This window comes from Phyllobates terribilis, unplaced genomic scaffold (genome assembly GCF_046119375.1).
Source record: "Phyllobates terribilis strain yellow unplaced genomic scaffold, ASM4611937v1 Scaffold_2__4_contigs__length_985480577, whole genome shotgun sequence".
In the NCBI taxonomy this organism is placed as follows: Eukaryota; Metazoa; Chordata; class Amphibia; order Anura; family Dendrobatidae; genus Phyllobates; species Phyllobates terribilis.
The window spans coordinates 857444591-857516679 of record NW_027362762.1 but is presented as its reverse complement, the minus strand read 5'-3'; the positions used below and the strand labels follow the sequence as shown (position 1 = coordinate 857516679).

The 72089-nt window shown below is 46.3% G+C and overlaps 1 protein-coding gene across 1 annotated transcript; it reads left to right on the top strand.

The window, feature by feature from the left end:
• Positions 1-14064: 14064 nt before the first annotated feature.
• On the top strand, positions 14065-67096 carry TMIGD1 (transmembrane and immunoglobulin domain containing 1). The gene is made up of 6 exons (XM_073667973.1): positions 14065-14199; positions 17506-17575; positions 24511-24789; positions 42975-43250; positions 49485-49591; positions 66729-67096. The coding sequence occupies exons 2-6, from the start codon at positions 17518-17520 to the stop codon at positions 66759-66761; spliced, it is 753 nt and encodes a 250-aa protein (XP_073524074.1). The 5' UTR covers positions 14065-14199; positions 17506-17517; the 3' UTR covers positions 66762-67096.
• The last annotated feature ends 4993 nt before the right edge of the window (positions 67097-72089 follow it).

Below are 72089 nucleotides of genomic sequence, written 5' to 3'. Positions count from 1 at the left end.
GGGCATTATATGGGGGGGTGACATCCTGCATAGGGCATTATATGGGGGGAGAGGTGACATCCTGCATAGGGCATTATATGGGGGGAAGTGACATCCTGCATGAGGCATTATGTGGTGGCACAGCCTGCATGGGGCATTATGTGGGGGCCAGTATTCTGTACGGAGCGTTATAAGGGGGCCAGTATCCTCTATGGAGCGTTATATGGGGACCAGTATCCTGTATGGAGCGTTATATGGGGACCAGTATCCTCTATGGAGCATTATATGGGGACCAGTATTCTGCATGGAGCGTCATATGGGGTCCATTATTCTGTATGGAGCATTATATGGGGCCCATAATACTGTATGGAGGACTATGTGGTGCCCATAATACTGTACGGAAGACTATGTGGGGTCATTATTCTGTATGGAGCAATATATGGTGCCCATAATACTGTATGGAGGACTATACTGTCCGGTCTGCACTGTGCGCTGTGAGGATTCGCCGGTTTCTGAGCTATTGTAGAATTTACAATAGATATCGCTCATGTAATATAAGAAGTGAAATCTTCGGCTTTGTACTTTATATATATTTCTCTGCGGTATCTGTGCATCATGAATTGTGGTATGTGTTAAAGGGGCCCACTGAGACTCTTTCGCCCAGGGCCCACAAAAACCTGGAGCTGGCCCTTATTGCACAAAATTAATTAATGAAAACATATGAAGGTTGAGGAGGGTAAATGCGATAATCAATCAAAACCAATTATTTTTAAAGATGTTTCACAGGAAGCACTGACTGTTAAGCAGATTATTGAAGAGAATTGGTATATTATGCATAGTGATCCAGTTTATATACTTTTCACTTGGTGACAGCTCCTCCTTTTTAATGTTGACCAGTTATTTACTCCTGATTTCTATGAGTATGTCTTCTGCAATCCTCAGCCAGGATCAAAGTAAAATGGCTGGATTCACACACTGCATTTTGAAGCTTTTCACTGCATTCCTATTGGCTTTTTAACCTTTTTTTTTGTAATGATGTGACACATGATATTTTAAAGTCTGAAGCAAATTGTTGAAAATCTACATAAATAATATTTTTGGTTTTGCCAGTTTTGTGACATCTTTGCAGGTTTTTTTGATAGTAGTAAGCTCTTATGTATTTTTTTTCTCTAATTTTTACCAAAGGCTTCTGTACAGGACATGAAAACAGCAGAGAAAAATGTATGTGTTAAACGGCAACAAAAAGATCTACCAAAATAGCTTGTAAAAAAAAAGCAAGCAAACAATACAATGTATACATTTGTTGTGGTTTTTAAGAGAACAGTTTATTCATTTGAACTTTTTACTGCTAAAAAGTTATTAGCATCTCTGCCTTTCATAGCCAAATTAAAGGGGTTATCTGGAGCTGTTATTATTTTTGCATATGAGGCTAAGATCTTACAGGCAAGTAGTTGCTAATTACCTGCCTGTTCTGCCCGGTGCCAATCTCTGCCGGCACAGAGCTGTCACGGACTGCTCCTGCGGGGATTCTGTGGATTCTGCCGACTTCACGTCGCCAGAGCAGCGTCTTCTCTTCCACTCTGCTCTGTTATCGGGGCATCACTGCTGATGTCATGCTGATTGATAGCTGGCTCCCTACTTCCTAACAGCGGACAACAGGCTGTCAATCAGCATGACATCTAGTGAAGGGGGGAAAAAATCTGCAGAGGTAAAAACTTGTCTTTACTATGTGATGAATATAGACAGGTGATTGGTTCATTACCTGACACAGCACTGATAGCTTTACTCTAAGGCAGGGATGTCAAACTTAAACACACAGAGGGCCAAAATGAAAAACTTGGACAAAGTCACTGGCCAACCGGTATACAGTATAATGGGCCACACATAGTCCTCCATACAGAATAATAGGCCCCACATAGTCCTCCATACAGGATAATGGGCCTCACATAGTCTTCCATACAGAATAATGGCCCCACATAGGGATGGCGGTTTTGGTGTTGCAGGCCAAATATAATCACCCGCGGGCCAGATTTGGCTCACGGGCCGGAGTTTGACACGTATGCTCAGGTCATCTGAGTGTGGTCTGATTTTTTTCATGGACCTATAGGCTTGCATTGCCGCAAGTCAAAATCGAAAATGTCTCCGCAATTTTCCATGGACCGTTAGTTCCGCAAAATATCATGAATAGTGTTGAGCCACCCCCGTAGTGTTCGAGTTCGGTTCGGTTCGTCGAACACCCGTGTGTTCGCCGAACTGTTCGTCGAACTGTTCGTTGAACACCTTCGAACACCGTTAAAACCAATGGCAGGCAAACAAAAACACATAGAAACACATAGAAAACACCTTCAAAGGTGTCCAAAAGCTGACAAACTGCTCAGAAGACACAACTAACACATGGAAAAGTGACAAGTACATATAGTCATGCGAAAAGAAAAGAGGTGGAGGAGTAAAAGGAGGGGGAGACACAGATATAGGCATGTCATGCCCTTCTAAAATCCAAAAAGTGAGAAGCCGACACGTTCAGTCCGCTCCTGCCCGTGCCACCTCCGTGTCGCCGGGTTTGTGCCAGAGCCGCGGTGAACCCTGACGGCCAGCCCCCCTCTCCCAATACTGGTGCCTGTCCGCTGGTGGGTCGAGCGCGCCCCCCTGTGGTGGAGGCAGCTCTAAGCTTTTTAATTTAAATTGTCTCTCTAATTTGAATGAATACACTTTAAATCCATTTACAAGGATCTATTGGAGGGCAAGTCTCATGCTAGCAGCTGCGTAATTCCAGCTCCAGTAGCATCCACTAAAGCTGCTGCAGTTAAAAAGCTTTTATAAGGATCGAGCTCGGCTGTCCACCGCAAGGCATCCTACTGCCAGTCCCAGCCCCTATGCCTTGGGGTGCCTCCTGATGCTCTTCACTGAGTATCCCGTGGTCCCGAAGCATTTCCTTTGAAAAAATTAAGTGTCCAAACTACAGGTGGTGTAGCTTGCTTAACAGCCGGGATAATCCGCTGACTAGCAGACACTGCTACTAGGCACAAAGTATTTCCTGGGCTAGATGCAGTTAAAAATTTGTAATTAGATACTCTCGTTGGATGCTGAGAAAGCATTCCATAGAGTCTCCTGGCACGCCATATATGATTCTCTTAAAAAGCTTGGGGTAGGGGTCTAGGGGACCCTTTTATAGCCCAAATCACGGTCCTGTATCACAATACGTCACCTAGGCTGAAGATAAATGGAACTGTAGCACCCTGAGGGCTCGGTTGCTACAGAGGTACTGCACCTCACCCAGAGGTGTGATATCTCACTCTCAGGTAAGGATGGAGTGTGGATCAGGACCCGACACCTGCATGCATTACACCACATTGCCGTGGGGCAGGGCGACCAATATGCCTCTGAGATGGGCACGACAGTCCCTGTCCCTGGCTGGAGTGGGGGGAGGGAAAACTGAGGAAGGGGAACCCTGTAGTGCAGGAGCAGGGAGGAAGCAGTTCCTGGGTGCATTGAGAAGGGAGTATAAAAGGTGGGCACCATCTTAGTTCAGTGCAGAGAAGTCTGAGCAGAAGTGGCAGGGAGCAGGGGCTCTGCATGAGCTCTGCTCCGGAGGCGGGCCTAGTAACAGAGGCCCAGGCCTGGAAGAGGGAGAAGGAAGGAAGAGGAGCGGAGAAGGCTCCAGGAACAAGGAATGAAGGGATCCCAGGGGTGCGGACGGGCGAGTCGCCACCGCACGCCCGAATCCACCTGCGTGGAGGGGTCAGGCCAAAGGGGGAGACCGGTCCCCGAAACTAGTGGAGGCAGGAAACGACCCTCAGCTAGAAACCGGAGGCTGTGACATTTTATGTGGCGCAGCCCCTCGCTACACCCGCTAGAAAGGCACCACATAGGGTCAGGGAAACTGGCGCCAAGTTTACCAAGAGGAGGCCCGAGGCAGCCGGACAGAAGGGTTGGTAAGAAAGGCCAGACAAAGGACACACAAAGGGGGTCCTGTGAAGCGCTCCAAAGTTATCTGGGAGTTGTCTGAGCCCCTCACCTGGTGAGCACAGTACGACGTGGGCAGCCGTTACCTGCAGACGTGGTCTGGATAATAAGAACTGTGAGTAAAGGCCCTGGACTGCATCATTGACTCCGTGTCGTTACTGCTGCTGCCCTGCACCATCACCCCCATCCTCCGCATACACTGCCCTGAGGCTATACTCCTCCCGTGGGGAGTTATGCTACGCTCTGCTGCACCCACAACACCAGCCTCAGCTGTCTGCCCTGCAGCGGCGGTTCACTCTGACCGCAATCCACGGGTGGCGTAGTCGGACATTTAAACATCAAAACCACATAAATAGTTCCGCCACTGGTTTGACCACCCTGAGCCACGAAACCGGGTCGCCGCCACGAAGACTACAACCTCCAGCATCCACCAAAAAGGGTCCGGCTCCGGGTGTCCCAAGGCCCAGGGGGTGCATCAGAACATTTTCATCACCTTTCACAATCACCAATGGGACAAGGCAGGGATGTCCTCTGTCCCCTCTCTTATACATCCTAGTGACGGAGCACCTGCTCTCATCAATTCGCCATAACCCCAATATTAGGTGGATTGAGGTGGGAGGCACCGAGTACAAGTGCTCTCTATTTGCTGATGATGTCCTAGTATATATCACTCAATCACATATATCCATCCATGCTGTTATGGCTGAAATAGATCACTTTGTTACATGGTCAAATTTTAAAATCAATGCAGCGAAGTCTGAGGCCCTCGATGTCTCCCTCCCCAAATCCATATAGGATTCCATCCAGTCCAACTTTCCCTTTGCCTGGCCCTCACAGGGTATCAAATACTTAGGAATTCCTATTCATAGTGACCTCTCCCGTCTATGTTATCTTAATTTTGGGCCCTTTATTGAACAACTCCATACAGACCACGGTTGGCAAGTTAGAACTGTAAGATTCACTACGTGAACCACTGGTGTTTTGTGGAAAAGCACATGTACACTGCGTTCCAAATTATTATGCAAAAAGTGTTTAGGAGTGATAAGGGAAGAATTTGTTTGTTTGTCAGTTAAACTCATTGATGGTGATGTGTGTCAGGGCTCTTTATATCACTGTAAGCAATTGCAGACACCTGTGCTAATTAGTTTGGCAGGTGTGTCCAATGAAAGGCAAGACTACTTAAGAAGGCTGTCTCACATTATTAAGCAGCCTACATTTTCTGCCAAAATGGGAAAGAAAAAGGATGTGTCGGCTGCTGAGAAGCAACAATTTGTGGAGTGTTTAGGTCAAGGCATGACTACAATCAACATTGTGCGATGATCAGGATGAAGTGTCTTGGCAATCAAGAAGTATGTAGCTGATTCACAGTACACACGTGTGCGTGCTGATAAGGGCAAATTGAGGACTCTTTCCTACAGGCAATTACGTCAGGTTAAAAGAGCAGCGGCAAAAAAGCCTTGTCATAGCAGCAGACAAATTTTTGAAGCTGCTTGTGCCTCCAACGTCCCCCGAACAACAAGATGCAGGGTCCTTCAGAGGTTTGCAGCTGTGCATACGCCATCCTGTCGACCTCCTCTATCCACTTCACACAAGCAGAAACGGCTCCAGTGGGCCAAACATTACATGAAGACTGATTTCAAAACTGTTTTGTTCACGGATGAGTGCCATGCAGCGCTCGATGGTCCAGATGGATGGAGTGGAGGATGGCTGGTTGATGGACACCCCACGCAAACACGGCTACAGCGCCAACAAGGAGGAGGTGGAGTAATGTTTTGGGCTGGAATCATGGGGAGAGAGATTGTCGGCCCCTTTAGGATCTCTGAAGGCGCTAAAGATGAACTCCATAATGTATGTGGATTTTCTCAAACAGCACTTCCTGCCATGGTTCAAGAAGAAGAACTGTGTATTTCACAGCAAGATCATTTTTTTGCATGATAATGCACCATCTCATGCTGCACATAAAACATCTGCATCTCTGGCTGATATGGGCATAAAAGGGGACAAACTTATGGTGTGACCCCCATGCTCCCCTGACCTCTACCCCATTCAGAACCTCTGGAGCATCATCAAAAGGAGTGTCTATGATGGCGGGAGGCAGTTCACATCTAAGCAACAGCTCTGGGAGGGTATTCTGTCCTCATGCAAAACAATTGAAGCAGAAACCATCCAAAATCTGACAAATTCAATGGACGAGAGAGTTCAGAAGCTCCTTTCGAACAAGGGGTCCTATGTGAAAATGTAACATCACCTAGAATAAAGTTTTGAGTTGAAAACTGTTTGATTTCAGTTTCTAATAATTTCAAAAATGACCATTTTTTTGTTCTTTATTAAAATGAAAAGGTTGATCGAAAAGTTTGGGGGATCTAAGAGTGTGGCAACCCAGTAGTCATGATTACTTCGAATTCTGACAATATGAGGGTCATGTTGCAGGTAGTGCAGCAAGAAGGCACTTATGTGTCTTGCGCATCTCGGAGCCCCAAAATTATTTTCCGGGCTAGATGCAGCTAAAAATTATTATTAATTTTAAATCTGGTGGAGCTTAGTATAGATGGCCTAATAGGATCAGTGCTGCACACTGCTACAAAGCCCAAATTATTTTCCAGTCAAGATACAGATAAACATGATTAGTAATTTTAAATCTGGTGGAGCTTATTATAGATGGCCTAATAGAATCAGTGCTGCACACTGCTACAAAGCCCAAATTATTTTCCAGCCAAGATACAGATAAACATGATTAGTGATTTGAAAGCTTAAAACGGTTGGTAGGGTGATTTTAACCAATCATCAAGCTTTTACTCTCCCCAGGATGACACAGGGGTAGAAAAGTCGTTTCGGATCCATGATTTGTTCATCTTTATGAACGTGAGTCTGTCTACATTATCAGTGGAGAGCCGCGTGCGCTTATCTGTCAGCACACCACCAGCAGCGCTGAACACACGTTCAGACAGAACGCTGGCTGCGGGGCATGACAAGATCTCCAAGGCGTAAGTGGCTAGCTCCGGCCATTTATCCAGATTGGAAGCCCAAAAAGAGCAAGGGTCCAGTGACACAGTCATGGCTTCAATGTTTACTTGGAGATACTCCTGTACCATCGTCTCTAGGCGTTGACTATGTGTCAGACTTCTTGTCTCCTGTGGCCTTGCAAAGGATGGGCTAAAAAAGTGGTGAAATTATTCCGCAAAATTGATGTTACCAGCAGATACTGTGGTTCTGTTACGGTTTGAGTGCTGAACACTTGACGGTCCCACGGTTGGCAAGTTGGAACTGTGAGATTCACTACGTGCACCACTGGTGTTTTGTGGAAAAGCACATGTAAGATTCTGCAACAGTCTCTGCTGATACTCCTGCATGCGTGCATCCCTTTCTATGGCAGGAATAATTTCTGCAAATTTACTTTTGTACCGGGGATCTAACAGTGTGGCAACCCAGTAGTCAGGATTATTTCTAATTCTCACAATTCGAGGGTCATGTTGCAGGTAGTGCAGCAAGAAGGCACTCATGTGTGTTGCGCATCCAGGAGCACCAAGTCCCTGTTGTGTTGGTGGCGAGGTAACAATCATGCTTCCTTCCTCTGTCCTCTCCCCCCAACCTCGCACAACAGAAATGTGATCAAGGTCTCCCTCATCTGATGAGTCTTCCATCAGTTCGTCCTCCACTTCTTCCTGGGCTCCTGCACCTTCCTCACTAGTTTGGCTGCTACCATGTGCCCTGGTAAAACCATCTCCCCCACCCTCACATGCCTGCCGCCTTGGTGCTGCCGACCGTCTGGACCTTGCAGATGTTAGCCCTTCCGCATACAACTCCTCCTCCTCTACTTCCTCCACCTCCTCTTGTGCCACCACCTGACTCCGAATTCTGTTTAACATGTGCTCCAGCATGTAAATCACCGGAATAGTCATGCTGATAATGGCATCGTCAGCACTAAACATCTTCGTCGCCATTTCAAAACTGTGCAGAAGGGTGCATAGGTCCCTGATCTGAGACCACTCCTCCAGCGTGATTTGCCCCACCTCTGGATCTCGTTGGCCCAGGCTATACGTCAGAACGTATTGCACCAGGGCTTGTCGGTGCTGCCACAGTCGCTGCAACATGTGCAGAGTTGAATTCCACCGGGTAGGCACATCGCATTTTAGCCGGTGAAGTGGCAGGCCCAACGACTTCTGTAGAGATGTAAGTCGCTGAGCTGCGGGATGCGAACGGCGGAAGTGAGCACACAGCGACCGTGTCCTCTGCAGAAGGCCATCTAGTCTGGGATAGTGGGCTAAAAATTGCTGGACAACCAGGTTCAACACGTGAGCCATACAAGGCACGTGTGTGACATTGCCCCGGCGAAGGGCCGCACCCAGGTTTGCAGCATTGTCGCACACGGCCTTCCCTGGTTTCAGGTCCAGTGGAGACAACCATTCATGAAATTGGTTCTCCAGAGCTGACCACAACTCCTCAGCTGTTTGACTCACATTTCCCAGACATTTCAAAGTAAAAACCGCCTGATGACGTTGAGCCCTACTGCCAGCATAGTAAGGAGGTGTGCAGGATCCCTTCTGCGCAGTTAGAAAGCTTGTGGCATGACCAGACAGGCTTTGGGTGCAGGTGGAAGACCGAGAGGAGGTTGAGGAGGCAGAAGCAGTGGAGGAACTTTGACATAAAGAGGATTGACGCACAACTCGTGGGGACGGCAAGACTTGGACAGCAGCCCCTTGTCCTGCTGTCACCATAGTTACCCAGTGCCCAGTCAGCGACATGTAACGCCCCTGTCCATGCCTACTCGTCCAAGTGTCTGTGGTGAAATGCACCCTGTCACACACAGAGTTTCTCAAAGAAACGGTGATGTTGTGTGCGACATGCTGGTGGAGCGCAGGCACACCTTTCTTTGAGAAGTAGTGCCGACTGGGCATCTGGTACTGGGGCACTGCGACGGACATAAGGTCTCGAAAATCCTCTGTGTCCACCAGGCGGAAAGGCAGCATTTCTGTAGCCAAGAGCTTGCAGATGGTGAAATTCAACCTCTTAGCTTTCTCATGGCTAGGAGGAAATGGTCTTTTACTTGTCCACATCTGAGGGACCGAGGGCTGGCTATTGTGCTTAGACGGGGTTGAGAAGGGTGTCCCCGGCAAACTGCCGGTCTGTGAGGAAGATGCAGGCGGACATGTTAGGTTGCCTTGATCCAAAGGTGGTGCTATCAATGTCGGACAGCGCTCAACACCAGCTGGTGTTACCACCTCCAAAGAAAATGATGACCTGCCAATCACGCTGGCTGTTGCGGGTAAAGAGGTGGCAGGTCTGCGCCCCAAAACAGGTGTGACTGCTGTCCCCCCAGTCACAGAGGATGAAAAGGCCGCGGATGCACAAGATATGGCAGACGGTGGTTGGCCCGGCCGGCTACGCCGCATTGTAGCACACTGAGCTTCCCACTGCAACTTATGCTTCATGTCCATGTGCCGGTTCATGCATGAAGTACTCAAACTATGTATTTTTTGGCCTCTACTTAGCTTTTGCTGACAAATGTTACAGATAACACGAGTTGGGTCATCTTTATCGATCTGAAAAAATGCCCAGGCTATGCAAGGCTTAGCACCCATGCGACCTGAAGAGCCACCACGACTTGTGGTGAGAGGCAGAGTTGTGTTTGAGGATGCAGTTGTTGACGTGCTTCCAGTACTACGTCTCTGTCCAGGAAGGCGCAACCTCGTCGTCACTAGCATCTTCCTCCACCTCCTCTGCTGACCTCATCTCTTGGCTGACTGTGGGTTGACAGTAAGTGGGATCTCCAACCTCATCATCATCACCCTGTGCGTTATCACACCCGTCGTCCTCAGAGCCAACCTGTTCCTGCCCTGACAAAAAACTAAATTTGTCGCTCCAATCAGGTATTTGAGTCTCATCATCGTCTTCCTCATTGTCTCCACCAACAGGAGTTACAGTTTGGGAATGAGGGTCTACATTATGGTCAGAACCTTCTGCGTCTGGTCCTGGATCCGACTCATAAAGATTCTGGGCATCAGTGCAGATCATTTCCTCGTCTGGATTCACAGAAGCGCTGGAGTCGACCTCTGATTCCCAGGCTATAGTATGAGTAAACAGCTCTGCAGACTCAACCATCTGTTCTACCTCATACTCAGACGGGCAGCTGGAGATTTGGGAGCTGTGAGGAAGCAAGTGCGATTGGGGTGACACCTTTGAGGACTGGAGTATTTGTGATGTTGAAGTTGATGTGGAGGAGAGCCCACTTAAAGGAGCACTTGATATCCGTTGAAGCACCTGCTGTTTTTGTGCCTCATCTGGAATTTGTAGCGATTGGCGTGGCCGTAAGAAAGGGATCTTATCACATTGTCCGCTAAAAGAAGTAGACATTTTATTTTGGCTGGAAGATGGTCTTTCTTCTGCAGATGTTACTGTTGCTTTAACACCTACCCCACGGACACAACCTTTTTTCCCCTTCCCAACACGCCTATTCCCCTTTCCACCAGCAGCAGGCCTTTTTCCACTCATTTTGATGGTAACTAATTCACAACTCTGGAGTTGTTTGCACAAAAAAACAATGGATGGGAACCGAGCAGAGCTGAGTGGCCAAACTGTGGTATTAGGCCAAAACTATTGGCTGGGTTAGATGCAGAAAAAAATTATATTCAATTTGCAACCTGATGGAGGTCAGTATAGATGGACTAATAGAACAAGTCCCACACACAGCTAGAAGCCCAAATATATTTTCAGAGGTAGATGCAGAAAAAAAATATATTCAGTTTGCAACCTGATTGAGGTCAGTATAGATGGACTAATAGAACAAGTCCCACACACAGCTAGAAGGCCAAATATTTTTTCAGAGGCAGATGCAGATAAAAATTATTTTTAATTTGCAGCCTGATGGAGGTCAGTATAGATGGACTAATAGAGAAAGTCCCACACACTGCTAGAAGGCCAAATATTTTTTCAGAGCTAGATGCAGAAAAAAATTATATTCAGTTTGCAACCTGATGGAGGTCAGTATAGATGGACTAATAGAACAAGTCCCACACACAGCTAGAAGCCCAAATATTTTTTCAGAGGTAGATGCAGATAAAAATTATTTTTAATTTGCAACCTGATGGAGGTCAGTATAGATGGACTAATAGAGAAAGTCCCACACACTGCTAGAAGGCCAAATATTTTTTCAGAGCTAGATGCAGACAAAAAATTATTTTGAATTTGCAGCGTGATGGAGGTCAGTATAGATGGACTAATAGAGAAAGTCCCACACACTGCTAGAAGCCCAATATTTTTTCAGAGGTAGATGCAGAAAAAAAATATATTCAGTTTGCAACCTGATGGAGGTCAGTATAGATGGACTAATAGAACAAGTCCCACACACTGCTAGAAGCCCAAATATTTTTTCAGAGCTAGATGCAGACAAAAAATTATTTTGAATTTGCAGCGTGATGGAGGTCAGTATAGATGGACTAATAGAACAAGTCCCACACACTGCTAGAAGGCCATATATTTTTTCAGAGCTAGATGCAGAAAAAAATTATATTCAGTTTGCAACCTGATGGAGGTCAGTATAGATGGACTAATAGAACAAGTCCCACACACTGCTAGAAGCCCAAATATTTTTTCAGAGCTAGATGCAGAAAAAAATTATATTCAATTTGCAACCTGATGGAGGTCAGTATAGATGGACTAATAGAATGATGCTATGCCCAAAAGATTTAACTTCACTAGGTGCAGTAAAAAAATTGGTATTCTATACACAGGTGGTATATCTTGAAACACAGATAGGCTACTCCACTGACTAACACACTCTGCAATAGGCCAAAAAGGATTAGCTTTGCTAGATTCAGCCAAATGCTGTGAAAAAAACTTGCACAGCACTGGCACAGACCTGCCTGGCAAAAACTGATAGGAACTGATGTAACCTAGTCCTGAAAAGGACTGCAATTACAATTAGTCTTTACTCCCACAATCTATCTATTTAAGAGCACAGACCTGCCTGATAAAAGTCGTAGGAAATGCTGTAACCTAGTCCTTAAAAGGACTGCAATCACAACTATTCCCTACTCCCAAGCTATCTGTAGATTTGTGCGAAAATTGGCTTGAAATTAACAAGGTATAGCGCACACAGCAACAGCGGTGCCGTCTAACACGCAGCTGCAGCAGTGAGAAAATGGTGGCAACGGGGAAAATGGCTTGGTCTTATAGGGCAAGGACATGTGACATACACTGCCAATGACACATGCCCTTGCTTGTGTGAAAAAAAGCACTTCGCTCCGTGTGTGCGCTGCTGATAGGCTGATAGATTGCACCTCCCCACTGTAAATGCGGGAAAGAGAAAAAAAAATGGAGATCTTCATTATTCCTGCAGAGATCCATCCCCTGCCCCTCCCCCCACCCCGCTGTACACTCAAACTGCGTATTAACATTAATTTTCATCATTACTGAGAAAAAATCCAGTTATGATTTTGGTGCACGAACAGTTATCGAACATAACATCGAACAGCCGAATTTTTCTCAAATCGTTCGTGTTCGCCGAACGGCTCGAACACCGCCCAAAACAGCTCGAATTTGAGATTGGCGAACAGTTCGAGTCGAACAACGCTCATCTCTAGACGAGACAGGTTACATGAATTCTTTGGAATCTTTGGAATCTTGGTGGAACCGTTACTCAGGGCGACCATAGACCATGTGCTGCAGCTTCTCTCAGGCACACAGGGGTATTGACCCTCACGCACAGACATGTAGGTTGTTTCCCTTGCTGACCAGACACACTTGACAAGAGTCCTCATAAATGGTAGAACAGTAGCATTTAATAAGAAGTCCCACAGCCAGTGCAATTTAAGTCTTATGAGCAACAGGTTCCAGTGACAAAAAGTACAGATTCCTTAGCAACACAGCAGTTCATGGTCTTCCCAGTACTACAGGACAGCACAGTTCTAATGCAAAGGCACATTAATGAACACAGCTTTCTTTACAGCACAGTGAGATGGAGGAGGGGGGGGGTTGCTGAGGGAGCTAATCCCTGTGACACAATTTCTTCCAGTCCTTATCTTTCTGCTTGACAATACTCTGCACTGCTAGTTCAGAAACTCTACCTGACCTGTGCTTAGCTGCACTCCTGACTTGAATCCTTTTCACTTGCAGGGGAGCTTCTGTCGGATGCAGAACACACACTACCTTTCTCTTCGGCTCCAGCCACACAGTAAAGAACTTCCCCACAATCCCCCTGGGGCTCTGCTAAAACACTCCCCTTCTCCTGTGACTGTGTTAACCCCTCTAGTTGCTGGATGCTTCTGGAGCACAACACTTCCTGTCTCATGTGTTTGTGTTACTTCTAATGGTTGCTGAATGCTTTTAAAGCAACAGCACTACTTCTGCATGTCACAAGCACTTAAAGCATCTTGACTCCATTAAGTATAAATTGTACAGTAACAGACAACTTCTTTAAAGGTACTGCTTGAGGCTAAGATATTGGTGACCTGGACTGGATAGGTCATCAATATCAGATTAGTGGAAGTCCAACACCTGGTACCCCCACTGATCAGTGGATACCTGTTGCCATGGATGCTAGAAGTTCACACTGTATGGAGCTGAAATATATCTCATTCACTTCAATATAATCTGAGCTTAAGTACCAAAGAACGGCCATTACACTCTTTATGAAGCTATGATGATCTTGCTCTCTACACTATGGATTTCTACTGGTTGTGGCACCAAGTATCAGCCGAGCAGTGGGGCTGCTGGGTGTTGGGCTCCCATTCTTGTAGAATTGGTCATATAGTTCATCAATATTGAAGTCCCAGACTACCTAAGTGAAATTTTTCCACTTCTTCATGTAGAAGACCAAACAATGTATGATGTAGCATCTTGAAAATGTTGGGCTTTTAACTTTGGATTTCAGGAAAGAATTGTGGAATTGTTTCCCAATAAGGCATATTTCAAGACAACATAGGCTACTTTTTAGTTTCACAAACTTTTGTAGATTTACAGGGGTGAATGGCATGGAAATTATTCTAGATGCCAGAAATCTTTGCATTTCTCAGTGACTTAAAAGCCTCACCCAAAGCCATTAAATGGAGAAGCAACAGGTTTGTCCTTACTCAACAATGCTGAAGCTTTTTCTTGAGAGCTGTTTTATATTTACTCATGGTCTATAAAATAGTGTAGACCTTGACCCGTAACTTCTCAGGCATTGACCCTGACGTCAATAAAGAGAATAAGAACAGAACCAAGAAAAGAAACATTCTCACTTCACAGCCGAACGGAGGTTCTCCAGGATCATCACCCAACGTAAGAGATTTTTGGAGCTTGGACAAAAAATCATGTAGAAGTTGACATCCAATTTTTAGGAAAGATAATTTAAGGGTTTATATTTACTTGGGATTTTTGGATTCTAGCTGGAAATGCATTTAGTAAAAAGAAGACCACTCTGACCCCGTGGAGTAGTCTATGTAGGTTGTTCTTGTTAAGATGACCTTACAATAGGTGTCAAGTGTGATGGACACGCTTGACCATATCAGATGAGTAGTCTATAGATGTAAAATATGGTAAAGATTTGACCGGCCTTTTTCTATCTGAAAGCTTGTTAGATGTGAAACAAATAGAGAAAGAAGTTTCCAATTAAACAATTTTTTATGAAAAAATGGATAGTATTATGCTCTGATAAATGGAACAGTTTTTCTATTTTTAGTACGATAGACTTCAAAATGATCATTCACAATTATATCCTGAAATTATAACTAGAGAATAGAATTGTATAAATCAAAGGGAAAACTATTTGGTAGATTTTCAGTATCTCTAGTAAAAAAATACTCTTAGGTTTTATAGAAAAAAATACTAAGAATATTTCTTTCTACTTACTGATATTTTTTTCAAATTATTAATTTATATTCTTCCTGTAGCTCTTTTCTTGTTACAACTTTTTGGCTTTTTCTCAGACTTTTTTTTTTAAGCTTGTAAAAGATGTAAACATTTGGACAGCGATGTTCATCTTTATATTTACACAATCAAGACAATTAACCTACATGAAGACAAATTGCTAATTTATTCACCTTTTTAAGTTCTTGTTTTACATGTCAATGATTCTTTTTGCTTAGAGTTTTAGTCCATCTTTTTAAAGCGAATCTGTCAGCAGGTTTTTGGTATGTAATCTGAGAGTGGAATGATATAGGGACTGAGACTCTGATTCCTGTGATGTGTCACTTACTGGTCTGCGCCTTGTCATTTTGATACAATCACTGTTTTCTATGCTGTTGACTAGGAGGCACGAGGCAGCTAAAACTGTAATAATAATCTCATGCTGATGAAACACTGTTTTATTAAAACAGCACCACACAGCCCAGTAAGTGACACATCATTGGAATCAGAATCTCAGCCAAATCAGAAACATCATGATGTTCTCAGGTTACATGACAAAAACTCCCTGACAGTTTCATTTTAAAAGTTTGTAGGTTGATTGTGGATATAGTTTTAAATTGCTTTAAACCTGTTCATAGAGATCTACAATATTACTGGAAGCTTCAGTAGCAGTCTCAATTACCTTTCTCTCCATATCTTATCAGATTATGAGGACTGAGATCATCGGATAGCGATGCTTTTGACTTTTTTTTTACATAAATACAGTAGCGAGAATATTGTAGATTCCATATAGATTACTTGATATATGATGCAATGCCTATTGTTAGGTCTTAGCTAGTTGTTATATACTACAAGTGCTTCTCACAAAATTAGAATATCATCAAAAAGTTAATTTATTTCAGTTCTTCAATACAAAAAGTTAAACTCATATATTTTATACAGTCATTACATACAGAGTGATCTATTTCAAGTGTTTATTTCTGTTAATGTTGATGATTATGGCTTACAGCCAATGAAAACACAAAAGTCATTATCTCAGTAAATTAGAATAATTAACAAACAACACCTGCAAAGGCTTCCTAAGCATTTAAAAAGGTCCCTTAGTCTGTTTCAGTAGGCTCCACAATCATGGGGAAGACTGCTGACTTGACAGATGTCCAGAAGGCAGTCATTGACACACTCCACAAGGATGGTAAGCCACAAAAGGTCATTGCTAAAGAAGCTGGCTGTTCACAGAGTGCTGTATCCAAGCATATTAATGGAAAGTTGAGTGGAAGGAAAAAGTTTGGTAGAAAAAGGTGCAAAAGCAACCAGGATAACCGCAGCCTTGACAGGATTGTTAAGAAAAGGCCATTCAAAAATTTGGGGGAGATTCACAAGGAGTGGACTGCTGCTGGAATCATTGCTTCAAGAGCCACCACACACAGACGTATCCAGGACATGGGCTACAAGTGTCACATTCCTTGTGTCAAGCCACTCATGACCAATAGACAACGCCAGAAGCGTCTTACCTGGGCCAAGGAGAAAAAGACCTGGACTGTTGCTCAGTGGCCCAAGGTGTTGTTTCCAGATGAAAGTAAATTTTGGGGAGCCATGTCATCTGCTGGTGTAGGTCCACTGTGTTTTATCAAGACCAAAGTCAGCGCAGCTGTCTACCAGGAAATTTTAGAGCACTTCATGCTTCCCTCTGCCGACAAGCTTTTTAGAGATGGAAATGTCATTCTCCAGCAGAACTTGGCACCTGTCCACACGGCCAAAAGTACCAATACCTGGTTTAAAAACAACAGCATCATTGTGCTTGATTGGCAGCAAACTCGCCTGACCTTAACCCCATAGAGAATTTATGGGGTATTGTCAAGAGGAAGATGAGAGACACCAGACCCAACAATGCAGACAAGCTGAAGGCTGCTATCAAAGCAACCTGGGCTTCCATAACACCTCAGCAGTGCCACAGGCTGATCGCCTCCATGCCACGCCGCATTGATGCAGTAATTGATGCAAAAGGAGCCCCGACCAAGTATTGAGTGCATTTACTGAACATACATTTCAGTAGGACAACATTTCGGATTTTAAAATCATTTTCCAAGCTGTTGTTATAAAGTATTCTAATTTACTGAGATAATGACTTTCGTGTTTTCACTGGCTGTAAGCCATAATCATCAACCTTAACAGAAATAAACACTTGAAATAGATCACTCTGTTTGTAATGACTCTATATAATATATGAGATTCACATTTTGTATTGAAGAACTGAAATAAATTAACTTTTTGATGATATTCTAATTTAGTGAGAAGCGCCTGTACATCAAGTTCATATTTATGGTAATTCTCATTACTTATACTGTATGTTCTAATTTACATGCATAAAATGTAGTGATGAGCGTTAACCCTTTTGGCGAACATGCTCGAGTGCTCGCCGAGTATTTACGGCGTGCTGGAGTGCTATGTTTTAGTCACTGTGGGTCCACATGTATTAAAGCTGTCAAACAGGTCACAAATCATGGACATGCAGTGACTAATACATAGCACTCGAGCACGCTGTAAATGCTCGGCGAGCACCCTTAGCATGCTCGTAAATCTCGAATAACGAGTATGCTCGCTCATCACTAATAAAATGTTTCCACTTATATCAATCCCCAATGCTGCTCACAATCTTTTCTCTCCTGCAGACGTATACACACACAAAGTTAATTTAATTCAAATGCAATAATTACTGACTTTTCTTTTCATCCCTCCTAGTTCTGAGTAAGAATGAAGAAATCTCTAATCGGATTAGCTGTACTTTTGTCTCTTTTGCATAAAATTACAGGTGAGTAACAGCCCAAAAAATTATGCAATATAATGAACATATAAATGTATAGTATATAGTGTCCCAGGCAAAACCATAAATATAATATTTGTGTACATCACCAAGGAAGTTAATGGCGCTATAAAATAAATAATAATAAACACAAAGCTGGCACCACATCTTGGCAAGATCAGGTCTTCTGGACGGGCGGGTCATTTGCTGCTCTGTCCTCTTTCTTTTCTACGTAGTTTCTCTACAAAAGACACTGCTGTTTTCCTATATTTTATCTAGCTTCTCCTATACAGAACACAGTCTCAATAAGTATAGCACCCAAATTTCCATTAGTAAAATAATTAAATTGCAAATGTTGTGGCATACAACCAAGTCTCTCCTTTTCAGCTTTTGTTCTGTTTTTCTTTTGGTAGGAATAACAAAAAATATACATATAATGAAAAAAATGTAAAAAAAAAATTGCAAAAACATTGACGAAAACAGCCTTGGTAACATTATTGGTTTGTAGTACAGTATATTTGAAAAAAGTAGTATATTTGAGGGATGAACGAAAACGGACATGAACCTGGAGCCTAATAAAAATGTTAGGTTAACATTAAATATTGTGTTGCCCATGAAAATGTTAGTATGGTCTCTTTAAGAGACCAGCTAGGGCTGCATATAAGGCCCATAAGAAAATATCAGAAGAAGCCATTGTTAATATTGTTGGTTGGGTTGCTAAGCTAATGTGGCCATTGTTTTTGGCTGAAGATTGTGCATTGTTAACATTTCCATGTATTATATCTACATGCCTTTAGAATATATGTTAACTTCTATTTCGGTGCTGTTCTAGTTTGTGGAGGTTGCCCTATGAGCAATATGCTGTCTGCTGACAAATGCCACATAGCAGAAGGGTGGCATACCCTTTGCATCATGCTACTGTGCGTGAACATCTCAGAGTCCTCTTCACTAGCATAGCTTTGTATTAAACTTCACACTTCAGGTCCTTCCACAACATTTTCTATAGGATTAGAGTCAGGATTTTGACTTGATTGTTCCAAAACTTTAAAGAGGTTGTCTACTACTTTAACAATGATTGCTTTTCCTTAGGATAGGTCATTAATGTCTGATTGGTGGTGGTGCTACACTCGGCACCCCCCGCCAATCAGCTGTTCTATGGATAGGTTTTCAATGTTAAAGTAGTTGACAACCTCTTTAACTTTATTCTTCTTTAATCTTTAATTTGCAGAATGATTTGTGTGCTTTGAGTCGTTGTCTTGCTGCATTACCCACATTTTCTTGAGATTCAGCTCAATGACAGATGTCCAGACATTTTGTTTTAGAATTTTCTTTTACAAATCAGAATTCAATATTCCATCAATGATGGCAAACCGTCCTGTCCTAGATACAACAAAACCAACCCAAACCATGATACCACCACAACCACCACCACGTTTTACAGATGCAATGAGGTTTTTATGCTATTACGCAGTGTTTTTCTTTTGCCAAACATAATGCTTCTCATTTAAACAAAAAAAAAAAAAACAGTTTGGGCTTCATCAATTGAGAAAACATTTTCCTTGTAGCCTTCTGGCTAGTCTAGATGATTTTAAGCAAACTGCAGACAGACAATAATGTTCGTTTTGGAAATCAGTGGGTTTCTCCGTGCACTCCTTTCGTGCACACCATTGTTGTTCAGTGAGATATGCCTTCAGTTGCGTAGAAGTTTCCTTGGATTCTCTTTTGATCATGTGGACTATACGCCTTGTTGGCCGACCACTCACAGTGAGAGTAATAATGGATTTTAATTTTTTTTTTTTTTAACTTAATTTGTTTTGTTAAACAATTTTTTAAACAATTACTCATTGCATTTGGTAATAGAAAACATCCAGAGACATCACATCAACACAGATCTACATCTCTTACATCAATGAGAACACATTAAAATAAACTGGTCGGATAAGCTATCACGTGCATATAAATGATTACTTTGCCCTGTGGATGTCGCATCTTCTGGATTTATATAAAAAAGAAAGAAAAAAGGGTATTTACCTAATTAGGATACAATTCAAACTGTGAACCCTCAACCACAACTTATCAAACTTGTGCTGTCTTTATCCTTTCCAAATTGACTCTCATCATAATATATATGGACCTACATGCCTGCCCCTATAAGCAACATTTGTCACTTATAACTTGTGGTTTTCTATTTGTTCTCACATCCATTTCAGATTTACTCTCCCAACTCAGACCCTTTGCTCAAGTAGAGACCGTAAGAAATGGATTTTAATTTTATCTGTACACAATCTGTCTGTGGATTAGTGAAGTCCAAACTCTTTAGGAATGATTTTGTAAAATTTCTAACCTGATGAGCATCAACCTCTCTTCTGATGTCTCATGATGTACAATACAAAATTATATTGTGGTACCGTGTTAGCCAGAAAAATCGATGTAAATAATCAGAAAATACTTTTGTCATTTTTGGGCACAAAAGTATTTTTGTCTGAGGTCCTCAGAAATCTCCTTTGTTCATGGCATTTACTTCCAGACTTTGTTCTTTAAATAAAACAGGTCACCCAGTCATACCTGATTGTCATTCCATTGATTGAAAAGACCAGACTTTAATTTCAAATTGAAATTATCTGTTATTTCTAAAGGTTTATATACTTTTACCACTCAGAAATGGGATATTAGAACATTTTTAAAAATTGACAAAGTCCAATATTTTTACTCATTTATTTGATTTTATTATCTTTATCTACTTTTAGAACAATTGTGAAAATCTGATGTAGTTTTAGGTCAAATTTATGCAGAATTATGGAACATTTTCAAACTTTCAAATATTGCTATTTTGCGGTGCATGGCAGACACTGGGTGGCATGTAGTGTCTAGTCTATTCGCCCACAGTGGTTTTATGTGAAGTGTCTATCTAGCAGTGGTCAGTAATATCCTCTGTGTCCAGCGCCTGATGGGCAGTGGAGATCTTAGTAATTAATTTCCAAATGAGGTTATTACACAGGTCAGAGATCGTGGTTGTCACAAAGATATCTCAGATTAGACCAGAAACAGAGATGATAACAGAAAATAAAAAATGTAATGTCTTTCTGTATGTATCTATAGTTAAAAATCTCACCTATCTGATCCGTGTTTCCCCAGACATACAACCTCGATAGATGTTCCATTATAGCCAAGAGCTACCAAAAACATTTCTGTATGGAGCACTGCTGAGCAGTTTTCTTGGCGCCACCCTAGTTAATGCGTAATCTGAATATTTTATAAAATTGCTCTGTTACCTCGGAAACATTATTTTGACCATTAGAAATATGTAGAATTCATACCTTACAATGAATGTCACTCTAAAAATAATCTAGGGAGTTTTTACTGTTGTGTAAATGTAAAAATTCTTTCCGCTGCTAATATAGTCTTCAACCGCTAAACACTTCTCTGCCTCTGTAATGTCGCTATATTTCTAATATATATGGACTTACTCTTGTTTGTAGACCGTGATATATGGTAGTTTGTTTTAGACTGCAGCTCCATAAATATATGGCAAGTGACGAAAATAGAAGAGGAGAGTCCCATATCAAGGACTAAATGGTCCTCCATTATGATGGCCGGTTTCACCCTGCAGAACAAATTCTGTTTATTTCCATCTTGATTCCTATTTCTGAGATCCATGTGGTCTTTTCTTATTTTCTAACAATTCAATTGTACAGATTCCCGCCACTCAAAGGTTGTTTGGCCAAACAGGGTCGCCTCTGTCCTAGGGCTTTGTCTACCTTTATGGTGTGTACACCTTTGGACATGAGGTCGCTCCTTAGTCAAAGTAAAATTGCGGAATAATCAGAATGTTCCTCAATGCAGCCTTTCGTCAATCACAAAAAGTTTGACCATGGTGACGTTTCTTTACACTGGTTATGAGTTTGTTTTTAACTTTTTGCTTATAGAGAACATTGACGTCCCGTAGAAGTTGCCGCAATCTTGCAATTTTAAAATGATTTATCAGCTTCATATAAATTAATTTTGTGCTGTCTGTAAGGGCTAATTCAAACGTTCATGGCAATTGGTCCAAGGACAAACCACTAAAGCACAGACTGGCCGCAGTCTCACGACCCAAGCATGATAGCTACATATATTTCTAGAATGCTGTCCGTGCATTACAGTCTGGTCTCGGACTGATTTGCAGTGATGTCTGAGTGAGCCCTATGTAAAAGTACAACATGTGTGAAACATGTTGTACTTTTACGCCATAGATTTGGTCACAGTGAATTTTTACAAAATCCTCATTTGTTATGCAAGGATTTTGACATGGGCTGCAGATCTGCACTGGCTCATTAGGAAAATATGAAGCATAAACTTGCTAGACAGTTTGGTGGCTTTAGATTCTAGTTTTGTTAATGATAACTCTCCCCTTCCACTCTCTGACCATAATCTTCTTTCATTCTCTGTCAAGAACTGTGAGGCTACTCAAGAAACCCCCACTTTCCACACTTATAGAAATATATGCGCCATTAACACCCAGAAATTTATGAAAAAGTTGCAATCATCATTGGCCCCAATCTCCTCCCTCTCATGTCCCGACTTTGCAGTGAAGCATTATAAGGAAATATTGCTATGCGCCCTGGATGAAGCCGCACCTCCTACACAAAGAACAATTCGGCATTGACGGCGACAACCCTGGCACACGCCTCAAACACGTCTTCTCCAGAGGTGCTCCAGGTGCGCTGAACGGCGGTGGAGAAAATCTAATCTGCCCGAAGATTTCCTCCATTATAAATTTATGGTGAAAACATATAACTCTGCGCTTCACCTCTCCAAACAAACCTACTTTAACAATCTCATCTCACTTTCCAATAATCCTAAAAGCCTTTTTGACACATTTCATTCTCTCCTCAATCAAACAGCACAGGCCCCGACCACCGACCTCAGCGCTGACGATCTGGCCAATTATTTCAAAGAAAAAATTGACCATATCCGACAGGAAATTTTCTCCTAATCCCCAAACGTTATGCATGCTCTCCCCCTCCGCATTGTATCTTGCTCACTTTCTGACTTCGAACCAGTCACGGAAGATGAAGTGATCAGGCTCCTTGCATCTTCTCGCCCTACTACCTGCACCAGTGACCCTATTCCCTCACATCTCCTTCAGTCCCTTTCTCCAGCTGTCACCTCTCACCTAACTAAAATTTTCAACCTCTCCCTCTCATTTCAACACGCCAGCATACATCCATTACTTAAAAAAACCATCCCTTGACCAGAACTACACTGCCAACTACAGACCTGTTTCCAATCTTCCATTTATCTATAAACTTCTGGAACGCCTGGTCCATTCCCGTCTAATCCGCTATCTTTCAGACAACTCTCTTCTTGAACCTCTACAATCTGGTTTCCGCTCTTTACATTCTACTGAAACTGCCCTCACTAAAGTCTCTAATGATCTACTAACAGCTAAATGTAATGGTCACTACTCCCAGCTGATTCTCCTGGATCTCTCTGCAGCATTCGACACTGTGGATCACCAGTTCCTCCTCACTATGCTCCGCACTACTGGCCTCAAGGACACTGTTCTCTCCTGGTTCTCCTCCTATCTCTCTGACCGCTCCTTCTCTGTGTCTTTTGCCGGCTCCTCCTCCTCTCTCCTTCCCCTTACTGTCGAGGTTCTTCAAGGATCAGTCCTAGGCCCCCTTCTTTTCTCCTTATACACCGCTCCTATTGGACAAACAATCAGCAGATTCGGTTTTCAGTACCATCTCTATGCTGATGACACCCAATTATACACCTCTGCTCTGGACATCACCCCTGCATTACTACAAAAGACCAGTGATTGTCTTTCTGCTGTGTCTAACATTATGTCCTCCCTCTGCCTAAAACTGAATCTGTCAAAAACTAAACTACTCGTATTTCCTCCCTCCACTAACCTACCTATGCCCGATATTGCCATTTCCGCTTGTGGCTCAACCATTACTCCCCAGCAACAAGCCCGCTGTCTTGGGGTCATTTTTGATTCAGATCTTTCCTTCACTCCTCACATCAAATCACTCGCTCGTTCATGTCATCTACACCTCAAAAACATCTCAAGAATCAGGACATTTCTCACTTTGACTCGGCAAAAACTCTTACTGTAGCTCTTATTCATTCTCGTCTCGACGATTGTAACTCTCTACTAATCGGTCTCCTTCTTACTAAACTCTCCCCTCTCCAATCCGTCCTTAACGCAGCAGCAAGGATCATATTCCTCACCAACCGCTACACCGATGCCTCTTCCCTGTGCAAGTCATTGCATTGGTTACCCATCCAATATAGAGTTCAATTTAAACTTATCACGCTTACCCACAAAGCGCTCCATGCTTCAGTACCCCCCTACATCTCCTCCCTTGTCTCAGTCTACCACCCTACACGTGCCCTCCGTTCTGCCAATGACTTAAAACTAAAATCCTCCATAATCCGAACTTCCCACTCCCGTCTGCAAGATTTCTCGCGTGCTGCGTCAATTCTTTGGAATGCACTACCCAGGACAGTTCGATTAATTCCCAATACCCACAGTTTCAAGCGGATCCTAAAAACCCATTTCTTTAGACTAAACACACTATCTGTCTGTCCCAGTTTTCCCCCATATTAAAATCTTCTTCAATTTCAGGTTCATACCATCCATGTACTTAATAGCCTCGGTCAGGACTGTACACATACTGGCTGGCGACCAGTCCATGTATTATTATTTATCCTATTTAGTATATCAAGGCTGCATTATACAATATATGTACACGTTACCTTTTGTGCCTCGCCCATTTCTTCATAGACTGTAAGCTTGCGAGCAGGGCCCTGACTCCTTTTGATTTGAGATATGCTTATTCTGTATTGTCTGTATAAGTCCCCACTAAAATTGTAAAGTGCTGCGGAATATGTTGGCGCTATAAAAATAAAAAAATATTATTAATTATTAATGATATTATTTTTGTTCCCTGCAGCTTTGCAACTCTTGCTGAACAATAGACCCTATGACAATCGACACACTGACAACCTCGGCAATCCAGCAATTCTCCACTGTGAAGTTGTTAACAACACTAACGATCAGAGCTTGATCTGGTACCGAGGGACCCAACAAGTTGATATTAAGTCTGAGAACAGTGTGAACGCCAGTCACATATGCATCCCGGAGCTGACCATCGAAGACAATGGAGTGAGCTTCACCTGCCTATTGAAGCAGAACACCTCCATGAAGCTGTCTCTACAGATGAATGTCCTGTGTGAGTCCCACAATTATTCTGATTTAGCAGATTCTTCTGCAGTGTTTTATGTAAAATATTCTTGTAGGTTATATAGCTTTCTAAATAATGGGCGGCAGGCGCTAGCGTATATGCATGTGTGTTGGCTGAAACAATGTTACACTGTGAGACCTAATAGGAAATGATGTGTGGATGCAACTGTGGCACCCCAGGGGTCTGGTTCCCACAGTAATAGCAATATTACGTCTGTGAGCAGGTGGGAGCTTTCCTGGTCAGACTTCCTATGCATGCCACACCTCCTGCCCAGTCCTGGGAGGGGAAGAACTTCCCCTATATAAAGCTGGGGCTGAGGCAGGGTTAGGGAGAAAGAGCAGAGAACACAGACAGAGACACAGTCTGGTCTGGAGTGGAGCAGCTTTAGGAAAAAGAAAGATCAGGAGCTCAGTGGGAGCAGTGCTAAAAAGAGATCAGGGGCTGGAAGCTGTAGAGCTCGCCCTGATTGAAGAGTTCTTACCGGACCCGGAGTCCGAGGCTGTGGGGACTAATCCTTACCCCGCAGCAGAAACCGCCCGGCAGGGGATTTCAGGTCCTCTGGCCAAGAAACCCGAAGGCACGGTCACACGCAAGGGACCAGCACCGCGACGTGGAGCGGAAGCTACCAAAAGGCCCCGAGTCACCGGCCATACGGGTGAGCACCACACGGTACACTCAGGGACGTGGGCTACTTTTACCAGCCTCTAGCAAGGTAGCCAGAAGAGTACGATTAGTTGGGGAGGCCTACAACTCCGCCTGGCCAGGGGAGATCCCATCTGCTCGCGGACTGACCAGGCCCCGATCGCTAGCCAGTACTCCGGGAGGGTCTACCTTTGCCACCAGTAAAGACCCTGAACTACACCGCACCGTCTCCGAGTGTTTCATCATCCACGTCCGCTGCCCTGAGGCCATACCCCTCCCGTTGGGGGTTATACCATCCCCGCTGCACAACCGTATCACCGGCCTCAGCGGTCTGCCTGCAGCGGCGGTCTCATGACCGCATTCAACGGGTGGCGTAGTCGAACACCGTACCATCTTCTGCTAAAGACTGCCACTCAGCTTGACTCCCTGGGCACGGACCGGGTCACCGCCACGAGACTACTACCCCTATCAGATCCGGCTCCGGGTAGGCTCCCGCGTGCGCAACGCTACTCAGCACAGGCTCAGGGGCGCGTCACAACCAATACAGGGAACACATAGATATATGGACATTTTTTGGGATTTTACATTTTAGTACTCCTGCTTAAGAGTAGCAAGTTTTTTTTTCATAAATAGTGCACATGAAAATAAGTGTTATGCTCCAAGGTGGTGCATATGGTTCGTGGACCCACTGTTTCCACAGACCGGACTTACCCTGGAGGGGCATGACTAAGCAGTTACTTTGGTGTTCGCTGGAGCTTCTAGAGGTGAGTTCAGGCTTGTGCGGCAGGTAGCTGCCAAGTGCCACTCTAGGACGCATCCAGCAGTAGTGACGCGCCCCCTGGGCCGTGGGGTACTCGGTAGCCGGGCCGGTCGATGCTGGGTGATGTCACGGTGGCAGTGACCCAGTCCGTAACCCAGGGCGGTCAATTAAAGGAAAAGGTAAAAGGGGAATAAAGTTTTTATAGAGATAATGTTCGTGACGCCACCTGTGGTATGCAGCTATATGGAGCCGATAATGACCAGTCCACAGCTTAATGGCCGGTTTCCTCTTATCTTTACTTGCGGTTTGTTAAGCAGACCGGGGCACGGGTACTAGCTGGTAGTGGATGTCCAGGCGGCCTGGGAGCAAGTTGGGGATCCACCTCACCAGGTGAAGTTGTAGGCCTTCCCTCTGCGCTAATCTCTTTGGCCCTGCTGCTTGAAGCTATGCTGCGGCCCTCGTCCCTGAGTAAAAACGTCTTTTTCCTCACCCGTATGGCAGGGAGCTCGGGCCTTCCTTAAGTGTCTCTCCCACGTGGCGGTGCTGGGCCCTATGGTGCTGCTATGTCGCCGGGCGTCTGATGGGGCCAGGAGACCTGCAGTCTCCTGCCCTCCGGTTTCTGCTGCTGGGCCTACAGTGCCCCACAGCCTCGGACTCCGGTGTCCGGTTCTTCTGTGCTCCTCTCTGGGGTGAGCTGGTTTACAGCTCCACTCCCCAGGTCCTTCCTCATCGCAGTCCTGTCTTCAACTCCTCTCAACTCACTCTTACTAACCCCACCTCCAGATCACAGTTGCTAAGGGGAGGAGCTTTCCTTTCTGGTCTGGTGCCAGGAAAGTGTTGTATGCTGGTAAACCTGATTAAGGGAACTCTCCTTGCTTCCAGGCATGGCATCACCCCTTGTGAGGGAGTCAATTTCACTGTGGCAACCGGACCCCTGGGGTGCCACAGTAGCAGCTGACCTCAGGGATCAGAGATGTTACTACCGATTCTCAAACAGGGCAGGACGGCCACTTGGGACAAGTTCAGACTGTGCAGACTGGACGGCCACTTGGGACAAGTTCAGACTGTGCAGACAGGACGGCCACCTGGGACAAGTTCAGACTGTGCAGTCAGGATGGCCACCTGGGACAAGTTCAGACTGTGCAGACAGGATGGCCACCTGGGACAAGTTCAGACTGTGCAGACAGGATGGCCACCTGGGACAAGTTCAGACTGTGCAGACAGGACGGCCACCTGGGACAAGTTCAGACTGTGCAGACAGGATGGCCACCTGGGACAAGTTCAGACTGTGCAGACAGGACGGCCACCTGGGACAAGTTCAGACTGTGCAGACAGGACGGCCACCTGGGACAAGTTCAGACTGTGCAGACAGGACGGCCACCTGGGACAAGTTCAGACTGTGCAGACAGGACGGCCACCTGGGACAAGTTCAGACTGTGCAGACAGGACAGCCACCTGGGACAAGTTCAGACTGTGCAGACAGGATGGCCACTTGGGACAAGTTCAGACTGTGCAGACAGGACGGCCACTTGGGACAAGTTCAGACTGTGCAGACAGGATGGCCACCTGGGACAAGTTTAGACTGTGCCTACAGGAAAGCCACCTGGGACAAGTTCAGACTGTGCTGAAAGGACGGCCACTTGGGACAAGTTCAGACTGTGGAGACAGGACGGTCACTTGGGACAAGTTCAGACTGTGCAGACAGGACGGACACTGGGACAAGATCAGACAGGTCAGCCACAGGTACAGGCTCAGACTGTGCAGACAGGACAGCCACTGGAACAGGTTCAGTCACATTGATCTTTGGTAACAGTTCTGGTACTGCTGATGCAGGCACGGGGTACAGGTACTGTGCATGCGATTACTGGGTCAGGGTTCAGGTCTGAGCACTCAGCTCCCAGGGTAGCAGGGTGTCAGGATACGGACACTGCAAGTGGTCACAGGAACATGAATGAACTAAAATGGACTAAAGCAACACAGGATACAGGAATAGTATTAACAGAATAGGGACGGAGGACCTGGCAACATACCATTGCACACCAAAACCACCTAACAATAACTATAGTGGTTGCTCAGGCAGCTCCCCAATGGGGAGAGTGCCTTATATACAAGATGTCTCCCAGCTATTGGCTGGGAGACACCTTGCAGGTGATGGACTTAAACTAAATGCCTCCCATGTGCGCACGCTGCCCCTTCAAGAACAGGGGCGCATGCGCATTAAGCACTCCGCCGAGACACAGTACAGTGTGCACACCAGGAAGTGACAGTAGGCAGGAGCATGCCGGGGATCGGGGGCGGTGAGTAAGCCGGCGTCTCTGCATGAAGGGAAAAGGGGACACCATGCAGGCAATGTCGGACTGGGGTGTCTGGGGCCCACAGGAGGAATTGATCCACGGGGCCCACCCTACAGCAATATGCAAATAACTGTTAGCTGATATCCCCGTTATAGTGGAGCGTCGACTGTAAATCGTAGGTGACTCCTGCACATATACTGTGCACATGCTATAACTGGGATGTACAATTACGGTAGTTTGCATTAAAGGGGTTCTTTGATTAAAACAAGTAATCAGTGATCCATAGGATCCACAGGTGATCACTTATTGATCGTTTGGGTCCAAACATTGGAAAACGCACCTATCGGAAGAATGGGGAAGTTTTACCCCTGTCAGGAGATTTATCCCCATTTTAAAATGCATCGGCAGGTGGGACGTCTGACCGCAGCTCCATTCATTCATTCTCTTTGGGGCTTCCAGAAAAAAAACAAGAACAGCCACTGAGGGAATGAATGGATCAGTGGTCAAGTCGCACATGAGCTCCAGTGTAATGGGGATAAAAGCTCCACATACTACCAATCGATGCGGGTTCCAGCAGTCAGACCCCAACTAATCAATAATTTATCACTTATCCTGTGGAGAGGTGATTGTTTTCCCCGGAGAACCCCTATAAGTGCATCTTGTTCCAAGTATTTAATCACTAATGGAAATAAAGAATCTTTTCTTAACTAATATCAGAGAGAACAAATGACCGACATACACAACATAATCCACTATACCAACACCAATTGTACCACATACAAGGGAGAAATACTGCCACACCATGACTGGACTAGATGTTACCACCACATAGTGACCGAATAATACTACATACAAGGGAGAAATACCACCACACCATGACCAGACCACATATTACCCCCACATAGTGACTGAATAATACTACATACAAGGGAGAAATACCACCACACCATGATCAGACCACATATTACCACCACATAGTGACTGAATAATACCACATACAAGGGAGAACTACCACCACACCATGACCATACCACATATTACCACCACATAGTGGCCGAATACTACCACATAAAAGGGAGAAATACCACCACAACGTGATCAGACCAAATATTAACAGCATATAGCGTCCAAATAATTTCCCATAATTTCTCTCCCCCAGCTCCATAATTGCTCTCCCCATCCCCACCATTGCTCTCCCCCAACCTCCTCCATCATTGCTCCCTCCCATCCCCACCATTGTCATATCTCCCCCACCTTCTTCACCATTGTCATATCTCCCCCACCTTCTCCATCATTGCCATGTGTCCTCCATCATTACCATATCTCCCCCACCTCCTCCTTCATCATTGCCATATCCCCCCCACCTCCTCCATCACCATGCCATGCATATCTCCCCCTACCTCCTCCATCACCATGCCATGCATATCTCCCCCACCTCCTCCATCATCATTGCCATGTCATATATCCCCCCACCTCCTCCATCACCATGCCATATTTCCCCCCACCTCCCCCATCACCATACCATATCTCCTCCATCACCATTGCCATGTCATATCTCCCCCACCTCCTCCATCACCATGCCATATCTCCCCCACCTCCCCCATCACCATGCCATATTTCGCCCCACCTCCTCCATCACCATTGCTCTCCCTCATCTCCCCCCACCTCCCCCATCACCATTGATCTCCCTCATCTCCTCCCACCTCCTCCTTCACCAATGCTCTCCCTCATCTCCACCCACCTCCTCCATCACCATTGCTCTCCCTCTTCTTCCCCCACCTCCTCCATCACCTTTGCTCTCCCTCTTCTTCCCCAACCTCCTCCATCACCATTTCTCTCCCTCTTCTTCCCCCACCTCCTCCATCACCATTGCTCTCCCTCATCTCCCCCCACTTCCTCCATCACCATTGCTCTCCCTCATCTCCCCACCTCCTCCATGTTACGCTCGCGCCCGGACTGACTGGCGTGAGCGTGATTAGTGATCCCACTGTACCATGAGCCGAGGAGTGCCTGGAGGGGCGTAACTAAGTATCAACCCGATCCGACCAAGGTCGCACGGAGGCTTAGTCGACTCCGTGAACCAAGGAGGAACCGAGCAGAGGAACCAGGTGCTACTGCAGGTCAGACCCCGGTCACAGCTGTTGACCCACACCGGGGAATGCAGGAACAGGCAGGTAAGACTAGCGTACAGACAGGTGGGTATTGGCAGGCACGGCTAGTATGCAGACAGGTGGGTATTGGCAGGCATGGTTGGTATGCAGACCGGTGGGTACTGGTAAGCACGGCTGGTATGCAGACACGTGGGTACTGGCAAGCACAGCTGGTATGCAGACAGGTGGGTACTGACAAGCACGGCTGGCATGCAGACAGGTGGGTACTGGCAAGCACAGCTGGAGTGCAGACAGGGAGATACTGGCAAGCATGGCTGGAGTGCAGACAGGCAGGTACTAGCAGGTTGGAGCGCAGGCTGGATAGGGTCCAGTACAGACTGGGAGACAGGAACAGAGCCGCAGATGCGGTAGACAAGCAGAGTAAAGCGAAACCGCCGGAGCGGAGGACTAGGCAGAGCAGAGCGGAACCGCAGGTGTGGTGGACAAGGCAGAGCAGAGCGAAACCGCCGGAGCGTTGAGCAAGCAGAGCGGAGCGAAACCGCAGGTGCGGTGGACAAGGCAGAGCAGAGCGAAACCGTCGGAGTGGTGGACAAGGCAGAGCAGACAGGAACCGCTGGAGCGGTGGACAAGGCAGAGCGGAGCGAAACCGCAGGTGCGGTGGACAAGGCAGAGCAGAGAGGAACCGCCGGAGCGGTTGGCAAGGCAGAGCAGAGAGAAACCGCAGGCGCGGTGAGCAAGCAGAACAGAACAAAACCGCAGGTGCAGTGGACAAGGCAGAGCAGAGCGAAACCGCCGGAGCGGTGGCCAAGGCAGAGCAGAGAGGAACTGCCGGAGCGGTGGACAAGGCAGGGCAGAGCGAAACTGCAAGTGCGGTGGATAAGGCAGAGCAGAGAGGAGCCACCGGAGCGGTGGGCTAGGCAGAGCAGAGAGGAACCGCCGGAGCGGTGGGCTAGGCAGAGCAGAGAGGAACCGCCGGAGCTGTGGGCTAGCAGAGCAGAACAGGGCTGATGGTGCAGGCAGAGAGGACAGGGCTCTGTTCACATGGAGCAGACTGAAAGATACAGGAAGATGGCTAGAACACAGGAGGTAGATACGGAGGAAGGGAAAAGGGACAAGCAGAACCAGATACACACTAGGTACTTACAATGAAGTAGCGAGTGGACACAAAACTCACAAACAGAAGTACAGAGACGAGTTGGAGTTAGGTGCAGGTTCAGACACTGCAGGAAAAGGGAGGGTACAGACATAGAGACAAACAGGTAACAGGCTAGGAGACAGTTCAGACAGGAACTGATACTGCAACGAGATACAGGAACGATGCCTGGGTATACAGCCCCCAGGGTGGCGGAAAAGGACTAGAAGTCACAGATAACAGGCCTGGGTATGCAGCCCCCAGGGTGGCAGAAACAGACTAGAAGTCAGAGATAACAGGCCTGGGTATACAGCCCCCAGGGTGGCAGAAACAGACAAGATACAGGACAGACCTGGCAACTCAGAGGCAAGGAGCACACTGAAAGATAGTGTTGCTCAGGCACCTCCTTCTGGGTGGAGGGGGTTTAAATATCCAGTGACTCACAGAAATAGGCTGGAGACGCATTAGGGGTGCACCCACAGCAGCTATAAGAATCAGGAAGTAACCGGGCCGCCTTAAGCAGTCAGACAAGAGACATGCACACAGCATGAACTGGAGCAAGGTTTGCAGGCTGAATTGATGGGTAAGATTGCGGTCTTGCATGGTGGGAGGTGGTGCACTATGCAAGCACGCCGGCAGGGATGTTACACTCCATTACCATTGACCTCCCTCATCTCCCCCACCTCCTCCATCACCATTGCTCTCCCTCATCTCCCCCCACCTCCTCCATCACCATTGCTCTCCCTCATCTCCCCCCACTTCCTCCATCACCATTGCTCTCCCTCATCTCCCCCCACCTCCTCCATCACCATTGCTCTTCCTCATCTCCCCCCACCTCCATCACCATTGCTCTCCCTCTTCTCCCCCCGCCTTCTCCATCACCATTGCTCTCCCTCATCTCCCCCCACCATAAAGACTGTTCTCCCTCATCTCTCCCCACCTTCTCCATCACCATTGCTGTCCCCAATTTCCCCCATCTCCAGTCCAGTGTATTAGTGTAAAAAAAAAACACTTTCCTCTCAGCCCGCTCCCTCACAGCATTGTCCTCTGCTTCCTGCTCCGCATCTTTCTCCCTGACACAGGCTCGTGCTGAATGATGACGTCTTCAAGCAGCGCGAGCCTGTGTCAGGGAGGAAGCACCGGGCAGGAAACAGAGGACGGATCCCTCCGCTACGCAGCCATTTTCGATGGCAGCGGAGCTGGAGGGACCGCTCCCTGCCCGCCGCACAGGATGAGGGCAATCTGGCCATGGGCCCCCCGGAGTCTGGGGGTCCGAGAAACAGGCCAGATTGCCCTCATCAGCCGCATTGCAAGGGCCCTCCTGAACCCCCGGGCCGTTGCAGTGCGGAGCACCGGCAGCCATGTTAACCAGCGGCCCCAGTGCATTCTGTTTGGGGGCCTTCAGAGGACCTGCGGCCACCGGAGAATTCTCCGGTGTCCCGGTGCCCCAGTCCGACCCTGCATGCAGGTGCGCCAGCAATGGCCCTACATTAAGAAAGTTGGGAGTATATCTTATTAAAGAAATCCACTTCTTTCTCCTCCTGGACTGATCATTCATTCTTAAAATTCTTGAGTGATTACAGACTTTTTCATTACTGAGATAGGATATGGCAGTTTGTGCTCATAAAGTTCTATGGTAACTGTAACTGTTGTTTTAGTAAAACTTGCAGTAGAATATGTGTCTGCCTCTAGCTCCTCCCTCCCCCCTCCATAGCATTTTAAAAGCTCCAACTCCCATCTCCTATCTCAGTAATGGGAAATCTGTCCTCACTGAATACAGATTTTGACCATGAAGTCAGAGAAAAAGATCAGTACAGAAGGAGAAAGAAGCAAATTTCACTGATGAGATATATTACAAAGTTTCTTATTTTCATGTGTACTATTGGTATATGAAATAAAAATTAAAATGGTGGTAACCTGTTACCATGGAAAATGCTATTTACCTGCAGATATTGCCTGGCCACATTACTGAAATTGCTGCTACCGGGGGGGAATTAACTTAAAGGGGTTTTCCCACAAACAAAATAAATTTTAATCAACATTTTAATCAATCAATCTTTGAATAATAACAACTTGGATAATAATTGGATGTGTTTAAAGCACCACTCCAGTGTTTATTTTTTATTTTTTCAGCGCTGGAGTGGTGCTTTAAATCTAAGTCCCCTGCCCCTTGTCTTATATTCGCCCTCCGACGTCTTCATCTTTTTTCGTTTCGCTCTGGTCCCATCTTTAAGGGCGCAGACAGACGGATTTCTTGTGCGAGGATCACAACTCTCTGACCGTCTGCTCTCCTGACCTGAGTGTGACAGCTGTATATAAATACATCACGCTGTCACTCTCAGGTCAGGAAAGTGCTGGGCCAGTCTGTGCTCTGCAATCCTTGCACAAGAAATACAGCCGTCTTTATGCGCCCTTAAAGCACCACTCCAGTGGTAAAATAAACAAAAAACCATGGAGTAGTGTTTTAAAAAAATGTTCCTGCGCTGAGATAATCTTATAAATGTGCCCCTGTTGTGTACTGTGTAATGGCTGTGTCTGACTGTGCAGGAACATGGTCTGATTATACCACAGCTCCTGGGCAGGGGAGAAAGAAAAAGAGTATACAGACATTACAGCAGGAGGTCACAGCTGATTGAATTTGTGAAGTAAAACATTGCTTAAAAACGGGCAGGGAAATGTTTTGCCTCACAAAATAAATAATTTGTGATCCCATGCTGTACAGTCATGGCCAAAAGTATTGAGAATGAGACAAATAGTAATTTTTCCAAAGTTTACTGCTTCATTTTTTGTAATGGCAATTTGCATATACTCCTGAATGTCAAAGAGTGATCAGCTTAACAGCAATTACTGTACTTGCAAAGTCAATATTTGCCCAGAAAATGAACTTTAACCCCCAAAACACATTTCAAAATCATTGCAGTCCTGCCTTAAAAGGAGCAGCTAACATCATTTTAGCGATTGATCCAATAACACAGGTGTGGGTGTTGATGGGGACAGGGCTGGCGATCAATCAGTCATGATTAAGTAAGAATGACATCACTGGACACTTTAAAAGGAGGCTGGTTCTTGGTATCATTGTTTCTCTTCAGTTAACCATGGTTATCTCTAAAGAAACACGTGCAGCCATCATTGCACTGCACAAAAATGGCCTAACAGGGAAGAGTATCGCAGCTACAAAGATTGCACCTCAGTCAACAATCTATCGCATCATCAAGAACTTCAAGGAGAGAGCTTCCATTGTTGTCAAAAAGGCTCCAGGGCGCCCAAGAAAGACCAGCAAGCGCCAGGACCGTATCTTAAAACTGTTTCAGCTGCGGGATCGGACTACCAGCAGTGCCGAGCTTGCTCAGGAATGGCAGCAGGCTGGTGTGAGTGCTTCTGCACGCACTGTGAGGCGGAGACTCTTTGAGCATGGGCTGGTTTCAAGGAGGGCAGCAAAGAAGCCACTTCTCTCCAGAAAAAACATCAGGGACCGACTGATATTCTGCAAAAGGTACAGGGAGTGGACTGCTGAGGACTGGGGCAAAGTCATTTTCTCTGATGAATCCCCTTTTCGATTGTTTGGGACATCTGGAAAACAGCTTATTCGGAGAAGAAGAGGTGAGCGCTACCACCAGTCTTGTCTCATGCCAACTGTAAAGCATCCTGAAACCATTCATGTGTGGGGTTGCTTCTCAGCCAAGGGAATCGGCTCACTCACAGTCTTGCCTAAAAACACAGCCATGAATAAAGAATGGTACCAGAATGTCCTCCAAGAGCAACTTCTCCCAACAGTCCAAGAGCAGTTTGGCGCCCAACAATGCCTTTTCCAGCATGATGGAGCACCTTGCCATAAAGCAAAGGTGATAACAAAATGGCTCATGGAACAAAACATAGAGATTTTGGGTCCATGGCCTGGAAACTCCCCAGATCTTAATCCCATTGAGAACTTGTGGTCAATCATCAAGAGACGGGTGGACAAACAAAAACCAACAAATTCTGGCAAAATGCAAGCATTGATTATGCAAGAATGGACTGCTATCAGTTAGGATTTGGTCCAAAAGTTGATTGAGAGCATGCCAGGGAGAATTACAGAGGTCTTGAAGAAGAAGGGGCAACACTGCAAATATTGACTTGCTGCATTAACTCATTCTAACTGTCAATATAACCTGTTGGTACTCATAATATGATTGCAATTATATTTCTGTATGTGATATAAACATCAGACAAACACTAATAAAAAACAGAGGCCAGCAGATCATGTGAAAATATAATTTTGGTGTCATTCTCAAAACTTTTGGCCATGACTGTAATGTCTGTATACTCTTTTGCTTCCTCCCCTGCCCAGGAGCTATGGTATGATCAGACCATGTTCCTGCACGGTCAGACTCAGCCATTACACAGTACACAGCAGGGACACATTTATAAGATTATCTCAGCACAGGAACTTTTTTTTTTAGCACATCCAATTGGGGAACTTATTTTTATTCAAAGATCTATTGATTAAATGTACTTTGTTCATGGGAAAACCCCTTTAATTTATCCCAGGAGCTGCGGGCTTTCAGCCATGGGGTCGTGCAAGGAGCAGCTACAGTCACCGCTCCTTATACTGTGAGTGCCGGCTGTAAGCACGTCCCAGCACTTTGATTGACAGCCGTCTCTGTGGCGCATCTGCGCAGAGCGAGCTATAAACCAAAGTGCCAGGGCGTGCTGGCAACTGCTGCTAACAGAATAATGAGCGGTGTGGTGAGCGGAGACTGTAATCACTCCCTGCCCCACCCATATGACTGAAAGCCAGGGGCTCCTGAAAGGAAATAAATTAATTTTCTCCTGGTAACTGCATTTTCAGTAAGGTGGCCAGGCAGCATTGAAACACTATTTGCTTGCAGATTAACCCTATATCTATAAAGCATTTACTAAGGTGACAGGTTCCCTTTAAGACTGACATAAGCTTAGTTTACCTACACAGGCTTATTATGAGCTGTTGCACTTAATGCCAAGTTCGAGACCCTCTTCTAAGTGGAGAGCCACTAACATAGAGCAGAGATCTCACAACGACTGATCTGGCTTGTCCCTGTAATGCTACATTTGCCCTGTAGCATCCTCCGTTTCGGAAGTTGGACCTATAGTCAGACTTGCTTTCATCTGAAAAGATGTCATCCTTATGAGATAGTCCCCTTAAAGGGGTTGTCTGGTCAAAACCAATAAGTCTGCAGTCACTCTGTGTGACCAAAGATTTCCGATTTCATATCCTGTACCGGAAAGTATGTATGAGTTATACATAGCCCCGGTCAGTGGGCACTGCCTTGCTCTCCATACACTTGTATTAAGCGAGAGAGAGGCCATGTCCACTTTCCGGGGGGTATGTAGAACTCATAGATAACCTCTGTTATCGGGTCTGAAACCGGAGAACCCCCGCAGCGCACGCACGGATTCATATGTCTGCAGTCACACAGAATGCCTACAGACTTATCGGTTTTGACTGGACAACCCTTTTAATTGTGCGATCAATCATCAGAGAAGAATACTTCCTCCTTGAAAAAGCCACGTTCACACTTTCAGTATTTGGTCAGTATTTTTCATCAGAATTTGTAAGCCAAAACCAGGAGAGGAACAATCAGAGGAAAAGTATAATAGAAACACGTCACCACTTCTGTATTTTTTACCCACTCCTGGTTTTGGCTTACAAATACTGATGTAAAATACTGAACATGTGAACGTGTCCTAACAGCAAAAGTTCTTGTTGAACTGGGGAGATGAATGTTCACATCCACTGATCTACAAATAGAGAATTTAGTTGCCAATCAATTCAATATCGATCTAAATTGTCAGACCTTAGTCATGAAGATCATAATGAGAGATTACATGATGATTTTTTGTATTTTGATGGTCCATATTGTGTAACTTGGGTGGCTCTCTGGTTAGCATTGTTGCCTTGAAACACTATGGTCTTGAGTTTGAATTTGACCAAGATCATTTTGGTTTCCTCCCATTCTTCAAAAATATAATGAGAGGATAATTGGCTTACCATCATAATGACCATTGTGTGTCTAAATATGGAAAGTATTGTGACGCCCTCTTTTGGATAGGGACTGATGTGAATGGTGACAATCTTGATACAACACTTCAGAATACGTTGGCACTGTGTCAGCAATGGGTAATAAAATTTGTATAATAGTCACAGGGTGAAATGTGTTTGTGTAACGCTAAGCAATGCTGCCAATTACATTTATGTTGTCATATTCTACTGAAACTGGTGGATACCAACTGTCCCCTAACATTAGTTTGGGAAACAAAGTTTGTCCATATTGGTTTTGTTCCTGATATTTTTTTGTGTTGGTGAATAAGTGACGCACCCCCTGGGCCATGTTCAAGGGATACCCGGAGCCGGATCTCGATGGGGGTAGTAGTCCTTGTGGCGGTGACCCGGTCCGTGCCCAGGGTGTCAAACTAAGTGGCAGTCTATGGCAGTAGATGTTAACTTGGATGTCGACTACGCCACCCGTTGAGTGCGGCTTTGCAGCCGCCGCTGCAGAACAGTCCGCTGAGGCCGGTGGTATGGGTGCAGCGATGATGGTATAACCCCCAACGGGAGGGGTATGGCCTCAGGGCAGCAGGTGAAGATGATGGGGGTTGTGACGGTCAGTAAGAAGAGTCAGAGTCAGGAGATGCAGTTTCAGGGGTTTTACTCACAAGTGTTCTCTCAGTCACTCTGGCCTTGAGTGACCACCCGAGCCGTGCTGCGTCCACCAGGTCCTGGACTCGGCTAACCCCCAAGCAGTTCTGAAGCGTGGTCCTGAGCTCCCTTCTCTCTCTCTGTCTCTGGCCGTTCCCACCAGGGATCCACCTTTGGCCGGCTCCCTCGGGTCTCTTAGTGGTCAAACCTCCTCTGGGTTCCCTGACCCCATGCTTGGTGTGCCTTTCTGGTGGATTTGGTGAGGGTCGTGGCAAATCTTGACCACGACCTCCGGTTCCTGGCTGAGGATAAGTGGCCTCCACCAGTTCGGGTTCCGGTACCCGTGTCCGCCAACCCTTCACCCTTTCTGGTCTGTTTCTGGGTTCTTGGGGTTCCCTCTGTCTTTCTCTCTGGGTCCTTCTTTCTCCTCTCTCCTCTGCAGGCTTGGCTCTGGAGCTGGGCCCAGCCGGAGCCACAGCTCCCTGTCAGCCCTCCTGGCTGAACTCTTCTGCTCTGCTCCTCAGGCTAAAAAGACCCTGTCCTAAGATGGTGCCCACCTTATATACTCCCTCTATGTGTGAGCCCAGGTGACTAGCACCCAATGAGCTCCTAGCTTTACCCAGACTACTCCCCCTATCTGCCCCTACACTACTGGGATGTTCCACCCCCCTCCCACTCCAGCCAGGGACAGACGCTGTCGTACCTGCACATATACTTGGTGGGAGTACCGTAGTTCTGTCCCCCGGAAATGGGATGTATGTAGTGCATGCAGCCTACCGAGCTCAGTCCCACACTCCATCCTTACCCGGGAGTGGAATACCACACCTCTGGAGTGAGGTGCAATACCCCTGTAGCAGCCGAATCCTCAGGGTGCTACATTCCCCCCTGGTAAATCACAGCACGTCCTCGGGCTGTAAAAGAGCAAAAACATAAAACATACAAGCTTTTTAAAGTGCACTACATATAAAATATATAAACTGTAACCTTCAATCATCCCTTTATGGGAGGTACTTCTCTTTTAAAATGTTACGGACACATCATAAAATAATATTAACTCTTTCATCATAATAAAACTTTTCATAAAAAACATTTTTGACCTCTGGCCACTTGTGCAAATTGTGACCAGATAAGTGCCACAGTCTCTGGTAGAAAAAACAGTTTCCTATAAAACCGGTAGGGGGCACTTTTAGGAAGCGCAACTATTTACAAGGGATATAGCCGCTCTCAGTCCTCGGCCAGTGGGGAAAAGGGGATGGCTGCTCACAGTCCTCAGCCTGTGGGGAGATGGGACACACTGGAACAGTTCACTGGTCCCAACGGGGACTATAATGGTAACAGTTATTGTACCTTCACGGGTAACTATTTACAGTGCTCCTACTGTACATCAGTGGCGACGTCCTCCTGCTCCTTCCTCCGTGTACCCTTCAGACCCGTCCGGGTCCTCTTGCTCCTCCTGACACCTCAGCTCTTCCTCTGTCAGTCGGTGTACATGAAGGGCATAGGGTCCTTTGGCACATTGGTGCCGGGTGAAGGTGACCTCATCACCCAGGTAAAGGTCACGACCTCTGTGTCCCTCCGGTAGGTGGGACTCGACATCTCTTCTGGTCACGAAGACGTCGCCGGGGGTGTGATGATCTCTGATGAAGCCCCAACCGTGCTGCAGTTGGAATTTGATTACAGTCCCGGTGGCACGGGGACCGTGGGCTGCACGGGGGTTCCTTCGGGTCCGGCTCTTTTGTTCTGCACTCTTTACTTGCAGCCGCTCCTCGCGGACCCGTCTCTCTCTCCGTTCTCGCTCAAAGACTTCCAACTGCTGGCGGCAGCACTCCGCACGCTCAGTTGCAGCCGCCCGGGTCTCTTGAGTGAACCCGATGAGGTCTCCTCCTGCGGGGTCCCACTCAAACTGCGCCTCCTCTAACGAGAGCGGGGTCATCTTGACGGGCGCCGGAACCGGGATTAGGGGCTCATCCAGGGGTCTTTCTTTCCGGAGTCGGGGATGGTGGTACTCCGGTGGCCACGCAAAGGGCTGCCCATCTGGGCAAGTGTGTTGGGCAAGCAAGTCTTCACCCAGGTGCGGCACAGTGGAAGTTGAGGGCGCGGTGGTGGCAGCGGCGCCCGGTATCACTAGGCCTTGCGACCAGGCTTGGGGTACCCTGAAGGTAAAGGGCACCGTGAAGACGGCGACGCCCGGGGGCACTCGGCCTTGCGACCAGGCCGGTGGCGTCTCCTGCTTGGCCGCGCTCAGGGTTGAGGCGCGTAACGTCACAGGGGGCGTGGTCGCGGCTCCTGCTTGGGGCCTAGTCTGGAGCGGTAGCGGTGCGGCAACGGGCACGATCGGTGGGATTTCGGGCTCTGCGACGGGGAGCGGGGGTAGACTTACGGTGGCTGGGCTTGGGGTAGTGACGTCCCCTTTACTTGCCTCCGTCTCTTCAGCTCCCTCTGCGGCGTCATCTCCGGCCTCCGTCCCTTCTGCATCCTCTTCAGGGGCAGGCGTGCTCCTCGTTGCGGGTGGTGTGCTCCGCTGGCGGGTTCCAGCCTGCTGGGCCATCTCCCTGCTCCACTCCATCAGCGTTTCTCGCTGCACCTGGGCCATCCTCCGTGCGAGGCCCTCCAGCGCGGTCTGTGCACGCTCCCGGTCTCGGGGGAGCTGTGCCAGGATCTCCACCAGGTCTTGTGGAGTGGTAGCTTGCATCAGGCTCCTGACCACAGGGTCGGTGCTGCCTGCCTCTCCCTCCATCTCCGGGTACGGCTCCTCCAGACTTCTCCAAGCTGCTCCCATCTTCTCTCTTTTGTTCTGTCTCCGCCCCCATTGAGGGCGGTCCTGGGGCAACTTGGTGATTGTCAGTTCCAGGGGCCGACCCCCCACGCTGATGGACATCTCAATCATTGCAGTCTCTGCTGGTGGGGGCGGTCTTCGTTTTTGGCGCCATTCTTGGTCCTGGCCCACGATGGGAGGTCGTCTCTTACCACCCTCTGGCACGCCCATAATGGCGTCCGCTCTGCCAGGGCGGGAAATCTTCTCAGATGGCGGGAACCGCTTCCCAGTGGCGGGAAACACTGCAGATGGCGGGAAAAGACTGCAGATGACGGGCAAATGGCGGGAACCGATCTGAGATGGCGTCCGATGACGGGGACCCTCCGGAACCGGCGGGAGACTTCTTTTTGAGGTAAATGCGAACTTTTCTTCAGGCACGCAGTACCCGATGGTTGCGGGCACGTGATCCTGCCGACTACGCCAAAGTTGACGCACCCCCTGGGCCATGTTCAAGGGATACCCGGAGCCGGATCTCGATGGGGGTAGTAGTCCTTGTGGCGGTGACCCGGTCCGTGCCCAGGGTGTCAAACTAAGTGGCAGTCTATGGCAGTAGATGTTAACTTGGATGTCGACTACGCCACCCGTTGAGTGCGGCTTTGCAGCCGCCGCTGCAGAACAGTCCGCTGAGGCCGGTGGTATGGGTGCAGCGATGATGGTATAACCCCCAACGGGAGGGGTATGGCCTCAGGGCAGCAGGTGAAGATGATGGGGGTTGTGACGGTCAGTAAGAAGAGTCAGAGTCAGGAGATGCAGTTTCAGGGGTTTTACTCACAAGTGTTCTCTCAGTCACTCTGGCCTTGAGTGACCACCCGAGCCGTGCTGCGTCCACCAGGTCCTGGACTCGGCTAACCCCCAAGCAGTTCTGAAGCGTGGTCCTGAGCTCCCTTCTCTCTCTCTGTCTCTGGCCGTTCCCACCAGGGATCCACCTTTGGCCGGCTCCCTCGGGTCTCTTAGTGGTCAAACCTCCTCTGGGTTCCCTGACCCCATGCTTGGTGTGCCTTTCTGGTGGATTTGGTGAGGGTCGTGGCAAATCTTGACCACGACCTCCGGTTCCTGGCTGAGGATAAGTGGCCTCCACCAGTTCGGGTTCCGGTACCCGTGTCCGCCAACCCTTCACCCTTTCTGGTCTGTTTCTGGGTTCTTGGGGTTCCCTCTGTCTTTCTCTCTGGGTCCTTCTTTCTCCTCTCTCCTCTGCAGGCTTGGCTCTGGAGCTGGGCCCAGCCGGAGCCACAGGTCCCTGTCAGCCCTCCTGGCTGAACTCTTCTGCTCTGCTCCTCAGGCTAAAAAGACCCTGTCCTAAGATGGTGCCCACCTTATATACTCCCTCTATGTGTGAGCCCAGGTGACTAGCACCCAATGAGCTCCTAGCTTTACCCAGACTACTCCCCCTATCTGCCCCTACACTACTGGGATGTTCCACCCCCCTCCCACTCCAGCCAGGGACAGACGCTGTCGTACCTGCACATATACTTGGTGGGAGTACCGTAGTTCTGTCCCCCGGAAATGGGATGTATGTAGTGCATGCAGCCTACTGAGCTCAGTCCCACACTCCATCCTTACCCGGGAGTGGAATACCACACCTCTGGAGTGAGGTGCAATACCCCTGTAGCAGCCGAATCCTCAGGGTGCTACATAAGTCTCTCAGAAGTGTCGGGTAGTAGCTTTTCTTCCGAAGCTCTGTGTACATGTCTATGGGAAGTTCTGGATAGGGATAGCTTGTGTATGACACAGACCTAACATTCATTTCACAATTTCTCTTTATAGTTCCTCCTATACTTTCTGGAGAAACAGAAATCCTTGCACAAGAGGGTAAAACTGTCCAAATCACATGTGGCTTCAAGGCCAACCCGGCAGCTGTAATGTTTTGGAGACAAAATAACAGCCTATTTACATTACCTTCCCGCTACAAGCAAGACATGACCACGGACACCCTGCAGCTCACGATTGAAAAGGCGACCAAGGCAGATAGTGGCACGTACACATGTGTAGCTTCAACCAATGGCACTGAGAGCGTCAGAGTGATCGAGCTGATTGTTGGAGGTAAGACTAAAAGTCAACACAAGTTGTGTTTCCAAGCTTCTTCCTCTCACATGTAACGTATTTTGCTTCCTGGTGGTTTAGCTTCTTGTAGTTTACAACTAGCCTTGTATTATGGAGAGATTCTTCTCACCTTCACATTTTAAAGACATACTTCTAGAATATGTTGCCTTACAGAGACATTATACAGAGGCTCATTCTAATGGTCTGTAATTAGAGACTTCCTGTAGAGACTTCCATAAATACTGTGGCATGTAAAAGTTTGGGCACCCCTGGTCAAAATCACTATTGTTGTGAACAGTTAAGCAAGTTAAGGCCTAAAGTTAAAGATGATACATTTCCTTTGTATGTTAGACAAAATATTATATATTATATATATATATATATATATATATATATATATATATATATATATAAAATATATATAATTTATTTATTTTTTTTTCTTTAATCTTTTACATTTTAAAAATTACAAAAAGGAAAATGGGCTGATGCAAAAGTTTGGGCACTTTGCATGGTTAGTACCTAGTAGCACCTACTTTTGCAAGTATCACAGCTTGTAAACATTTTTTGTAGCCAGCCAAGAGTCTTTCATTTCTTGTTTGAGGAATTTTCATCCATTCTTCCTTGGAAAATTCTTCCAGTTCTGTGAGATTCCTGGGTCATCTTGTGACGCGTCCCCTGGGCCGTGGGGTACTCGGTAGCTGGGCCGGTCAGTGCTGGGGGATGTCACAGTGGCAGTGACCCGGTCCGTGACCCAGGGCGGTCAATAAAAGGGGAATGAAAAAAGGGGAATAAAGTTTTTAGATATAATGTTCGTGACGCCACCTGTGGTATGCGGCTATATGGGGCCGCCGCTGCGGTGCAGATCCTCTGGAGCTGATGGTGACGCAGCAGAGCTTAGCTCCAGGGCAGGAAGTAGTGATGTTATGAGGTAGATGTTGTTGGTGTTGTGTAGTGCAGGGCTGGTGATGGCGCAGCAATAATTCTATGACACAGTGGGGTGCAGTCTTCAAGGTTTACTCACAGTTGTTCAAGACTCCAGGTTACCAGCGCCAGTGGGTAACCTCCCACGTCATCCTGCATTCACCAAGGAAGGGGTTCAGCAATCCCTCAGGTATTTCAGGAGAACTTAACGGGACCCCGTTCTATGTGCCTTCCTCAGTCGTTTTCCTTGCGCTGGCTCTCACCCTCCTGCCCTGCGCCTCACACCCAGTTTCCCAAGCCAGTGACCTCAGATCTTGTCAGGCGACCTGCAGTCCCCTGGGCCCTCTGCGGCCACCTTTTCGGCGATGTAGGTGCGGCTGTGGGCTGCAGCACCATGAAAGTACTGCAACCTCTGGTTTTCTAGCTGAGCCTGGTTGTTCTCAACTAGTTTAGGGGCCGGTCCCTTCTGCGGCCTGATCCCTCCATGTCCGTGTAGATTCGGGCGCACGGGTGCCTTCCTGCACTCACCGTGCCCCTGGGATCCCCTCTGTCTCTCTGGAGCCTTTCCTCTGCTCCTGTTCTCTTTCAGTCTGTCCTGGGCCTCTCAGTCTAGGCCCTGCTTCTTCCTCCACTCCTCCTGAGCAGAGCTCCTGCAGAGCTCCTGCTCCCAACACTCTCTCTCTCTTCTTACTCTAATCAGACTGACCCTGTCTCCTACAAGATGGTTCCCTTCTTATACTCCTACTTGAAGTGCTCCCCTGATCTGCTTCCTCCACCCACACCCACTACATGGTTCTCCCTCTCTTGGTTCCTCCCATTCCATCCAGGAACAGGGCTCAGCAGTACTTAAGTGCATCTTGTCTCTGCCTACTGGCCTGGAGTGGTGTAGTGTTGGATGTGGATGTGTGGGTCCCGGGTGGTACTCCTTCCTTACCTGAGAGTGGTGTACCACACCTCTGGTTGAGATGCAGTAACTCTGTGGCGACTGAACCCACAGGGGCGCCACACTTGCATGCATTGCTATTTTGAGGTCTAGCCACAGATTTTCAATGATGTTCAGATCAGGGGACTTTGAGGGCCATTGTAAAACCTTCTGCTTGCGCCCTTTTGAGGTAGTCTATTGTGGATTTTGATGTGTGTTTTAGGATCATTATCCATTTGTAGAAGCCATCCTTTTTAAACTTCATATTTTTTACAGATGGTGTTGTGTTTGCATGAAGAATTTGTTAAAATTTAATTGAATCCATTCTTCCCTATACCCGTGAAATGTTCCCCGTGCCTTTGGCTGATACACAAAACCCAAAGCATGCTTGATCCACCCCCATGCTTAATGGTTGGCGAGATGTTCTTTTTCCTAAAATTCTGTGCCCTTTTTTCTCCACACAGAGTTCTACTTTAACCTCATCGGTCCACAGGACTTGTTTCCAAAATGCATCAGGCTTGTTTAGATGTTCTTTTGCATATTTCTGACTCTGAATTTTATGGTGAAGATGCATGAGAGGTTTTCTTCTGATGACTCTTGCATTAAGGCCATATTTGTGCAGGTGTCTCTGAACAGTAGAACAATGTACCACAACTCCAAAGTCTGCTAAATCTTTCTGAAGGTAATTTGCAGTCAAGCGGGGGTTCTGATTTGCCTCTCTAGCAATTCCAGAGGCAGATTTCACTGAAATTTTGCTTGGTCTTCCAGACCTCATCTTGACCTCCACTGTTCCTGTTAACTGCCCTGCCTTCTCTTGCTTTGCCTCCACCATTTTTCTTTTCAGAGTGCTAGGCAGCTGTTTAGAAGAATCCATGGCTGCAGTTTTTTGGCACAAGGTTACAGGAGACTATGTTTTTATAAAGCTGGGAAATTTGCATCACCTGGCTTTTCCTAACGATGATCGTGAACAAGCCATAACCCTAACAGGGTAATTAAGGTCTGAAACCTTGGTCAAAGTTATTTGAGCACACAAAGCTCCTGGGGTGCCCAAACTTTTGCTTCGGCTATTTCTGTTTTTGGAATTTTTAAAATGAAAAAAAAAAAAAAGACAATATTTTTTTTGTGCCTAAAATACAAAGGAAATGTGTCATCTTTAACTTTAGGTGTTTTAGAGAACATTTAATCTTCAACTTGCTTAACTGTTCACAATAACAGTAATTTACACATGGGGTGCCCAAACTTTTACATGCCACTGTAACGTACTGAATATGTGTACAAACTTTATAGAAGACCTATCATCAGGTCAAAAGTGGGCAGCTTTTGCTCTGTTTTTTTTTTCAATCCACCATGAAATTCCAGAGATATGAGTCTTTTTATTTCATGCAAATTTTTACAAAAGGAGGCGTAGCTTACATAATTCCATGCATTATAACCCTATATGCACTGCCCCCTTGGTAAAGGCCCTAAAGAACTAGCTGTAGATAAAAAGGCCCAAAGCTCTGAAACTGTATGGCGGACTTAAAAAAAAACAAACAGACAAAATCAGAGAGCAAAATACTCAGGGGAGCAGGGGCAATAAGATAAAAGCAAAAACTGCCCACTTTTGATCAGGTGACAGGTCGTCTTTAAAGCAGAGAGGACAGAAGGTGAATTTCAGACTAACGTCTAGCTTCAGGATGAACATAGAGTGCTAATTCATCAAAACCGGTGATCTTCATGCTAGTCTTGATAAGGCGGCAAGGTATGAGTGTCTGAGAAGTGGCATGCACCTCGCCACAAATCTTACTGCAGTCAAAGATTGGAGTAGGATTGCTGTAATAGGGAATGCCACAGCTTGACATAAATTAGAGAAGCTGTCGTGTCATACCCCTGTAACGCCCCGTCCCACCCCCACTCTGCCCATTTTGGCATAGCTGGGGGAAACTGCTGTGAAAATACAAGAAGTTTAAAAAAATGTTCACAACTCAGTAAGTTTGTGACTTTTCAAAGCGATATTTATGACAGAAGTCTGGCCTAATTGCTTCGTTGAATCGGGCCATTGTGTAATATCTGTGTACTGATAGTTTTAGGCTACATCAGATAGAAATTAGCTACTTTTCTTAATCTTAAAAGATGAAACATGATGCAAAATACCGTACTGGACACGTGACGCAGATCACATACTTATTTATGGAAAGCGCTCCTGCCTGGTTTATGATCTGTAAAACATTGCAATGTTCTGTGGTGGAATGTGGACCCTGTTCTGCTATCAGTTTTACTGCCGATCAGTCACCTTGTATCTGAGACTAATGATTAACTCAGACGTGTGAACACCTGATCTACCATTTTACCACCATGGTATAATTTTGAGAGTGGCATTAAGTGAAACTTAAAGACAATCTTCCACCACAAAAAATCCATGCCCAAGCTAGTGTAATGGCTGGATAGGTGGATAGAGGAAGAGATATGGATTTTGAATCTATAAATTTTATCTTTGTCCTTGGCTACATTACCCCACAGAAAGTCAGCAACAGACCGTGCGCTACATCCTAATGCGTACTCCGGACTCCCAAGCTCAGATAAACAATGCGGCAGGACTCCTAACTGTTGGCGAACTTACTGCACAGCATTGCGGAATACATAGCAGTTTGGGAGATGTGTCGGTGGGGACAGATCCTCCTTAATGCTGCGTGCCAATTAATCCATAAATATTAGCTCCACGTGGACAATTCATTAAGACTGACATTGTACAAACCAGCCTTAAAGGGAACCTGTCATGTCCCCCATGCCCTCCATATCAGCAGCATTCACATATGTATGAGTAAACTCCCTGCCTAACCAGCCCTGTATAACGTTATTGAGTGAAAACAAGGTATAAAAAATGCATTTATATTAATCCCCATTTGCTATGCTAATTAGGGCTTTGACTCCTGTGGGATATAATAATTTGCACGAGCGGCATAATCGCAGCTCATGGAAAGCTCACGTATGTGCATCGCTCATTCTGGCAGCGTCAGTCTGTCTCTGAAGCCAGGTGTACGCTTCATGGCTTCAGAGGCGCACTGCGGTTGTCCAAAGGTTCAGAGGATAGCTTCTGGTCATGCGCAGTGTTCCTCTGAACCCAGGAAGCGTACACCGGGCTTCAGAGACACACTGATGCTGCCGGAATGAGTGCTTACATGCGCGAGCTTTGCATGAGCTGCGATGATGCAGCTCATGCAAATTACATTATCACGCCCACAGGGGTGTTATAAAATGGAGAGAGGGCTGACTAGTGTGGGGTAACTAACGCACCATGGATTAGTCAAAGCCCTCATTGGCATAGCAAATGGGGACATTATAAATACTTTTTGTATACCTTGTTTTCACTGAATAACATTATACAGGGCTGCTTAGCCAGGGAGTTTACTCATACATAGGTGAATGCTGCTTGGTTGCAGGGCATGGGGAGCCTGACATGTACCCTTTAATTAAGGGGAGTAATGGGGTTAGATGCACCTAATTCATTGAGGGATGTAGGTCACTTACTGAAATAGGTGCATCTTACAAGTGCTATGCACCTATGCCAGGGATGTACTCCAGTCAGGGATTGGAGTATACTTCTGGCGCAAGTTAGGCCACTAAACTAACTCTTCATGAATTAGAGCTACAGACATAGCCCCTACCCATCCTGCCAACTTGGCAAAGCTGATTGGCCTGATATAAGAACTGAAAAAGTCACAAATATTTTTTGCAACTTCCACTTGTTTATGCCAGAATTATGGTGTAAACACCTTAATGAATAGAGCCCAATATTCTTATCAATACAGTGAAGGGGAGGCAAAGAATAAAAACTTTTCTCAGTATGCCGGGGAAAGTGACAAAATTTAGAGCAGATGTCATCATTTTTGGACAGATTATAGATAGAAAAAAAGAAGCAGCACTAACAGGCAATATAAAGTTAATACGGGTGAAAAATCTTTCAGGCAGCCAGTTACCAAACTTCCAGATGGCACGTTGTACTCCAGCAGGCCCGTTCATAGAGACTGGAGTGCACCATGCTAGTCATAATGAATTGGCATTTTTGTGTGCAGCCATATATAGTAAAGGCACAAAACAGGATGGATTCCATATCACGGATTCATAGAAATAAATCTATAAATATGATTGTAAGCTAAAGTCCTATTTCTGTTCTTGTTCCAAATTTGGTACCATGCAAAGACAACAACATTGTCATGCTAATGCCATTTTCGCTAAAAGAAATTCAACCACTCAATGCTGGTATACATGATGGATGGTTCTTGGTTTCTGTGAGCAATACAATCCACTAACTTTGTGTATACAATGGCAGTATTGTTGTACCGGGGGGGGTTATAGGGTTAGTCAGTGTGTGCAAAATAATATGCTAATATGTAGTGTCTCTTTCACAGATCGGCAGCCCGGTCTTCCAGTGGAAGCGATCGCGGCAGCAGTGGTGGTAGGAGCGCTTATAATCGCGTTTGGAGTGTTTGCACGAAGAGAAAAAGTATTTAAAGCGGTGAGTATTAAAATACTATGCAAAAAAATAGGATTTATCATAAGATAGAATGGGAAGAATAAAATGTGTGTTTTTGTTTATATACAGTCATGAGAAGAACTAAGTACACCCTAAATTGAATTCTATATATTTTTTTACATATCAAGACATAATAAAAAAAAATGGTCCTTAGAGGGCCTTAACCCCTTTAAAGCCCATGACGTACTAATACGCGTCTGTGCCCTGGGCTTTAAGAGCCTGACCCGTATTAGTACGTCATCGCGATCGCGCGCGCACACAGGCTGTGCGGGCGCGATCGCCGCCGGGTGTCAGCTGATTGTCACAGCTGACACCCGGTACTATGCATTTCACTTGAGCACCCGTGATACATGGTGCATACCTGAGTACCCGATGCAAACTCAAGTAGCGAGCACTTGCGCTCAAGAGTAATGACAACTTATTCAATATGATGACCTAATGTTATCAAATTCTGTGTCTTACCTCTGGGTTCAAAATGTTCACTATACCCCTTAATAAAATCCTTGAGGGGTATAGTTTCCAAAATAGGGTCACTTGTGGGGGAGCTCCACTGTTTAGGCACATGAGGGGCTCTCCAAACGCGACATGGTGTCCGCTAACAAATTGAATGGAAAATCGGTTCAAATTGTTAGCGGACACCATTTTGCGTTTGGAGAGCCCCTGTGTGCCTAAACATTGGAGCTCCCCCACAAGTGACCCCATTTTGGAAACTAGACCACCCAAGGCACCTATCTAGATGCATAGTGAGCACTTGGAACCCCCAGGTGCTTCACAAATTGATTCGTAAAAATGAAAAAGTGTTTTTTTTTCCACTTTTTCATTTTTACGAATCAATTTGTGAAGCACCTAGGGGTTCCAAGTTCTCACTATGCATCTAGATAGGTGCCTTGGGGGGTCTAGTCTCCAAAATGGGGTCACTTGTGGGGGGTTTCCACTGTTTAGGCACATCAGGGGCTCTCCAAATGCAACATGGCGTCCGCTAAGTATTCAAGCAAATTTTACAATCAAAAAGTCAAATGGCGCTCCTTCCCTTCCGAGCCCTGCCGTGCGCCCAAACAGTGTTTTTTGCCCACATATGGGGTATATGCGTGCCCAGGGGAAATTGCACAACAAATTTTGGGGTCCATTTTTTCTTGTTACCCCTGCGAAAATAAAAAAAATTGGGTCTAAAGTAACATTTTTGTGAAAAAAGTTAAATGTTCATTTTTTTCTTCCACATTCCAAAAATTCCTGTGAAGCACCTGAAGGGTTAATAAAGTTCTTGAATGTGGTTTTGAGCACCTTGAGGGGTGCAGTTTTTAGAATGGTGTCACTTTTGGTTATTTTCTGTCATAAAGACCTCTCAAAGTGACTTCAAATGTGATGTGGTCCCTAAAAAAATGGTTTTGTCAATTTTGTTGGAAAAATGAGAAATCGCTGGTCAACTTTTAACCCTTATAGCTCCCTAACAAAAAAAAATTTTGGTTCCAAAATTGTGCTGATGTAAAGTAGACATGTGGGAAATTTTATTTATTAAGTATTTTGTGTGACATATCTCTCTGATTTAAGGGCATAAAAATTCAAATTTTGAAAATTGCAAAATTTTCAAAATTTTCGCCAAATTTCCATTTTTTTCACAAATAAACGCAAGTGATATCGAAGAAATGTTACCACTATCATGAAGTACAATATGTCACGAAAAAACAGTCTCAGAATCAGGGGGATCTGTTGAAGCGTTCCAGAGTAATTACCTCATAAAGTGACAGTGGTCAGAATTGTAAAAATTGGCCTGGTCATTAACGTGCAAACCACCCTCGGGGGTAAAGGGGTTAAACTAGGTAAATACAACCTCAAATACTCAGCGACACATAACAAATTAGACTGTGCCACTATGTATTTAACAAAATATAGGCCGAAATGCAGAAGTGTGTGAAAAACTAAGTAGAGTGTAAGTAGCAGCCAAGTGCTGCTTATCAAATGCCCTTGATAAGTGTTCATCAGCAAGAATGACCGCCTCTATAAAAGCAGAAGTTTTGGTAGTTTGCTAGTCTTGAGCATTTAGCATTTAGGTATGTACTTCCTCCTTGGTATTGTGTTAACACATATCTAAAATTATCTTGAAGAAGCATATGTTGCTGCCAATAAATCTGGGAAGGGTTATAAGGCCATTTTAAAACAATTCAGAGTCAATCATTCTACAGTGAGAAAGATTATTCACAAGAAGAAATCATTCAAGATCATTGACCCATTGATCATTCCCAGGTGTGGAACATCCCAGCAAATTCCCCTCATGCTCAGACCGCACAATGGTCAGGGAAATTGCAAAAAAAAAAAAAAACAAGAGCTAAGCTCAGATGCTAAAGGCTGAGGGTCAATGTTTAAGTTAATCACAGTACAAGTATAACAAACTTGACAAGTATGGCATTTTTGAAAAGGTTGCAATGAGACAGCCTCTTCTTTCTAAAAAGAACATATCAGCACAGATAAAGTTTGCAAAGTTGTATCTGTACAAATTACAAGACTTGTCTGTTCAAAAGACTTTTATTACAGAAAACTAAAGTGGAGATGTTTGGTCACAATATACTGTCACTTTTGGCTAAAACCAAGCACAGCATATCAACACAAGCATAACATCACAACTGTCTGGTGGTGGAGCAGTGATAATTTGGTTGTGTTTGTGACGCGCCCCCTGGGCCATGGGGATACCCTGAGCCGGGCCTTGTAGATGCTGGGAGTTGTAGTCACCGTGGTGGTGACCCGGTCCGTGACCCAGGGCGGTCAAACCAGGGTAGTCTATGTGCACTAATATCAATGTCCGACTACACCACCTGTGGATTGCAGTTATTAGTAACCGCCGCTGCGGGGCAGTCCGCTGAAGCTGGTGGTATGTGCAGCAAGGTGATGTAACTCCCCACAGGAAGAGTGTAGCTTCAGGGCAGCATGAATGGATGATGGTGGTGATGGTGCCAGGTGTCACGGTGCAAGAATAATCACAGAGTCCACACAATGCAGTCCCAGATCCTTTACTCACGGTTTAAACAGTTCCACTTACAGGGACAGTGTAAGAGCCCACGGCGTCCTGTGCTCACGCAGTGAGGGGCCCGGTCGACCCTCAGGTAACTCCGGAGAATCTTTCAGGACCCCCTTCTGTGTGTCCTCTCTGGCCTCTCTCTTTGTACCTCACACCTAGCGGCACCTCTGTCCAGTGTCCTCGGGCCTTAGCGGGCGACGTATGTTCCGTCCCCTGGCCCTATGTGGCTACTTTCCTAGTGGCTGGTGTGGACGGCCTACTGTACTTAAAGTCCTGCAGCCTCCGGTTCCCAGTTAAGCCATGTAGCCTCTGCTGGTTGGGGGATCCGGTTTCCTCGTCCTGGAGCCTTCCTGCTCCCTCTTTCCTCTCTTCTCTCCTTTCAGGCTCAGGCCTCTTAACTAGGCCTGCCTGTGGAGCAGAGCTCGTGCGGAGCCTCTGCCCCCAATCTCCTCCTCACTACTCCTCCGACTGAACTCACTCCCTGAACCAAGATGGTTCCTTGTTTTTATACCTCCTACTACAGTGCTCCCAGGATCTACGTCCTCCACCCATCCACTACTTAGTTCCCCCTCTCTAAGTGGTTCCTCCCCACTCCAGCCAGGGATCAGGGACTGTGCTCTCCCGTAGGGGCAATCTCGCCCTGTCCCCCGGAAATGTGGTGTAGTGGATGTAGTGTTAGGGTCCTGGGCCATACTCCTTCCTTACCTGAGAGTGAGATACCACACCTCTGGGTGAGATGCAATACCTCTGTGGCGACCGAACCCTCAGTGGCGCCACACACCCCCCTGGTAAAACACAGCACGTCTGCGGGCTGGTACAGAGCAAAAGACAATTTTTTAAAAGACATGCAAAATTTTAGGACACGTCTGCATACAAGATTATTAAAATAAAACTTCTTCCCTTTATGGGAGGCGTAATTCTTTCAATGCTATCGCTTACACCATAGAAATATTATTAAACCTTTTCTCATATGTAAAACATTCCTTTTTTTTTTTTTTTAAACATTTTCAAGTTGTCTTTTCTTAACTGGTCACAGTTCAATTCGCGACCAGGTGTCCATTTTCTTTAAAATGCAACTTGCAACTGGTAACCGACGAACATGAGGGACCCGTCCCAAACCCTCAATGGAGGCCCTGGGGTGGCTGCAGGGCTTAGATGATGCAGGTGCTGGACCTTGTCTTCGGCCACCTCCAACGGGCCCTTGCCCTGAGGTACTTATTTGTTGTAGGTTCTTATAAAACCAATATGGGGCACCTCAAGAGGTGCAACTATTTACAAGAAGTGGCTGCTCCCAGTCCTCAGCCGGTTAGTCTTTGGACCCGTTCTGGGTAACTCAATAAACGGGTTAACTGTTCACACACACACATTAACTCTGTACTTGCAGTGTCCACTCTGCATGGGTGCTGGTTGCTGTTTAAAGTTCCTAATTATACTGCTCCCTCCGGGGAGGCTCTGGTCCTCGAGAAGCTGACCCAGCCTGGTCTTCAGCCTCACAGAGGTGGAACTCACTCTCCTCCTCCACTCTGTGAACATTAAGGGCGTACCAGCCCCTATCTCCTCGGTGCCTGGTATATGTAACAATGTCTCCGGGGTAGAGGTCCCGATCAGGATGACCCGCTCTTAGGTGGGACTCCACGTCCCTTCTATTCACAAACAAATCAATGTCTGTGTGCGGATCCCGGATGAACCCCCATCCGGCCTTTAAATCAAATTTAACAACGGTCCCCTCTTCTCTGGGGCCGTGAGCGGCCTTGTTGGACTGACGGCCCAGGTCTTCTCCTGCAGATTCTGGGCCTCTAGTTTCTCCCACCGCTTGCGCCGTAAGCTGCGCTCTTTTTCAAATTGAACCAGCTGCTGGTGGCAGAACTCCTTGCGGCGGGCTGCGGCTGCCCTGGTCTCCTGGGAGAACCCCATCAGGTCCTCCCCATCATGGTCCCACTCGAACTGGGCCTTGTCTTCCAGCAACTGGGAAGAAGCGGCAGGCTGTGGAGCGGGCAGGAGTGAGAGCTGCTGGTCCTCCACCTCCGCGGACCAGTCCCACCGGCGACGTCGGTACACCCACTCAACGGGCGGGGGAGACGGCTCCTGCAGGGGACCCAGAAGCTGTCCAGCATCACTGGTGCCCAGAGGTAGCGGTGTTGAGGTCTGCAGGGCGTGCAGGGTTGGCGCGCCCGGGATTTGTAGGGCTTGCGGTGGGGCCTGGAGAGGGCCGCTGCTGATGATGCCCGGGGTCAGAGGGCGCGGCTTTGGGCCTGGGCGCGGGCTGGTGGTAGTAGCGCCCGGGGCTGGAGGGCTTGATCTTGGGCCTGGGCGCGGGCTGGTGGTAGTAGCGCCCGGGGTCAGAGGACATGGCTGCGGGAGCGGGCCGCCGCTGGTGGCGCCCGGGGCTGAAGGGCTTGGCTGCGGGATCGGGCAGCCGCTGGTGGCGCCCGGGGCTGGAGGACCTGGCTGCGGGAGCGGGCCGCCACTGGTGGCGCCCGGGGCTGGAGGGCTTGGCGATGGGCCCAGCTGCGGGGGTAGGAGCGGGCTGGCGGTGGCAGCGCCCAGGAGCAGCGGCTCCACCAGGGGGCCCAGGAGCAGGTTGACGTTGGCAGCGCCCGGGACAGGGAGACTCCTCCTACCTGCTCCCGCGGCCGCTCCTGCATCACACTTCGCCTCCTGGCGCTGGTCGGGATCCGCGACGGCTGGGGCACTGCCGGTGCTGGGCAGAGTCTTCTGCTGCCAGTCCGCCATCCTCTGCTCCATCTCCCGCTTCCATCCGGCGATGGCGTCACGCTGGGCCTTTTCCATCCTCCGGCCCAGGTCTTCCATCCCGGAGCGGAGGAACTCTGAGTCCTTCTGGGGCAGCTTTGCCACGAGCTCCTCCAGGGTGTAGGATGCTGCAGGCTGAGCAGGCCTCTGGCTGGGGCTCCGGTACTGCCGTCCTCCATCTTCTCCACCGGGTGCGGTCTGTCTAGACTGATCCAGACCACACTCTGTCTCCCAGTTTTCTTCTCTCCCCTCCCCTGTTGGGGGCGGTCCCAGGGCAATTTGCTGCGGTCCCATGGCAGCCTGCTGTCGGTCACCTTCAGGGTCAGCCCCCCCAACTTGATGGACACACTGGCATACATGACCATTGCTGTTTGGGGCGGGCTCCACTGTTGGCGCCATACTGGGGCCTGGCCCACTATGGGAGGTTGTTTCTTGTAGTCTTTTAGCACGCACATAATGGCGCCCGTTCTTCTGGGGCGGGCGCCACATTCAGTACAGTGAAACAGTCTCTAGGCGCGCGATACCCGGTGATAACTGGTTGGTTGCATATCCTGCTGACTACGCCAAAGTTGACGCGCCCCCTGGGCCGTGGGGATACCCGGAGCCGGGCCTTGTAGATGCTGGGGGTTGTAGTCACCGTGGCGGTGACCCGGTCCGTGACCCAGGGCGGTCAAACCAGGGTAGTCTATGTGCACTAATATCAATGTCCGACTACACCACCTGTGGATTGCAGTTATTGGTAACCGCCGCTGCGGGGCAGTCCGCTGAAGCTGGTGGTATGTGCAGCAAGGTGATGTAACTCCCCACAGGTAGAGTGTAGCTTCAGGGCAGCATGAATGGATGATGGTGGTGATGGTGCAAGGTGTCACGGTGCAAGAATAATCACAGAGTCCACACGATGCAGTCCCAGATCCTTTACTCACGGTTTAAACAGTTCCACTTACAGGGCCAGTGTAAGAGCCCACGGCGTCCTGTGCTCACGCAGTGTGGGGCCCGGTCGACCCTCAGGTAACTCCGGAGTATCTATCAGGACCCCCTTCGGTGTGTCCTCTCTGGCCTCTCTCTTTGTACCTCACACCTAGCGGCACCTCTGTCCAGTGTCTTCGGGCCTTAGCGGGCGACGTATGTTCCGTCCCCTGGCCCTATGTGGCTACTTTCCTAGTGGCTGGTGTGGACAGCCTACTGTACTTAAAGTCCTGCAGCCTCCGGTTCCCAGTTAAGCCCTGTAGCCTCTGCTGGTTGGGGGATCTGGTTCCCCTTCTCAGGCCTGACCCTTCTACCTCCCGGTAGCGGCGGGCGTACGGGTGGCTTGCTGCATGGCCCGTACCCCTAGGGTCCCTTCTCTCCTCGTCCTGGAGCCTTCCTGCTCCCTCTTTCCTCTCTTCTCTCCTTTCAGGCTCAGGCCTCTTAACTAGGCCTGCCTGTGGAGCAGAGCTCGTGCGGAGCCTCTGCCCCCAGTCTCCTCCGACTGAACTCACTCCCTGAACCAAGATGGTTCCTTGTTTTTATACCTCCTACTACAGTGCTCCCAGGATCTACGTTCTCCACCCATCCACTACTTAGTTCCCCCTATCTAAGTGGTTCCTCCCCACTCCAGCCAGGGATCAGGGACTGTGCTCTCCCGTAGGAGCAATCTCACCCTGTCCCCCGGAAATGTGGTGTAGTGGATGTAGTGTTAGGGTCCTGAGCCATACTCCTTCCTTACCTGAGAGTGAGATACCACACCTCTGGGTGAGATGCAATACCTCTGTGACGACCGAACCCTCAGGGGCGCCACATTTGCACCCACGGGAACTGGGGAGCTTACAGCCATTGAATATACCATGAACTCTTCTGTATAACAGATTGTTCTAGTCAAATGTGAGGCTATACATCCAAAAGCTAGAGCTTGACCAAAACTGGGTCATGCAAAGGGGAAATGATCCCAAGCACAGCAGCAAATCTACTGTATATAAGAATGGCTGAAAAAGAATAGTATGAAGGTGTTGTAATGACCCAGTCAAAGTCCAGAATTCAACCTGCTGTGGCGGGGTCTTACTAGAGCTGGGCATAAAAGTATGCCAACAAACCTCAATGAACTTAATCAAGGTTGTAAAGAAGAGTTCTCTAAAATTTCTCCAGAATGAAGTGAGAGCCGGATTCATACAGCACATGACTGCTTCAAGGTGTTTCTGTTAACAATGATTCTTCAAGTTATTGATTATGGGGTTTACTGAATTTTCTGATGAAAGATTCAAATTTAACAATCTGATATAAATTGTATAATTTGTTGAGAACAAAATGACATATCAGTGGTTGGTGGAAGCCAAAATCATCACCCAATTGAGGGCTGGATTCCAAATCCCCCGGAGATTAAAAGAAAACAAATTAAATCAAAGATGGATCTAATTGCGTGAATTACACTATGGAAACTCAAAATGTGACTGGATAATGTTTATGACACCCACGTGCCTGTATGCACTCCTGATAACATCTGGTCAAGATACTGATGAGCTGGCGGATGGTGTCCTGGAGGATCACCTCCCAGTCCTGGATCAGGGGATCAATGAGCTCCTGGACAGTCTGTGGCACCATTTGGCAGTGTTACACATCCCAGAGGTTCTCAATTGGATTTATGTCTGGGGAACATGAAGGCCAGTCAATGGCATAAATGTCTTCATTATCCAGGAACTCCGCTTGAGGCTGGGCAAAATCCTGAACAAGGAGGAATCCAGGGCCCACTGCACCAGCGTAGTTTTTGACAATGGCTCTGAGAATTTCATCTCAATGTCTAACTGCTGTCAGGGTGCCATTGACTATCAAATGGTGGTTTGGTCATTCAATCTGGTCATGCTGGATGAGGTTACAGGCGGCATAACATTCACCACAACATCTCCAGACTAGTTTATGTCTGTCATGCGTTCTGTGTAAAGCTGCTTTCATCTCATCAAGAGAACTGGACGCCAATGGTGGACCTGCCAATTTTGGTATTCTCTGGTGAATTCCAGTTGAGCTGCATGTTACTGGGCTGTGAACAGAGCTCCCACTACAGAATATTAGGCCCTCCTGCCACCCTCATGGATTCTGATATGAAATAAGAACATCAGTAACGCGCTGAATGGCATTTTGTAGGGCTCCAGTGGTGCTCTTCGTGTTCCTCCACCCAAAGGAGTAGATGCCAGTCCTGTTGCTGGGTTGATGTCCTTTTACTCCTTTTGTAATGGCACGTCCTGGTATATGCTCCATGCTTTTGAGTCTGTTCTGAGAGACACAGCAAATCTTCTTGGGAGGACACATATGGAAGTGCCATCCTGTAGGAAGGAGCTGGACCACCTGTGCCACCTGAATGGACTGTAAGTATCACCCAATGCTACCAGTAGTGACAAGGACACTAGCAAAATTCAAAATTCAAAAAAGACAAAAATCGGTCAGGAAGAAAAAGGAGAGAGCAATTGTCTTGGTTTTTTTGGGGTTTCTTATTGTTGCCTCTCCAGTACACCAGACCAAAAGACTACGATTCACAATCGTTTCTGCTGCACACCTGGACCGGTTGATAGCCACGGTGTTAATTGATTTGTGGTTATGTTATGATGCTTCTGTTTTCCCTATTTTTGAGAAGTGTAAATGTAAAAGCAGAGACAAAAATATTTTTTTTGCGCAGTATAATTTTATTTCGGGATGGTAAAACCACTAGTGTTGAGCTTTGAGAAGATGGTAATTCTTCAAAAATATGTTTCATGGTTTAATATGGTCAACTGCGCCCCATCTCTAAAAACCATGTTCTGGGAATTACTATCACATATGGAACTAGGAGGCACATATTTCAGTGTAGTTAGCTCTGCATCTGATGTACAGTATTATTGCCTAACCTCATATTATTCTAAGAACTTCCAGTCATTTCTCGGTGCTCACACTTCTTTGAACTGAGCAGAGCATTGTCTCAAGTAGACTTTAACCCGGATCAAATGTACCGGTGAAGTAACAGAATATTCTCTATAACTGAACATGATGCTTTCACAATTCTTTGGTCAATGTGTTGTATGGAGATTTCCCATGTAAGATTAGTGGCATGTTGTTATAACATGTGACATCTAATATACAAAGCTCACATTCCCAGAATATTCAACTGTCCTACAAAAAGCCGCTTTCACAACTACAGGATTGCTTCTTCACAAGCGCACATAGGGCCTGATTCATTAAGACTGACATTGTACTCGCCCTTCTTTAACCCTAGAACGCATGACCATAAAAATCTACTTTTTCACATACCTGGGGCCTTTTAGGCCCGTGTGCAAATAACATGGAATAACTCAAACAAAAATGACAAACAACTATATACCTGAGGAATACCTAGAGTTTCAAAATTCTAACTAAAGTAATCTTGCAGAAAATAGAAAACAATTAACAGGGCGGGCCTGCGAGGCCCCAGGTATGCGTTCTAGGGTTAACCCTCCGTCACATACAATATCGGTTCTAACGAGTTCACATACAATGTGACTGTCAGGCGCAGGCTAGAAAAATACCTATAATATCTAATGTTTGCAATTTCAGTGCTCTAAAAGTGATCAGTGACCTTCATAGGGATGTAATAAAAGAGACTACACATAATCAGGTGCAAAAAAAACCATTTACTTAACCTGGAGGGAGGGGATTTCCTCACAATCTGGTGAGGAAGGAGAAATGAAAGTAAAAGAGATGTGCCTGTCAGGCCTATTGTATGTGACGGAGGGTTAATAAAGGGATGTTTTGGAGTCAGATACAACAAATTGATTAAGAGGCTCAAACACCTTCATATGAATTCTGCACAACTTAACTGTGGCGTGCACCTCGCCAGAATGTTACTCCAGTCAAAGACTGGAGTAACATTTCTAAATTAAGAAACTGTCACTTTACATGAATTTGACAGGTGTATTTTTGGTAAATTGTTCCCTTTCCCTTGCTAAGCTGGAACTAATAGTTTTCATGTGATAAAAAGATCTAGCTGTAGGTATGTGCTGTAAAGGATTAATTCTAACATCAGATCTAATGATAACAGCCGGCCGGTGTCCATGTGCAGATTGGTTGCCCTAGTTAAGGTTCATAGTCACGATGTGAACTCATTCCTTGGCTCAGGATCCTTGTACTTCTCAGCTTGACTTGCTGCGTCTTGCAGGGAATGTTCTGTGGCTTCTCTAAAACTCAGTGCAAACTGAATTATGACTCATGACAATTAATTATATAAGTGGAAGGTTGAAAATAAGGTCACGATCCTCACAGCTGCTTGTACTAGTTCTATGGCCACCACCAGCCCCAATGCTGCATGAATCAGCTCACATAGATCCAACTGGCAGCTGCAATTATATTATTTTTTCCCATGCCAGAAAGTTTTTAATTGACACAAATTTTAATGAGTATCCCTTACGCCTGAAATTTCTGTTTGGTCTTGCAATTGAACGTATTAGTATGGTGGGTGTAACTACAATAAAAGTCCATGTACTGTGCCGTTATGCATTATGGGTAGCACTTTGGCTCTTTCAATATTTCATCCTTATTACGGGACAATACTTTTACATTACATTCAAGATATTTCATAGAACAGGTAAAAATGTAGATAAAACTGTACAAGAATGAGCCTGTATACGCAGCTTTAGGCCATATTCACATGTAGCGTAAATGCTATTGTTTTTTTCTGGTGTTAAAATTCTGTTGTTTTTAACAGGTTAACCCTCCGTCACATACAATATCGGTTCTAACGAGTTCACATACAATGTGACTGTCAGGCGCAGGCTAGAAAAATACCTATAATATCTAATGTTTGCAATTTCAGTGCTCTAAAAGTGATCAGTGACCTTCATAGGGATGTAATAAAAGAGACTACACATAATCAGGTGCAAAAAAACCCATTTACTTAACATAAAACTAATAACTCTGAAATACAAACATTTCAAAACTCCCGCCAAATAGTCCCCAGTTCGACTCTGTCCAAAAACTCTACAAAGAAAATTTATGGAAACAAACTTAATTTTAAGGTACCTTAAGTACTATTAAACACATATTCAATCAGAATTAGATCCTGAAGTTTCCCCAGAAAAATTACACTTGCAGAGCAAAGAGCAAGAATTACACATCATTTTTGCATGTGTCAGGCAGATTGCATTATGACATTTGTGACATTCATAATTAGAAAGCCTTCTGATTCCGCTTTCCGTGGTGCAGGTGGTGCATCTCCTTCTTTTGGGAGGTGGTGCAGGTGGTGAATTTTCACTATCATCTTCTGGGCGGAATCTTTTGAGCTGAACTTGAAGGCGAGAGGGGATACCGATTGTTTTCATACTTCTCCTGCGTAGCTCTCCAAGCACTAGTTCATGGGCCAATTTTTTCAGATAGAATCGTCTACGGAGTGGTTCAAGCTTGTTTTCAAGGTAAATGACTTGTGAATTTATACCACCCAAATTCAACATAGCAAAAAATATGACCATTGGCCAGCGTTTGGTGTTTCTGCTGACGTTGAAAGTTGAGCACATCTGATCAGCTGTATCAACACCCCCTTTGGTTGCATTATAAAATGTAATTATCTCCGTTTTTTTTTGTGCCTCAGTCCCAGGATCGATGGCATCATCATCATGAAGTGTTGATAGAAGTACAATTTTTTTTGCTTGTGGTACATAGGAAACCAAAACCTTTCCATTATGGAATGCAAACATACTGCTGTACTGTTGTCTCCCTTTCACACTTACAAACTGTGTAGGCCATTCTTTTTTATTTTTTCTTACAGTTCCGACATATGAAAGCTTCTGCATTTTCAGATAATCAATCAGATCACAATTTGAAAACCAATTGTCAGCTGTTATATTGCGACCCGATCCAAACAAGGGCTCAGCCAGTCTTTTTACAACATCACTGGGTTTGTTGCTGACACAGTAAGGACCTTCTGCTTGTTTTCCTGCATAAACTTCCAGGTTGTAAGTGTAGGTCTTACTGGCATCAACAAGGGCATACATTTTTATTCCATATTTGTTAGGCATTGATGGAATATATTGACGAAAGGCACATTTACCACGAAAACTAGGGAGCATTTCGTCAATAGTGAGATTCTCCCCAGGGCAATAGCTTTTTTTACAGTTTTCAACAAATTTTTGGAATATATCACGAATTGGAGCAAGTCGGTCATGTGTTTTACGTTCGGTTCGGGTAGTTCTGTCGTCAAACCGAAGGCAACGAATTAGAAGCTTGAATCTGTTTATGGACATAACAAGGCCAAATTTTTCAACTCCATCCCCATCTTTACTCCAAAGTTCCTCCAAACTTTGTCTATTTGCCCTATAAGCTCCTGCAAGGTATAATAATCCAAAAAAAGCACGCAGTTCTATTTCATCTGTGGCCTTGATGGTTCTGTTGCAGATGAACTTGTCCTTTATAATGTCTATATATTGGTTGGTATATGTGTCAATAGAGTCCAGAATGTCATCTGTGAATAAACTATTCCAGCATTCAACTGCAGTTTTTGCATTACTTGCAGTTCCTATAACTGCAGGAAGGTGAGTAATAATATTTTGAGGTTCCCTACGTTTTTTCTGGAGTGGCTTCTTGTTCCATTGTTTTTTTTTTATCTTTTCTCATATAATAAGATTCTACATCTTCATCCTCATCACTGTCACCATCTTGCTCTGTTTCAGAATCCACTTCACATACTTCCATCTCATCATGAGAATCAATCTCACTTTCCTCTCCTAAATCCTCATTCAGTGTGGGGTCTGCATCATCTAACAGCATGTTTGTTACTTCCTCAACATCAAGGTTTTTTGATAAATTGTACATTTTCCTCTCCATTTCAGCAGATAATCTGAAGCAAGAGAAGGAATATGTGTTAGGGAACTACTGTATATGCCTGAGCAGCACACTTTCTTTTTTAATCTGCCTTATTTCTATGAAATATCCTCACACTTTGTGCTATACATTCATAAAACAAGCTAAATAAACAATTGTGATGAATAAAAACATAAAATACCAACCTTATTGAGTGTGACGTGTTCACATACAATGAGCCTGAGAGATTAGCGCAGTCAGGGCTGGAGTCAGCACCCGGCGTACCCGGGCCCTGGAAAATCAGAGGGGCCCAGCCGCCCACTCACTGTCGGGGCCCGGGCCCACACACCCACCCGCCCACTCACTGTCGGGGCCGGGCCCACACACTGTCGGGGCCGGGCCCACACACCCACCCGCCCACTCACTGTCGGGGCCGGGCCCACACACCCACCCGCCCACTCACTGTCGGGGCCGGGCCCACACACCCACCCGCCCACTCACTGTCGGGGCCGGGCCCACACACCCACCCGCCCACTCACTGTCAGGGCCCTGGCCGCTTCCTCGGCACCTGTTCAGGGACGCAGGCGCTGCTTGATTGCCGGCACTTCCCCCAGACATGGCCGCGCGCTGTCCGGCTGTGTCTGCTAGTAATGACACGGCAGGGTCGACGGCACTGCACCTTTAATTGTGCTTGTGTGTCGCTCCTGCCGCGTCATTACTAGCAGACACAGCCGCACAGCGCGCGGCCATGTCTGGGGGAGTGCCGGCAATCAAACACCGTCGGAGCGGAGGTCCTGCACAGATGGGCGGGAGGGGCCCGGACCCGACCGCAAGTGGGCCCCTCTGATGTTCCAGGGCCATGAAGTCTGTGACACGCCGGGGGCCCTGCACTGCCCCATACCCGAGGAGCTGCTGGACAGGACACTGGACCGGGGACAGGTGAGTGAGGCTTCCCCAATCCCCATATTAAAAATATTAGTAATGGGTCTGTGTGAGTGCATGTATGTGAATGTCAGTGTATATGACTGTGTATATATATTTGTCTGTTTTATCTATGTGTATGTCTGTATGTGTACATATGTCTGCGTACCGTGTGTGCGCGCGCATATGTCTGCGTACCGTGTGTGCGCACGCATGTCTGCGTACCGTGTGTGCGCACGCATATGTCTGCGTACCGTGTGTGTGCGTGCATATGTCTGCGTACCGTGTGCGCGCGCGCATATGTCTGCGTACCGTGTGCGCGCACGCATATGTCTGCGTACCGTGTGTGCGCACGCATATGTCTGCGTACCGTGTGTGTGCGTGCATATGTCTGCGTACCGTGTGTGCGCGCGCATATGTCTGCGTACCGTGTGTGCGTGCATATGTCTGCGTACCGTGTGTGCGTGTGCATATGTCTGCGTACCGTGTGTGCGCGCGCATATGTCTGCGTATGTGAAGGATGAGGGGGCAGGCTGGGCCATGTGTAATAAATATTTATATATTTATTTCTCCGCCGTATCTGTGCATCATGAATCGTGTATGTGTTAAAAGGGCCCACTGAGACTCTTTCGCCCGAGGCCCAGAAAAACCTGGAGCCGGCCCTGAGCGCAGTTATATCTGTCCTCCTGAAGCTCTGCAATCCAACTGTGGTATGAGGTTTCACAGAGCTGCTAGAGACAGGAGACTACCTGGAGGGAGGGGATTTCCTCACAATCTGGTGAGGAAGGAGAAATGAAAGTAAAAGAGATGTGCTTGTCAGGCCTATTGTATGTGACGGAGGGTTAAGCAATATCCATATGACTTCATGAAAACTCATGCCTGTTGTGGGATTTTTTAGTGCATTTTTTATCCATTTTTTTTATCTATTGAATTTTATAGGAAGCCTGAAAAAGAGCAAATCACAATAGCGTTTGTAAGTGCAGAATAGCAGCGTTTCTACAATTTTAAAAATACCGCTTGTAATCTATAACTATTGTTATTGCGTATGTTGGATTGGACACCTGTGAAAAACATGCACAAAAAGTTCAGCATTAAAAAAAAAAATGTTTTCCAAACGTGGGATTATGGCATAAGACCACATTCGCACATTCAGTATTTTACAATCAGTATTTATAAGCCAAAATCAGGAGTGGAACAATCAGGAAAAGTATAATAGAAACACGTCACCACTTCTGTATTTGTCACCCACTCCTGGTTTTCATGTAAAATACTGACCAAATACTGAACATGTGAAAGGGGCCTAAAAGTAGAAAATCAGACAGTTCAGGGGTATTGCTATGGTGTTAACCTGAGTGCATTGTAGCTGGGGTGTCCCATGGGTTATTGTACATAGTTTCTGTGGCACACCAAGGCCTCCATTGCCAGTATGGCAGTATGATAAGGACAGTGGTGAAATTTACATGAAAAAGTTAAAGGGATTATCCAGCCTTTTAAAATTCATAACATATCCTTAGGGCTCATGCATACAACCGTTTTTTCCGGTCCGAGTGCATCCGTTAAAAAAACAGATAGCACTCGGACCAATGTTATTCAATGAAGCAGTGCAGATTAATTTCTTCACTAACCAAGTGTGTGGAAAAAAAAAAATTACGTTTTACATTTTTTTTTTTCTCTGAAAATTGTATGAGAATCACCCATTCAAGTCTATGGGCGCAAGAAAAAAAATTGGATGGTACACTGATTTGAGAAAAAAAAAATCTCACTTTTCTGGATGAAACGCTGGACGATTTTTCATACTATCACGTGAACCTACCTTTGGAATAAGCAATTAATACCAGATTGCTGGGTGTTTGTCTCCACCAATCAGCCATTGAAAGAGGCCACTTTCTCATGCGAGCGTTGTAGCTTCTTTGATGTTTACTTCAGCCTTCTGAGTGGTTTGTACTTTCCGACATTTTTTTTTTTTTTTTTTACAACTGAGCGTTTATTGAATTTTCCAATAAGAATTACATAGTAAAAGTACAGAAATACAAAATATAAAGTAATAGCATTCAAAGGAGCAAGCTACCATCAAGAATAGGTGCACTCGGGACCCGAACATCAATGTCCCAAGTTCAATCTAAGGGAAAGATATTGACACAAAGAGGAAGAGATATAGCTGCTCCACAGACTCCGAGATCTGTCCTATAAACCATATTTATTAACGATCCATCTGAGCCCAGTATGTACCCCCAAAGGTTCCAGAACACTTCAAAATGATCAGGAGCGTTACTGAATAAATCTGTAAGATATACAAGATATATGAAGCATGGAATAACAAGAATGCAACTTTCTGATGGTGGGTGGGCCGACCTCCATTTGCATGCTATTAAGCATCTTGCAGCTGTGGTAATACGTAGTAGGAGCTATTGGGACTTATGGACAATCTGGAAGGCCACCATTTTTTTTTTTTCATGGGGTTATTGCAGCTTTGTTATCTTCACCGAAATACCTTACTTTTCTTACCGGCAATGTACATCTCCTTTGTATGTGAAAAATGTATAGTCTTATGACCATATTAAAAATAATTATAAAGCATGTATAACCATTTTTATTTAGGTTATTGGAAACGTGAAACATTTAAGCAAAATTTCACACATTGCACAATTGGTAATCGCTTGTTTCTTTTTGCAGTGCAAGAAACGTCAACATGAGACTGCGATGTAGACACACACCGATGGTGCACCGATGCATTACAACATTCTGCTTTTGACTGCTGGATTTATATAAAGAGAAGCCAATGATTTCCATAAGGATTCCCTGTCTGTATTCATTAATACAACTCCTTTTGTAAGAAACTTTATTCCAGTTACATCTGTTCTGCACTTACTCTTTAAACTAGACGAGATGAAGGACACGCTGACCACCCCGCTGATTTACAGGAATTGCTTTACAATGCACCCTTAGCAGAGGCACGATGGGCATTGAACTTCTCAGTAAATACATTGCCATCAAACCCATTCGCAGCATGACTCATGGACATTACAAAACCATCTATTCTCTCCGGGTGTAATTCATTATTATTGATGTCACATTGTAAATTGCAGTAATTGCTCCTGATACTGTCAAAAAAATACCACTCTATTACGTTCCGAGTATGGGTTTAAGGTTGACCTGTTTGGCAGAGGTAGACTTTTTATGGAACTTTTTTACAGCAACTTATTGATACATTTCCAAATTATTATACATCTGTGATGCTCACAGCCTTCCCTGGGAAATGGGGTACTCGGCGCCGGGTCAGAAGTTGGGGAGGCAGTCGTGGCCTGGACCCGTTCCGTGCCCAGGGCCGTCACATTAAAAGTAATGGGCTATCAGGATTGAGTGGTATTATCGACTACGCCACCTGTGGTGTCTGGTGATGCGCCACCAGCGCTGCTAGCAGTCCTCTGAGGCTGGATGTAGTGGCTGCAGGCGATGTTATAACTCCCCACAGGCGGAGCTGGGCCTCAGGGCAGATGTGACAGGAGGATGGGGAGAGTAGTCCTGGGTCACTCAGGGGCTGTGTGGTGCAGTGCAGAAATGAAGGAACCAGAGGCCATAGGGATAGTCTTCCAGGTCTTTTACTCACAGTTCCTTTAAGCAGCGGCAAGGCTTCTCCCTGCTCCTCACGGATCACTGCGGCCACCAGGGATGAGGGCTCAGCGCACCCAAGGAATTCAGGTACCTCGATCAGGACCCTCCGAGTGTTCCTAACAGTCCCCTTTGAACCTCTCCTGTGTGTGTGCGTGCAAAGGCTGGGTCCCACTCGATAAGCGCAGGTAGAGGGGTACAGGTGGCGTAGGCCGCTCCGTCTGTATCCCTCCCGGGATCCACTAAGCCTCCGGGCTTTTCTGACTGAGACATGAAGTAACAAAGTCAGATATCAGGGGCCGGTCACCCCTCTTGCAGCAGGAGTCCCTCTGGCAGGGCCAGAATGGAGAGTACAGGTGGCGTACGCCGCTCCGTCCGTGCTCCCTGGGATCCTTTTGCTTGTGGAGCTGTCACTAAAGCTCCCAACCTTCTCAAGCAAGGGAACTTGACCGGGGTAGAGACTCTGTTAACTCCTTCCCGCTCCTCGTGTCAAGGTCAGAGCACGAGGACCATGTATCTTCAGCACACTGCAGGCTCCTACACAAGGCCACTGACAGCTGCAAAGACCACAATCAAAGAACCTTGTGCTTAAGATGGCTGGCTATTATATATGAAACTATGTGTGCAAACTAAAACTGTGTTCTACCCTTCACCCACTACATGGTTCCCCTAACTTTTGGTTCCCCTCACTTGTGATCCTGCTGATGCAGCACTATGGTGCATACTTGCCTCCCATAGGTCAGGAGTGTGTAGTGTTGAATGTAGATTCAGGGTCCTGACCAGTGCACCTTCCTTACCTGGGTGAGGAGACACTAGACCTGCTGACAGGCTGCAGTATCCCCCATTGTGGCGACCGAACCCTCAGGGGCGCCACACATCCAGCCTTACTATTACAAAACAATGGCTTTGATGAAATACTAGTAGTAATAATACACACTGCAGCAAAAGAATAATAGTGCGATGCAAACAGTAAATTTACCTGGAACATAAATCCTGTAGCAGATGAAACCCAGATTAAAAGTCCACACAACAGATGAAACAAACGTAGCACCAATCCGAGCCTTGGTTTGGAACCAATATCTTTGAAGTTTATACAAAACTTTTGGTTCAAAACTAAATGGCCCTTTAGCTACTAATTTGGACATCTCAAGCTTTCTGAGCTAATGCATATGAAATAATAAGTCTACCGCACACAAGTGCATTATTGTCTCAATGAAGTCTATAGATGTGCTGTAGTCATTAGCCAAGAGCTCTGGAGATTTCCATGCTACCATCCATAAAGGGAAAATTTGCTTAAAAGAGTAACTGTCATTTTAATTTATATTCCATAAATCAATAATACACTTGACAATAAGAAACTTTATAATATATCTTATCAGAGAAATCTGCTTCTTTCTCAGACAGGATTGATCATTTTCAAAATTCTCAATTCTGGGGTAAAATCTGTATTCAGTGAAGATTAGTGTTGAGCGATACCTTCCGATATCAGGAAATATCGTATCGGATTGGATCGGGCCGATACCCAAAAAGTATCGGATATCGCCGATTCCGATACCGGAACCCAATGCAAGTCAATGGGACACAAATATCGGAATGAAAATAAACCCTTTCTTTCCTTGTAGGTTAATTCTACATGAAGTAAAACAACTAAGAATAATGTAGAATGACATGAAAAGCCGGCAATTCATCAGCGGCATTCACCGGTACCCGACAATTTACAACAGAAAGAATAGAGCTTCACACATAGATTAGATAGATAGAAACATGTCAGTCACATATATATGAAGTACAGTGACAGTGTTGCTTACAGAACTTGTCATTTAGTGTAAAGGATTTATTTAAAAAAATATTAGTGTTTTCGTGCACCGTCTCTTTAAAAAAGCCGGCCGGCAATTCAGCAGCGGTACCCGACAATTTATAACAGACAGAATAGAGCTTCACACATAGATTAGATAGATAGAAACATGTCAGTCACATATATATGAAGTACAGGGACAGTGTTGCTTACAGAACTTGTCATTTAGTGTAAAGGATTTATTTAAAAAAATAAGTGTTTTCATGCACCGTCTCTTTAAAAAAGCCGGCCGGCAATTCAGCATCTGTACCCGACAATTTAGAATAGAAAGAATAGAGCATCACACATAGATTAGATACATAGAAACATGTCAGTCACATATATATGAAGTACAGTGACAGTGTTGATTACTGTACTTGTCATTTAGTGTTAAAATAAAGGATTTATTTAAAAAAAAATTGGCGTGGGGTTCCCCTTAGTTTTAGGCTCTAGCGGAGGTTAAGCAGACAGCTGGGGCAGATGTTTGAAGCCTGGGAAGGGGGTAATACCCACAGAGCTTCCCAGGCTACTAATATCAGCCCCCAGCTGAATACCTAGCCTTTACTAGCTATTAAAATGGGGGAACCCCTCAAAAAAATAACGTGGGTTCCCCCCTAATTTAATAGCTAGCAAAGGTTAGGCAGACAGCTGGGGGCTGATTTTAATAGCCCAGGAAGGGTGCCATGAATATTGGCCCCCTCCCAGGCCAGAAACACCAGCCGTCAGCCGCCCCAGAAATGGCGCATCCATAGGATGCACCAATTCTGGCACTTAGCCTCGCTCTTCCCACTGCCCTGTAGCGGTGGCAGTGGGGTAATAGGGCTGGGGTTGATGTCAGCTTATAATGCCTGCTGACATCAAGCCCAGGTTAGTAATGGAGAGGCGTCTATAAGACACCCCCATTACTAACCCCATAGTCAAAGTTAAAGAAAAACACAAACACCCAGAATAAAGTCCTTTAATTGAAATAAACACACAATTCTTTATTGTTCTAAATTAAACCATACTTACAGTCACGCCCATTCCAGCTGAAGCCAACGATCTCCTGCAATAAAAGAAAAATAATAAAGCAACCTCATCCTTACCTTTCCATGGTTCCCACGACGGCTCCAGCTAGGCTACATCGAGATGACAGGCTGGACCGCAGCAGAACGCTGCCATCCAGCCTGTCATCCCGCAGACACTGAGAAGCGCAGGCTTGCTTGCGCTCCTCAGTGTCTGGCTGTGACGGCATAAAGATGAGCCGAAGTCATGTCCAATGAACTCAGCTCACCTCATGCACGTCACTGACAGCGTGGGAAAATTCTCACGCTGAAGCGCTGAGTGCAGGAGAATTTTCCCACACTGTCAGTGACGTGCATGAGGTGAGCTGAGTTCATTGGACATGACCTCACCTCATGCACGTCACTGACAGCGTGGGAAAATTCTCCTGCACTCAGCGCTTCAGCGTGAGAATTTTCCCACGCTGTCAGTGACGTGCATGAGGTGAGCTGAGTTCATTGGACATGACCTCGGCTCATCTTTATGCCGTCACAGCCAGACACTGAGGAGTGCAAGTATGCCTGCGCTTCTCAGTGTCTGCGGGATGACAGGCTGCATGGCAGCGTTCTGCTGCAGTCCAGCCTGTCATCTCGATGTAGCAGAGCTGGAGCCGTCGTGGGAACCATGGAAAGGTAAGGATGAGGTTGCTTTATTATTTTACTTTTATTGCAGGAGATCGTTGGCTTCAGCTGGAATGGGCGTGACTGTAAGTATGGTTTAATTTAGAACAATAAAGAATTGTGTGTTTATTTCAATTAAAGGACTTTATTCTGGGTGTTTGTGTTTTTTTTAAATACTTTACTAGAAATTCATGGTGGTCATGTCTAATATTGGCGTGACCCCATGAATTTCGGGCTTAGGGCCAGCTGATAATGCCAAGCTGGCCTTAACCCCTTTATTACCCAGTGAGCCACCGCACCAGGGCCCTGGATGAGTTGGGTACAGCGCCAGAAGATGGCGCTTCTATGAACGCGCCATTTTCTGGGGCGGCTGCGGACTGCAATTTGCAGCGGGTGGGGCCCAGAAAGCTTGGGCCTCCCTGCGCTGCAGATTCCAGCCCCCAGCTGCCTAGTTGTACCTGGCTGGGCACAAAAATAGGGCGAAGCCCCACGCATTTTTTTTTTTAATTATTTCATGAAATTCATGGAATAATTAAGAAAAAAAGGGCTTCCCTACATTGTTGTGTCCAACCAGGTACAAATAGGCAGCTGGTGGTTGGGGGCAGCCCGTTCCTGCCTGCTGTACCTGGCTGGACACAAATATAGGGCGAAGCCCCACATCAATTTTTTTTTAAATAAATCCTTTATTTTAACACTAAATGACATTTGAGGAGTTAATAAAGATGCAGTCCCTAAATTATTATTTATTTTTAAATTAATTTTTCCCAAAACTTTTGACGTGGGCTTCGCCATATTTTTGTATGCCAGCCAGGTACAGCATCCAGCTTCTATGAACGCGTCATTTTCCGGGGTGGCTGCGGACTGCAATTTTCAGCGGGGGGGAGGGGGGGCAGAAAGCTTGGGCCTCCCTGCACTGCAGATTCCATCCCC

Coding starts and splice junctions, on each gene's coding strand:
- TMIGD1 (XM_073667973.1), top strand. CDS start 17,518: ATGAAGAAATCTCTAATCGGATTAGCTGTACTTTTGTCTCTTTTGCAT. Junction 17,576..24,510: donor TCTTTTGCATAAAATTACAG/GTGAGTAACAGC, acceptor TGTTCCCTGCAG/CTTTGCAACTCTTGCTGAAC. Junction 43,251..49,484: donor GATCGAGCTGATTGTTGGAG/GTAAGACTAAAA, acceptor TCTCTTTCACAG/ATCGGCAGCCCGGTCTTCCA.